Below are 60948 nucleotides of genomic sequence, written 5' to 3'. Positions count from 1 at the left end.
TTATATATGGAGTCCTGTCTACCTCCAAATTCCTATTTCAGGAGGAACTGTCCAGGGAGATAGAGAGCAGGAAAAATTTGCATAGCAAATCAGTCCCCTGTGGGTACCACTTTCAGGCTTCCTGTGTGCGGAAGAAGAGGCCTTTGGGCCAGGTTGCCAGGGCCCCTTCTCCCTGCTGGCCTCCTCCTGAGAGCATCAGCTGAGCTCCTGTGTTCTCGCAAGGCGCCCTTGATGACTCTCCAAAGGGCAACCAGCAGAACGCCTCCACCTGCCCTGAGACCTGACACTCTCCAGTAATACCCAGAAATTCCTGATTGTCCTCTGCCACTTGGTTTTTCCTCCTCAACAAGGAACGTGAACTTAATGAGGACACAAACCTCTCCTTATTCATGATGTCTTTGGGTTCGCCTTGAAGCAGACCCTGAAGTGAAGATTCAAGGGCAAGTCATTTATTTAGGGGGCTGATCCCAGGAAATTCTGGTAGGGCCATGGGGAAGCGAGCCAGGAGGGGGTGGAGGGTGGGCAGAAAGATAGGGGGTGTAATCAAGCCAGTTACCCCTGTGAGCCACCGAGACTGGTCCCATGGGGACCACTGGGAGATGACACAGAGCACGCCTCCAAATGACCATATCTGAGCGAGAGGTGCTCAGGTAGTTATACGCCAACTGCCAATAGTCAGTGGTTGAGGATGTCCCCGGGGAGACTTTAACTCCTGACCTTGCAGCTGCACCTCCTGCAGGTAGGGTGAGCTCCAGCAGCTAGAAAATGCCACCCAGCAAAGAGACATTGGTGCTGACAGCTGGAAGTCAGGCTCCCTCAGACACCAAAGGGAGGCTACGGGCAGACAGGGCAAGGCCAAGGTCAGCTGAACCTCCCCAGCACGGCTCAGCCCTGGCGAGGAACAGCTTCTCAATGAAGAAGGCTGGCTGAACCCAGAAGGCTCAGCTAGCTTTGGCCCCAAAACTCTAGCTCCTGTCTGTTCTCCCACAGCCCTCGAATACCACCATCAGTCGGCAGCACTATTTTAGGATCAAACCCCAGAGGCCAGCACCCCTTACATTTTCAAGCAATTGTCTCTCACAGAGTAGTTCCTGGAGCAGCCGCAGCCACAGAAACCTGGGAACGTGCTTGAAATGCAAATTCTTGGGTCCTCCCTCATACCTACTGAGTCAGGAACCCTAGGGTGGGGTAGGGGGCAGGAATCTGTTTTAAAAAGCCCTCCAGGGGCTTCAAATCTACCCCACAATTTGAAATTCTTCTCCTCTTTTTTTTTTTTTTTTTTGTTGTTGTTGCTATTTCTTGGGCTGCTCCCTTGGCATATGGAGGTTCCCAGGCTAGGGGTCGAATCGGAGCTGTAGCCACCGGCCTACGCCAGAGCCACAGCAACGCGGGATCCGAGCCGCGTCTGCAACCTACACCACAGCTCACGGCAACGCCGGATTGTTAACCCACTGAGCAAGGGCAGGGACCGAACCCGCAACCTCATCGTTCCTAGTCAGATTCGTTAACCACTGCGCCACGACGGGAACTCCTTCTCTTTTTTTTAAGGCCTTACCTGTGGCATATGGAGGTTCCCAGGCTAGGACTCCAATTGGAGCTGTAGCTGCTGGCCTACACCTCAGCCACAGCAACGCCCAACCCAAGCCTCATCTGCAAACTACACCACAGCTCATGGCACTCCTGGATCCTTAACCCACTGATCGAGGCCAGGAATCAAAACTTCGTCCTCCTGGCTGCCGGTCAGATTCATTTCTGCTGAGCCAAGACGAGAACTCCATCTACCCAAAGTTTAAAAACCACTGTTCAAGATGCTAAAATTCAGGACAGTGTCTAAGGCCATTTGCCCTGCAGTTAGAGTCTCCCCACACCCAGCCTCAAGCACTGGAGGAAGAAGGAGAGGGAACCTCCAGAACACTTGGAAACTTTGGCCCCTTTTGTGAATTTTTCTTTCCTTCTGGGGCTTATTAAATATGTGGTGCCTAATTACCAGTTACCTCTGACGGAAAACAGTGAGGGCGTGTATATGCAGAAGGTAGAGTCTGAAAGACGTCTGTGTTGGATTTGACGAAAGAGACAGAGAGCGGGTGGGGGATATTTATGCTCCTGTTTGTTTTCCTGAGCTAATATTTAAATTCTTCTGCCGCCCTCTGAACACACCAGGTGGGCAATAGGGGAAAAATCAGGAGTCAGCCCTGGACGTTTAAATCGACCACAGAAAATGTGCAAAGGGAGTGGGTGGGGGTTGGGAGTACCTGTTGAAGTCAATTTATGTGGGAAACCTGTACAAACGCTGAGTGTGGTTTAACTGGGTTGACCCCAGCCAGGTCTGGGGGGTGGGAACATGTGACATGAGGGTGTTTCAAAGCCACTCCCAGGCTTGCAGGGCCGACACTCTCATTGCTCAAAATAGCACCCAGGTGGGTTCAAAACAGCACCCAGGTGGGTTCAATTTGTTGTGGGGGACGGTCCCCTGACACCAACAGGGACAGTAGGCCTTGTGGGGGCCGCCCCAGGGGTGTGACATCACAATGCAGTCCATTCAGGATCTTGGGGCTGACTTGCCCCTGGGTCTAGGATATAAACTGAGCCCCTTGTCCTGGCCTGCAGTGACCAACGGGGACAGGCAACTGAGACAAAGTGACCTTCCCGGCTGACCTTCTCATCACTCTTGGTGAGTACTCACTTCCTGAGGGCCGCAGGCACCAAGGCAGCCGATGGCGGGCTGGCCTTGACCTTGGGGTCTCAGACTCATAACAGCATCATCCAATCTGGGGCCCAGGATGGTCCCAGGACCAGCCCTTTCTGGGGAAGCTGGCTCGCCCCTCACAGACAGCCCTTTTCCAACCTCTGCTGGCGAGGCCGCCTGCTGCAGGAAGTGATAGTCTAATCACCTCCAAGGCCTGCTTTGCCACCTGCCGCAGCTCCCTGGGCAAAGGTCATTTGTGTGCTGATAGAGGCCCAGGGGCAGGGAGGCCAGCCTCTCAGATGGCAGATCCCCTAGGGCATCCTCCCCTCCCCCACCCCCAGGCCCAGCCATGGGAGATCCTAGGCAGCCTTGGGGTCCAGGATGCACCTCACAGCCTGGTAAGCAGGGGTAGCCTGGGTCGGATGAGGGATGTGGAAAGCACCCCCCACCCCAACCCCCGGAGACATGTGTGCAGGAAGGCATTCCTCTCCATACATGTTGCTTCTCTGGTGGCTTTTACATCCAACTGCCCAGGGCCCAATTTTTTCCTCCCCTTCTGGGACAGTGAAAGAGATTTGAGATGGTGATGGGGTGTGGGTGGCTGGATTAGACACCAGAAGAGTAGGCAGCATGGAAGAAGGGAGCAGGGGGGCAGGAACCAAAGCCCCCTTTCCAAGGGGACACTGGCTCCCCTCAGCTGGGCCACCAGCAGTTGGCTAAGGGTGGTCTGCAGCCAAGAGTGGGGACTGGCACAGGGGCACCAGGAGGCAGAGCTAGCCTCCCCGCCTGGCCTCCTCACTCACACCCAGAGCCCGTCTGTCTGCCAGCTTCATGCATCCAGACCGGCCACTTGCCCTCTCCCCTCCCCCATACCTGAGCCCCTGCAGGCCCCCACGGCTGCAGCACACCTCACTCGTGGGGCTGGGCAGTTCTGGAGCCTGTGGTTTTGAGCAGCCCCTGGCTGTCTCTACCTGAGCGTGTCAGGCAATGGGCAAGGAGTGTGCCTGGAGAAATCTCTCTCCACCCCCCACCCCCTACCCCCAAGGCTTTGCCATCCCTGCTCTCTCTTCTTGGGATGGCTGAGTCTGACCTTGACCTCTCCCACCGGAGTCCCTGACATTGGTGGCCACCCAGTCTGCTGAGAACACTAACTCCACCCCAGCCCCACTCAAAGAGAAAGGTCTAGAAGTGAGAGCTAGAGTGGCCATGGGCCTCCACTGCGCCAGCCCTCATTTGGAGAGAAAATAAAAACTCATGAAGCGCCTACTGTATGTCGGACCCACTACCTATGTGATTGCTCCTCATTCCTGCCACGAGGAAGGTGAAGTGGGACACAGAAACCGAGGACTGTGCTTTGCGCTGGGTGCTGCGTTTTAAGAGGGACATTAACCTAGAATTTATATATACTCCGTATACAGACGAGCTTTCCAACATGAGAGCACTCTGAAAATAGAATGAGCCTTTGGCAGCGTCGGGGCCAGCCGGGGCCTTCCGCTCACAGGGCTGGGACGGGATCCTTGTGCTCAGTCAGGAGCTGGACCAAAAGACCTTTAAAGGCCGATCCAGATCCCAGATTGCAGGATCTGGGTCTCGACATCTTGGCAGTTTTCCGGGTTTGAGTCCAACTGGGTCAGGCCTCCCAGGGCAGCTGTGAACTTTGTTAGGTGGGGAGAGCTTGAAGGAACCATTCAGAGCTCAGCTCCATGGACCTGCTGGGCAGGAAGGAAACAGGAGGCTAGGCTGCTGAAGGGGGTGGTCCACGGCCACTGCCAATTTGCAGAATAAATGTTTGTTGAATGAATGAAGGAGTGACAGCACCCAGGTTGGAATCAGCCTAAATACGAATCAAACATCCCTTAGCCCACCCCTCCTCCTCTCCTAAGACTCTTCCCCATAAAATTATGACTTGGGCAGCACTGACTGAGCACTTACTGTATGCCAAGTGTGTACACAGAAATTATTTCAGGTAACCCTCCCTTAACCCACCAGGTGAGTGTCATTGTCCCTGTTTCTCAGGTAAGGACAGTTGGATAACTGCCCCAGAGGCTAGCGAACTTCCGGAGATGTCCCAAACACGAAAAAACAACACGGGTCCCGCTAACACCAAGGCAGCTGTGCTCATCCACCAGCTGCCACCCAGCCTGGGCAAGAAAGCCCCCGCCTCTGTAACCCTTCCCAAGAGCAAACTGCTTGTGAACTGCCCATTCCTCCTGGGCTGTCCTAGCTCATCCTCGACTTTGGCCTGGCTGGCATCAGGCTTTCCTATGGACCCGCCTGGTTCACTGCCCATTCCTCTTGCTCTGACAGGACCTGATGGCGCGACTGTTTCCACACCAACAGATGTTATGTGCCAAGGAAAAAAATATGCTAATCGAAATCAGCTTCAGCTAATTGTAGCAATTTCCCTTCTGCGACTTGCCCTGAAATAGTAGCCACGCTCTGTTCTTTTTTTCACATCAGGGAGCCCCAAATTGGCAGCTAAAACGAGGTTGCAAAGAAGTCAGCTAAACAGCCTCTTTGCTGCCAGTTGCCATGGATGAGGCCTCAAACACCCCCTGGGTAAGACCTTGGCTCAGCTGACTGTGGAATTGACATCCCACCGTGGGTAGTAGGGACCCATTCTTGGGCTGGAAGAGCCTCACTTAATCCTGGGGAAAACCAGAGCCTCCAAGGATGTAATGAAGTCTCAAGCCCAAGAGCACAGGGTCTGACCTCGAACCCTGGCTTACTTCGGATTTGTCCTATAGACAGGGCTGGCCGATTTGTACATTGATGGAAATGTTCTCATCTGCGCTGTCTCATGTGATAGCTACAAGCCATATGTGGCTGACGAGTGCTTGCAATGGGGCTTGTGGGACTGAGGAATTGGATTTCCAGTTGTACTTAGTCGTAACGTAAGTTTAAGTTCAATGCAAAATAGCCTTGTGTGGCCAGGGGCCGTCAACCTGGATGGTGCAGCAGTAGCCCTGCCAATTTCTGTGACGTCATCTCTTGATCTTATCCCCACCCCACTGCCCTCTCCCTCTGCATTCTCCTCCCAGAGCAGCTGCCTGCACCTCAAGCAGGCCATGCATGTCCCCCTGTTCCCCTGCCACACCGTCTTTCCTCTGGTTCAACGTCAGGACGTCAGATCAAGTGTGTCTCCTGGGAGATTGTCTTCCTATGTTGTCTCATGTTGTCCCCACCCCCACTACCAATGCTCCTTATTCCTCTGAAATCATCTCCTGTCTTAGTCCAGTTATAACAAAACACCATCAATTAGGTGGCTTATAAACAACAGAAATGCATCTCCCAGTTCTGGAGGGTGGAAGTCTGAGACCGGGGTGCTGGCAGGGTCTGGTTCTCAGGAGGATCTGCTGTGCAATTGCAGATAGCCACTTGCTCCCTGATCCTCATGTGGTGGAAAGAGAGAGAGAGCTCTCTGGATCCCTTGATAAGGGCACTAATCCCATTCAGAAAGGCTCCATCCTAACCACCTAATGACCTAATCACCACTCAGAGGCCCCACCTCCTAATACCATCACCCTAGGGGGTGGGGGTTAGGATGTCAGTGTGTGAATTTTGGGGGGGGGGGACACAAACACCCAAGCCATTGCTTCGTGTGTGTGTGTGTGTGTGTGTGTGTGTGTGTGTTGTGTGTGTGTTTTCCTGTCTATTGCTGTCTCCCTGGACAGGGGTGTCTGTTCTGCAAGAGCAAGGGTTCTATCTATGCTCACCACCACTCCCCCACCCCGCCCCTGCAGCCCCCAATGCCTGGAACAGCATTTGGAAGTGCACCTGGTAGGTGGAAAGTGCTCAGCACAGTGTCTAGAGCTAGTGAACACTCTGCAGATGGCCTAGTGCCCATTCCTCAGCTGCCTCCTTCAGTGAATCCGAAAGACAGTCACTGCCTCCGAAAGACAGTCACTGCCTAGGGTAATCTTTCATTGCATAACAAAGTGACCCCAAAACTTGGCATCTTAAAACAGCAATAATCAGTTATTTCTTCTGATTCTATGGGTCAGAAATTTGGCCAGGGCTCAGCTCCAGTGAGGGGCACTTACTCAGCTGCACTCAGCTGGGGGCTGGGCTGAACGAGAAGGTCTCAGAAGGCCTCTCTCACTGGTCTGGAACTCACAGATCCTAGGGGCGGCACCTCCAGGAGGTTAGCCTGGAGTCAGACTTTGATATGGCAACTGGCTTCTGTGAGAGAAGCAGGGATGCCAGGCCACTTGAAGGCCAAGTATAGCATGGGTAGTGTTCCTTCTAGTACATTCTGTTGGCCCAAGCAAGTATGGGGAAACCTAGACAAAAGGGGGGGAGTAAATTGTCCAGTACTGATGGGCAAGGCTGCAGATCACACAGGGGGAGACAAGCTGGTAGTGGTTGCCACCCTTGCTTGCTGCCAGAATCACTACAAGGAACTCCACATGGTGCTGGAATGTGAAATGGATCACCTAGGGTCTGTTAAAATGCAGTGTCTGGCGTTCCCTGGAGTTCTCTGGTGGCCTGTTAAGGATCTGGCATTGTCACTGCTGTGACTCAGGTCACTGCTACAGCATGGGTTCGATTCCTGGCCCGGGAACTTCTGCATGCTGCGGGTGTAGCCAAAAGGGAAAAAAAAGCAGATCCTGATCCAGTAGGTCTGGGATGTGGCCTGAGACCCTGCCTCCCCAACGAGCTCCCAGGAGATGCCAAGCCTGTGGGTTGTGCCCACATGTGGAGCAGCAAGATTCTCTCAGAGCACAGCCAGCCCATCAGGGCTGTATAGGTTTGACCTCACAGAGCCCCAAGTACCACCACTGGTACATCCCTCTACTGTTTAAGCCTTGAACAGTCTTGCTGGGATCTATGTGATCAGTCCCTTCTCCTTGGCACCAGGGCTATGCCCACACCATGTCACGGGGAACATCCCACTCCACCTCCTGAACATTTTCCATGCACTTTGCCAAGATCTATAGCCCCTTCCTCCTCTCATTTAGCAATTGATGCTTCCCATGCTCCTGGTATAACTGGTGGGGATTACAGTTACAGGATTAGACCCAAACTCAAACTAGTTTAAGGGAAAAAGATTGATAGGAGCATAGGCTTCAGGAATGGCTGGATCCAGGCCATCAGGGATCTCAAAAAAGTATTTGTTACCATTTTCAGCTCTGCCTTCTCCTGGGAATCTCTCTGGCAGACTCTCCCAAAGTAGGAAGAGATGCCTCCCTGCTTTGCAGCCACAGCAAAAAGAAGACAGGGTTTCTTTCCTAATCTTTCCAACAAAAGTGCCAGAGTTCTCTCTGATTGACCTCGCTGGGGTCCCATGCCCACAATGAAGCAATGCTGCGGCCAGGAGGATATATTACTCACAGCCAGGCCTGGGTTCTGTGTATGCTCTTGGAGCCAGGTAGTGAGGCCAGTTCTACCCAGGCCACATGGAACGAGGGCAGAAAAAATGGAATTCTCCATGGGAAACTGGAAAAGAGAGAGAGCTGTTGGGGAGCCAAGAACTTGCCACCATTGGTCACAAGACAGATGTTCTGTGACGAATGGGGAAGCCGAGGGCGGGGGACTTATTGATTCCAGGGGCCTCCCCAGGCCTCCTCTCTCCCAGCATAGACACAGAGGGGCTGTTGAGCTAAAGAACTTTAGCACCAGAAGAGATTTGAAAATTAGCCAAGGCATGTTCCATGGAACGCTGGTCTGAAGGATGTTAATTGACGTTACTTAAAAAGCTGTGTGGTCCAGGAAGGTTAGGATACAGTGGGTTAGGACATGTCCGCAGTTCCTGTGACGTGCAGGACTTGTCAGGGCCTTGAATAAGCTGGTGTACACTGTGACTCTCCAAGAATAGGGAAGATTAGAGGCTATTGTTCTGTTGGGGCACTTTGGGAAATTATTAACCTAATTCCATTCTACTCCATCTAATAGATGAAGCCTTTGAGGCAAAGAAAGGGCAAGTGACTTGGCCAAGGTTATGCAACTAGTTCGTCTCTTGGGCTTATCTCCAACTGCTGCTACGGTCGCCTATCTACCTGACCCAGCATAGAAGCATCACCTGGTCCTGCAGGGCGGCCCTGTCCCCTGGCCCTGGTTGTTTTCCTTCCTCTGGAGGGTGTTTGTTCTCTTTTTTCTCAGACTTCCCTGCACTAAGGCTCTGAGAGGGGCTGCAGGTCCTCCTGCCCAGGACCTGCCCTCACAGAGCTGAAGGAACAATGGAAAGCACAGGGAGCATGTGGGTCTCCACTTAGGAAACCATGGCCACCCGATCAGCGGGATGACAGTGTCGCGAGACTGAAGAGGTTCTAAGCCTGGCCAGAGGTGCCTAGTATGCCAGGCAGAGGGGCCAAAAGGAAGATCATGTTCCTGGAACCAAGTGTGCCCTTTAGATCCAGACAGAGCTTGTGCGTCAGGGCCACGGTGTGCTGACGCGTGGGGATGGCTTTAACAATGTCATTTTTGAGGACCTAGTCTGGGCCCTTCTAAGCCACTCAAAGACCCACATTTAGAGGGAAAGTGACCATCAGTTAGCTGGTATTAGCCACACGCAAAAGATCCCAGCGCTCCTCTTTGCCAAATACACGATCTTGGATATGTTATGAAACACTTTAAGCCTCAGTTTCTCCATCTGTTAAGTGGAGCTAAAATGAGTTCCTGCCTCTCAGCTTTTTTAGGAGAATTAAATGAGATATAACGCCTGTGAAGTAGTTATGCACCTGGCCCTTCCGTAGCAAGGGCCCCTGAAAAGGTGACGGGAATGGAGCGGTGGGATCGGGACTGGCTTCCTGTCTGGTGAGGGGCAAAGCCAAGATCAGACTCTGTCCAGCCAATGCCCCAGTGTGACTCCTTCCTGTCCCTGCTCTGCCACTCAGAGAGAAGCAGCGTTCACAAGCAGACGGTGATGGCTCGGAGCCCAGAGACTCGCAAAGGACTCTTCTCAGTCTTTGTCTATTTAGGAGGAGTGGCATATATGTCTCTTTGGTCACTTCAAGGTGACTCTATCCAAAGGCCAGGCAGAGACGCAGATGTCATGAGTAGAGTGGGGGGGGGGTGTACCTGACCCCTTAGAGCAGAGCCAGTGCCAAGCATAGCTAGGTGGTCATCTGCTGTCAGCACTCAAGGCTGCCCAGAGGGAAGGGGCTGGGGACCATGCCTGGTCTTTTTAGGCCAGGTTTGCAGGCACTGCAAACCAAGCCCTCACCCACGGATGCTTTGGTGATGCAAGTCCCAGCAAGTATTAGAGGGAAGATGCTGGCAGTGTCTGGCCACTGAGCAGGAAGATGGGAGTAGAGGCAGACATGGTGGCTACCCAATTGTAGCTACACCTCATAGGGAAGGTTGGACCCCATCCCCAGGAAACCACATCCAAGGTTGAATATGGGAACCATTCTCATAAGAGTTGAAACTTTGGCAGCAGAGAGATTCCTAATCTGGGGCGCTGGTGCATAAGCCCCCCCAAAAAACTGACATCAAATTTTATTTATATGTGCAAATGGGACATTTTTCTCTGGAAGGAATGTCTATAGTAAGAGAGGCGAACTGTTGATGTGGCCTGGTTTTGTTGAGTCCACATTGTGTCATAGGTATTTGAATTATTGCCTAACATTTAAAAATTAGGAACTTGTGGAGTTCCTGCTGTGGTACAGTGGGTTAAGGATCCAGCATTGTCTCTGCGGCAGCTTGTCACTGCTGAGGTGTGTGTTTGATCCCTGGCCTGGTGCAGTGGGTTAAGGATTTGGTGTTGCCACAGCTGTGGTATAGGTCTCAGCTGCAGCTTAGATTCAATTCCTGGCCTGGAAACTTCCATATGCTGCAGGTGTGGCCCCCTCAAAAATTGGGAACTTGTCCATAAACATCAAAATTTGGGGTTCTCTTGAAATAATTCACAAGATCTGGCCACCTGGGACCCACACTCCTGAGAGGAGCTACTTGCTTTAGCTGGGGTATGGGACCCTAGGCAGCAGAAGCTACACCATTCTGTACTCTCCTGGATGGATGTCAAGGGCCCCTTTGCACTCAGCATCTTCCTCACTGATTTATCTTTTTCTCACTTGTCTGGCTCCTCTGGCTTTTGCATGTGTAACCTCTAACATGAACTTTGAAGGGATGCTCAAAATGTTGTCTGGTTTCGAAAAGGTCGTTGAAATTGAGATCCCTTCCAGCTTAACCTCTTCTCTGACAATCCAGGGTGGAGGCTGGCGCATAGTAGGTGCAGAACACAGCCTTGCCCAGGCCAGGAATGCAGAATCTCTTCCCCATAAAATGTGGGTATGCTCTGTGTCCAGGAGTGTGTTTACAAATGGGCAGGTTTATCTTGCGATGGCTACGAAAGATCTCCAGGAATTACTGAAACTCCCTATAGTCTCCGCAAGTGTCTTCTCTGTGAAATGCACAGTTCATGTTCTGCTCAGATGATAATCCAATGAATGAAACAAATGGCCATCTTCAGTGAATCCTGTCTTTATGGAACCTGGCTTTGGATGGGGACAAATCAGAAAGAGAACAGGACCCTGGCTGAGACCTCTTTTCGTAAGCAGAGCCAGAAAGACTCTGAGGCTTTTTTGTTTTGTTTGTTTGTTTGTTTTGCTTTTTAGGGACGAATGTGTGGCATATGTAAGAAGTTGCCAGGCTAGGGGTCAAATTGGAGCTAGAGCTACCAGCCTATGCCACAGCCCCAGAAATGCAGGATCCAAGCCACCTCTGTGACCTACATGGCAGCTCACAGCAATGCCAGATCCTTAACCCACTGAGCAAGGCCAGGGATCGAACCTGAATCCTCGTGGATACTAGTCAGATTCTTAACCTGCTGAGCCACCACGGGAACTTCAAGATTCTGAGTCTTAAGCAGGACTTTGCATTTGGGGAGACTGGGCAAGTCATTTTGAGCCGATTTCTGAACTGGGACTCACAGATGCCGAGATGGATGCCCACCCTTGTGACCAGAGACACATAGAACTGGAGGGGTCCTTAGAAGGTACTGGAACTGCTATGCTGAGGACCAGCAGACAGGGCAGGTGCACACACGTGAAAGCCAAAGGGATAAAGGAAAGTTGAACTTGGACTAGAATCATGGCATCTTGCCAAAGAACAAGTAGAAGACACATACATATGGGCCTCACCTTTCTGCGAGTGGAATAAATACAATGCTTAAAACGTGGCACAACTGGGCATTTCCACCTGTACAAGATGCCCCCTTGCTGGCTGATGGCCAATGGCTGCAGACCTCACTTGAGCAGAGAAATCCTGTCCAGAGCTGATGGGAGAGAAAATGATTGTCCAGAAATTCAGCAGAAGCCTTTCTTGATGACTCAATGTTTGGGAACCAGATATAAGTCTGAGAACACCCGGGTTTGAGACCTGGTGGTGCCCCAGGCCAGTTAATGAGTCTTAACTGTAAAGCGGGGACATCACAGAACCTCCTGGGCCTGACCGGTAGGTCAAAATGAGATAATACATGCAAAGAGCTTCCCATGGGGCCTGGGAGCCAGACCAGCCCTCAGTGCTCTCTGACTGGGCTGGATTCCCCAGTTGTCGACCCCAAGAATCCGATCAAAGTACAAGAAGTGATTTGGGAGGGGACCCAGGTCCCATAAGTGGGAGAGTGAGGATGTGAGGCCAGGAAGGGAAGGGGCGCCAGGTTCAGAGCAGGCCACCGCCCCGGGGCAATCCTGGGACTGCAGGACCTTGTAGTGGAAACTGGGAGCCCTGAGGGGGTGTGGGCGGGGCACGGATGGCCTCTGCAGAAAATTGTTCCGATTCCACGAATTCCAATCCTGTAGAGGAAAGAGCGTGGGCTTGGGAGCCAAGCAGCCCTCGGCTTCCATCCCACCCCGGCCCTTTACTTGCTACGTGACCCTCTTTCCCTCTCTGGGCCTCAGTTTCCCCCTCGCTCAAAATGGCAACAATTCTCCAGTGTGGCCAAGTCAACCCTGAGGATGAAGCGGGGTGACAGCCACGGAGAGGCGGCAGGTGGCGGGTGCCCAGCAAATGAGAGGCCCAGGTTCTGTTTCTCCCACTTGCCCACAGTCTGTCTTCTGGTCCATCCCAGGGTGAGCCTGGCTGGCTGAAGATCTCTCAGCAGGATGCGCTGACAGGCAAACTAGCATTTGCCTCCAAGGGATGGGTTGGCCAACAACCACAGTTATCTCCCCAGCATGTGTTATCAGGCTCCTTCCCCCCTAGCGCTTGGGCCTGTGGCTTTCAGATCCAGAGAGGCGGGCCTGAAAGAGGCCAAGCCAGGAGGGACATCCCAAGAGGAAGGATTTCTGACTGGGCAGCATCCAGGGCAGCCCAGGGTCCAGAATGTGGGTGGATATCGGGCCTTCTGCTGAGTCAGAGGTGTGGGAGAAGGGTGGCCGGGAAAAGGCGGGCTGCCCGGGAGAATCTGGATTTCAGATAAACTACAAATAACTTCTCTAGAATCAGTATGTCTTATGAAATACTTGGGTCATACGGAGAAGTTATTTGAATTCACATTGAACTGGGCATCTTGTATTTTTATTTCTTAAAGTTGGCCCCCCTAGTCTGGGAGAACAAACTTTCTGGGGCCCAGCAAACACCCAGTCAGCCCTTTGGGCCAAGGAGAGCAGAGAAGGGTCACTTGCCTCCTGATTGCATCTCCGGAGCCTCATCCCAGGACCCGTAAGCTCTTCGACGGTGTCACTGTTACTTTAAAGACATGCTCACATATGCACTAGCGCTGCACCTAGACACCCATAGAAAATGCACTTCTTTGTCCTTATGCAGTGGGGTCCAGGCAAACATAGGCTAGTTGGTCAGTTCTGGGAAGCAGACCTGAGACCAGGATGCAGGTGCACGTGGCTCAGGGAGGGGAGTGGGGGGGGGAAAGCCAGAGGGGGAGGAGTGAGGAAGGCTGGAGCCGCTATCACCTGATCTCGCCTGAGCACAAGAGCAGGAATGGTGCCAGCGATCTGGTTCCACCTGGAGACAGGGAGACCTGGCTTTCATACTCAGTGTCAGGGGTCATTGCCGCCCTCTGCCTCCAGGCATCCCCAGGTGAGGCTGCTTCCAGGGCAGAGTCAGGGCTCCTGGGAGAGCCAGCGCTGCAAATGCTGGTGGTTGCACTTTTAGCAGCTGGGAGATGGGAGCCCTGGCTGGTCCAGGGGATCTGGGCATGGCACCAAGCACACCCTCTCTTTACTTTCACACTGTGTTGCTTCAGTGTGAGCAGTCAGCTAGCTATCCGGGCAGCTTTAAAGGGCCTCTTTGGGGGAGGTAGTCTTCTTAGCGACCATACTCCCCCTTCCCAGCCTCCTTAACAAGTTCTGTGGGTGTGGGGCTGGGGCATGCGATGCTTACATGTCTTTATGGCAGTGGGGGGATGGGGTCAGAGTACTCATGGCATCTGCAGGATGATAGCCTGATCCCTGTGGTAGTGGCTGCTTTGGTCTGCAGGGTGACAAGCCCCTCTGGTCTTTTGGGATATTTTGGCAGCCGGTGCTAGAGTCTGTGGCTTGGTGATCATTTGACCTTGTGGGAAGGTCCCCATTCCAGGGACCTCTTCATTCTGATTCCTGGCTTCAGCTTGCCCTTCAGCCCTCAAAGCATCTTCTGCCTGGTGCTCAGGTTCATATGTGTAATTATTCACAGCTGCTGCCCCCACTGCCCCAAACACCTTGGAAGGGGCCCATTCTCATCATCGCCCAGAAAGCTCAGCGCTGCAGGCCCCTGGGTCTCAGGCATCATTCCTGTGGCCCAGCCAGCCACTTTTCCCTCAGGAATCTAATGTATCTGCCCACTTCAGGATTTTTGTCCCCAAGAGGGAGGCCCCTGCTTCCCAAACATCCTGTTCTTTTTGTGGATAATGGGTGAGCACTCCCCTTCTTTCAAGAATCTGTGAGGCAGAAGAGGTAGACAATTCTTCTGAGGAAGCTCCTTTTCCTTCCTAAGACAATATCACTTTGCCCTTCTCTCTGAGGCTATAATGGCAGAGCAGAGGAATCCAAAAGCTCAACCCATAAGGGGGTGTAAATCAAGAAGTTTAAAAAAAAAAAAAAAGAAAGAAAGAAAGGAGTTCCCATCGTGGCTCAGTGGTTAGTGAACCCGACTAGTATCCATGAGGATGCGGGTTTGATCCCTGTCCTCGCTTACTGGGTAAGGATCCGGCGTTGCTGTGAGCTGTGGTGTAGTTCGTAGACTCTGCTCGGATCCCGAGTTGCTGCGGCTATGGTGTAGGCCGGCAGCTACACCTCTGATTCGACTCCTAGCCTGGGAACCTCCATATGCTGCGGGTGTGGGCTTCAAAAGACAAAAAAAAAAGTTAAAATAATATATCTGTTACAAGACACCCATGTTCATAGCAGAATTATCTACAATAGCTAAAAGGTGGAAGCAACCTAAATGCCCAGTAATGGGTGAATGATGATTAAATGGGGTCTCTGCACATGATGGAATGCTAGCCTGAAAATTCTAACACATAATGCAATATGGAGGAAACATAAGGACATTGAGTTAACTGAAATAAGCCTACACCACAGCCACAGCAACACCAGATCCAAGTCACGTCTGTGACCCACACCACAGCTCATGGCAATGCCAGATCCTTAACCCACTGAGCAGGGCCAGGGGTCAAACCCGAAACTTCATGGTTCCTAGTCAGATTCATTTCCTCTGAGCCATGACGGTAACTCCTTACCTTTATTTTTAAATGAATGATAAGCGTTAAGGGTCATTGAACATTGATTTTTCCATTCTTGATGCCTAAGGCTGTTGGACTGATCCTGCCCCAGGTTTCTGGGCAGAATGAAGATGCTGTTGTGCCCAGCATAGTACTTGGCACATAGTAGGTGTGCCACAAATACTTGTTGAATGAGTGAGTGAGAGCTCCCGCTGTGGCACAGTGGGATCTGCAGCATCTTGGGAGTACCAGATGCAGGTTCAATCCTTGGCATGGAACAGCGGGTTAAGTGTTCCAGTGTTGCTGCAGATATAGCTTAGATCACAACTGATCCCTGGCCCAGGTACTCCATACGCCACAGGGCGGCCAACAGTGAAGAAAAAAAAGAGTGAGTGAATGAATGAACATTGGGGGGGTGTATTAGTTAGGATTCTTTGTTACAAATAGCACAATCTGATTCAACTGATTAAACAAAAGTGGATAATATTGCTTGACGTACTTGAAAACTCTAGGGGTAGATGCCTTCAGGCATGGCTAGATCCAGGCTGGTAACTGATGATTGCAGAGCCCGTCTCTCTCCTTATCTCAGATCTGGCTTTCTTACATGCTGGCTTTGCTCAGGCAGGCTCTCAGGTACAGGTGATGGCAAAGATGATTACAGTAGTTCTGCTCTCACATTCTATCTAAGTCCTCCTTGCAGAGAAGATGGCCTTTTTACAAGTTAATTCTAGCAAAAGTCACAGATCTGGCCTGAGCTAAGGAATGTACCCATTTCTGAACCAATCGTTGCAGCCAAAGTGATTTGCTAGTTTCTTTGTTTTTTTAGGGCTGCCCCTGTGGCATATGGAAGTTCCCAGGCTAGGGTTCGAATCAGAGCTACAGTTGCCGGCTGACACCATAGCCACAGCAACACCAGATCTGAGCCGCATCTTCGACCTACACCACAGCCATGGCAACGCCAGATCCTTAACCCACTGAGCGAGGCCAGGGATGGAACCTGCGTCCTCATGGATACCAGTCGGGTTCATAACCCGCTGAGCCACAATGATCACTAGGTTTATCACCCAGGTCTGCATCTGGGTGCCCCCTGGAGCCAGGGTGTTGGGAAGATAGAGGATGAGGTTTGGGGAAGAGTGGTCCCTAAAGAGGCGTAAAGGTGATGGTCCCAGAAGCAGAAGGAGCAGGTACTGAACTGGGATAGACAACTGATGTGGCTTACAGGGCTGAATGCCAAAGGGCTTTTCCATGGCATGTGAAGGATGCAGCAAGGTCATGATCTAGAAGATAATGGTGCTTAGAAGCCACAGAAATCACCTTGATCCTGTACCCACCAAGACCTGCTTGACAGCAGGCCTGAGAAAGACTGATTAAATACAACGCCGGTGAATCAGCTTACCTAGTGATGCTGCTCTATTCCAGACAGTGCCCTGGAAATCGACATTCAGTTACCTCATCTGATCTGAACAACTGGGCACAATCTTTATCCCCACTTTACAGATGAGGAAGTTGAGTCCTCATCCTTGGTTCAGATCTTCTAGCTAGTAAGTGAAGGGCCAGATATTCCCACCCTCTTATGGCTGGCTCCCTAGCCTGGGCATTTCTTGGGTTCGTCTGCATTTCCAGGGCTGCCTCCTCTCAGATCTGCTTTTCCCGTGTGGCTTGCTGATTGGGCAGACTCATCCTGGGGGTGGCGAATATGGTCCCCAGCAGGTTTGGGTCCCACCAGCTGAGCAATCCTCACAGAGAGAGAGAGAGAGGCATTTATAAAGGTGCCAGAACGTGGCCTGAGAAGGTGAGGGGTGTCCCACGCAAGCCCCAGGCCACTGTGGTGTGGCCTGAAAAGCAAAGATTGAACGGACTGTACAAAATGGCGCCCTATGTCTTGAGGCCATGAGCTTCTATCCAAAAGGAAAGACAATGTTATCCTCTGTCCTCTCAGATCCTCAACAGATTAAAGGGGAAAGGTGCCTCAGATTCAGACCTCAATGTCATAGGAACATCACCACTTTTCTGGAAAGACTGGGGAGGGAGGGGCCAGAGCTTGTCATTGGAAGGAGAGGGGCAGAGGTGCCAGGAGCCAAGAGTGGTATTTGACAATCAACACATCCTTGGATCCTGACGGGGCGAGAAGTGGTCCAGATCCCTCAGGATTGAGTTGAGTGCATTTGAATGCAAATGTCCATCCACCCTCTCACTGGAGGCCAAGGGGCTCCACAGAAACCATCCTGAGGTCAGTCTCCCCCTCATTCTCTCACCTGCCCTTGGCGCTACAGTGCTGCAGTATTTTGAAGACACGGGAATGGATTCTGAATTTTCCCACAGATCTGCTATTTATAGTCTCCATCACTTTCAGGCTTTGGGTGGCTTTTACTAAAGGATTCTGACATATGAATTTGAGTTTTATTTATTTTTATTTTTTCCTTTTTAGAGCCTCACCCATGGCATATGGAAGGTCCCAGGCTAGGGGTTGAATCAGAGCTACAACCGCCGGCCTACACCGCAGCCACAGCAAGGCGGGATCCAAGCTGCATCTGTGACCTACACAGCAGCTCATGGTAACCCCAGATCCTTAACCCACTGAGTGAGGCCAGAGATTGAATCTGCGTCCTCACGGATACTAGTCGGATTATTGACCCGCTGAGCCATGATGGGGTCTCCGCACATGAATTTGAGTTTTAAAGTAAAGGTAGAAAGAGAAAATGAAGGCACTGAGTAAGAGAAGCAAACATGTTAACTATGAAGGGAAGGAGTTTTTTTTTTTTTTCCATTTGCCATGTATTTTAGGATATTCCCTAAAACCGACTCAGAGCTATTAAATACATATTTAAGGCATCATATAACATATACATGCTTTTTTCTTTCTGCCATTAGGTATACACTGTTCCTACTTATTCTTAACAGTCAGGAAATCCCCAGGGAAGGAGATTTTAATCCATGCTAGTTTCTCTATATGGTCATCATGTTTAGCTCAAAGCTTCCTAGTAGGCCAAGTAAAAAGGAAAATAGGATGGTTACAAATCCTTTCAATCACAAAGGTAGAAATACACCAGTTTTGAAAGGAATACTCTTTTCTTCACATTAAATTCCAAAAGGTTTATCATGTGGGACATTTTAAGCATAAGACATAAGCAAAAGGCTGTCCCCCTGTACCCCTGTTACCACCCCCAATAAAGGGTTGAGGGCAAAACATGAAGTCTTAAGTACTAACATCACAGTTGCCTGAGGAAGGCAATACCATGGATGCCCAGATAGCAAATAAACCCAAAAATAAGATAACCCCTCCTTGGCTCAAAATGGTTTTTGGCTGTTTGAATATACATAAACTTTTAGGGTGGTAGATAAAATAGTCTACTTTTCCATTTGATTTCATAATTTCATTATACACGTTGAAAGTCACATATAATACCCAATACTTTATTTAGAAATATATCACTTTTCCATTTATATTTCAGGAAAACAATAGTGTTCTACCTACATTCAGGTACTGGTCACATCAATGTCTTCCTCATTGGGGTCACTTTTTGAGTGGCTTTCAGATAATAATGACTTTGCTTCCAGCTAATGGTCATTGGGCAATGTCACCTTTTGTGTTTTAGGGTTTTTTTCGGCCACCCCGAGACGTATAGGGTTCCCAGGCTAGGGATCAGATTCAAGCCATGGTCGTGACCTATGCCACAGCTTTGATAACACCAGATCCTTTAACCCACTCTGCTGGGCCAGGGATGGAACCTGGGTTCTAGCGCTGCAGAGATGCCAATGATCCCGCTGCATCACAGTGGGAATTCCAGAGCAATGCCACCTTGTGAATTCATGTGTACTGTCCTCACTGGAAAGATTGCTCCAAGCCCTGCGGAGCCATATGTACGGCCTTAGAGCAGACCCCACCCTAGAGCTCTGACAGGGTAGGTCTGTGGCCACCTTCTCACAGAGACCTATCGTACAGATTTTGTTTGTTGGTTTGTTTTTCTTTTTCAGGGCCATACCCACAGCACATGGAGGTTTCAGGCTAGGGGTCAAGTCAGAGCTGTAGCTGCTGGCCTATGCCACAGCCACATCAATGCCAGATGGGAGCCACATCTGCAACCTACACCACAGCTCAGGGCAACGCCAGATCCTTAACCCACTGAACGAGGCCAGGGATTGAAGCTGCATCCTCATAGATGCTAGTCAGATTCATTTCCACTGAGCCACCATGGGAACTCCTCATACAGATTTTTTAAATGATCTTTAAGTAATGTCAAACATTTGCAACCAGAAGGTGGTTCCTTTGAGAATCAGGATTAAATTCCGTTGACTCTTTTATTCTTTGTTTAAACAGGTGACTTCTCTAGCATCTAAAACCAGACTTGATTGAGGTCATTTCCTGCCAGTGTGCCCTCCTCAAATAGTACTTTGAGATTCAAAATGAAGGAATTGAGGGAGTTGCCATCGTGGCTCAGCAGATTAAGAATCCAACTAGTATCCATGAGGATGCAGGTTTGTTCCCTGGCCTTGATCAGTGGGTTAAGGATTTGGCATTGCCATGAGCTGTCATGAGGTCACAGATGTGGCTTGAATCCCGTGTTGCTGTGGCTGTGGGGTAGGCCAGCAGCTGCAGCTCCTATTCAACCCCTAGCCCAGGAAATTCCATATGCCGCAGGTGCAGCCCCCCAAAAGAAGAGAAAAAAAAGGAATTTAAAAGAACACCCTGTAACACAGGAGTCCTTGGCCACAAATTAAGGCATTTGTGGTAGTTTTGTCATATGGCTGTTGAGCACTTAACCCAGTCTTACTGCAGCCCCCCACCCCGAAGCCCACTGGGATCCCCATTGACTTGGAAGGGGATGCGCTTCTGGGAAGCAGAGCCCACCGTGCTTTGCTAGGGGCATGGTCTTGAGCAGGTCCACAAATTCTTGGGGCTCCCTTTTTCTCAGGGGTGAGGTGAGAGGTTTAGGCTCCATCAGAGGGGGCCTTGGGGAAAGCACCAGGGACCACGTGATGGCTCCGTGTGCAGGGGTTGGTGTTCCCACCTCACTCCCAAGTCAACAGAGTCATTCTGCTTTGATCTATTTTATATAAAGGGATTCCAGGTAAAACTTCCTTTGAAGTAAATTTCCCCCCTCTTTTTTTCGTTTAATTTTAAAAAGAGGTGGGGATAGAGCATTATTGAGGTCTGCCTGCTCTGAAGTTCTCTGACTTCAAAGCTGTCAGGGTCATAGTTAAATCTTCCTTCTGATGGCTAATGAGGGTACAATGTGCTCAGTGGTCGGAGCAGAGGGGTGACAACTACCTGCAAGTTGGTGAGCTTATGCAATCTGGCGACACAGACAGTAGAGAGCCCACCACTGAGTCTCGCTTAGCTGGGACACCTGCTCATCATTTTGTGAGAAAGAAGCAAGTGACAAGGAAGCAGTGATTCTCAAACTTTTGCAGCATGTTGCAATCACTTGGGTTGTTTAAAAACATTCCAATGTCCAGGGTACATGCCATGCTAATTAAATCAAACCAAACATCAGTAATTTGTAAATCTCCCAATATGAGTCTGCTGGACTTTTTAATTTTTTAATTTAAATAAGTATAGTTGAGGAGTTCCCATTGTGGCGCAGCAGAAACAAATCCGACTAGAAACCATGAGGTTGCGGGTTTGATCCCTGGCATTGCTCAGTGGGTTAAGGATCTGGCATTGCCATGAGCTGTGGTGTAGGTCCAAGATGAGGCTAGGATCCTGCGTTGCTATGGCTCTGGAGTAGGCTGGCAGCTGCAGCTCCGGTTACACCCCTAGCCTGGGAACCTCCATATGCCAAAGGTGCGGCCCTAAAAGGACTGACTAAATAAATAAATAAAGTTGATTTATAATGTTGTGCCAATTTCTTCTGTATGACCAGGTGACCCAGGCATATGTATATATACATTCTTTTTCTCATATCATCTCTATCATGTCGTATCCCAGGAGATTGGCTATAGTTCCCTGTGGTATACAATAGGGTCTTATTGCTTATCCATTCTAAATGTAATAGTTTGCATCTACCAACCCCAAATTCCCCATCCAACCCACTCCCTCCCTCCTCCACAAGTCTGAAAAATACAGAATGCTTCTCGAGCTTGAACGTCATTCGTGCGCAAGAGCCATGCTAATCTTTTCTGTATCGTTCCAATTTTAGTATGTGTGCTGCCGATGTGAGTTCAATGTGCTGCCAAGATGAGAAATAAATGGCATTGATGCAGCCACTGTGGGAGACTGGATAGTGGTTCCCCAAAAGATTAGACATAGAATTACCCCATGCTCCAACAAGCTCACTTCTAGGGATATACCCCAGAGAACTCAAAGCAGGATCAAGCAGGATCTTGAAAAGATGCTTGTCAACCCATATTTAAAGCATCATTATTCATATTAACAAAAAGGTGGAAACTATCCAAGTGCCCATCAATGGATGGATGGATAAACATGATGTGATGTATGTGTCCAAGATGAGCTTCCTTAAAAAGGAAGAAAATTCTAGCACATGATGCAGCATGGTTGAACTTGAAGGATGTGAAGTGAAAGAAGCCAGTCACAAAAGGACAAATTCTATATGACTCCACTTACATGAGGTACCTAGAGCTGTCACAGTCACAGAGACGGAAGCAGAATGGTAGTGACCAAGACTGAGGGCGGGAGTGAGTGTGAAGATGAATTGTTATTCAATGGGTTTTTAAAGTTTCAGTCTTGCAAGATGAGGAGTCTTCTGGAGATTGATCGTAATAGAATATACTCAGCACTACTGAACTGTATGCTTAAAAATGGTTAAGATGGTAAGTTTGATGCTATGTCTATTTTACCACGATTAAATATAAAATAGCGTGAAAAGAATAAGGGGCATCACATAACGCCTTGCTACTCAAAGTGATCTGATTGCCAGCAGCAACAGCATCTTCTAAGGACCGGGTAGACCTGCAGCATCTCAGGTCCAGCCCAGACCTGCTGCATTTGCATTTTTCAACAGGACCCCGCATGTGAAATGAGCCTTTGAGAAGCACTATTTGTAACGGACTGAATAGTAGGCCAGGGTTCGGATGCTGCAGCAGACAAGGTCATTCGCCTACCCAGCCCCCACCCCCTTCCTTACTAGAGAACCCAATGTTCTCCATGTAACTCGGGGAGCGGACAGCATCCACACCCCCAAGCGGTCCCACTCACCTGGCCAGTGACTGGTTTAGGGCTGGGTGTGCGGCCTGGCTCTGACCAATGAAGGGAAGGGGAATTCTGCCGATGAGGTTCTAGGGACACCCAAGCAGAAATGGCCCCTCCTTCCTTTGGAAATTCTCATGTCAGATGGGACTCGAGCAAATTCTGTAGGGGGGCAGCTGGCCTGGTCCTTGAAAAAGAGCCGCTAACTGCCAAAATCCCGGGTCCACCTCACCATGGATTTTTCTGGTTATGTGAAATTAGAAATGTATTTGTTGGAGTTCCCATCGTGGCTCAGCAGAAACGAATCTGACTAGCATTCATAAAGATGCAGGTTCGATCCCTGGCCTTGCTCAGTGGGTTAAGGATCGGGCGTTGCCGTGAGCTGTGGTGTGGGTCACAGACGAGGCTTATATCCCAAATCGCTGTGGCTGTGGTGTAGGCTGGCAGCTACAGCTCTGATTGGACCCCTAGCCTGGGAACCTCCACAGGCCGAGGGTGCAGCCCTAAAAAGACCAAAAAAGAAAAAAAATGTATTTGTTTAAGACCATCTGCACCAGGGGTTTCTGTTACTTGTAGCCCAGGGTTTCTCAATTCTGACACTATGAACATTTGGGGCAGGATAATTCTATGCTGTGAAAGGGCTGCTGTGCGTTATAAGATGTTTAACAGCGACCCTGACCTCTACCCACAGATGCCAGCAGCCATGTCCCCCTCCCCATCCCCCAGTTGTGACAGTGTCTCTAGACACATTGCTAAATTTTTTTGGGGGGGTGGGGGACAATTCGTCCCCAGGTGAGAAACTCTGCTGCAGACAAAGGCAACATACAGAATGCAGAGGCCTTTTCTCAGAGAGTCCTGAGGAAGGTAAAAATCGCTGCCTCTCCTCTAGGGTCTCAAGGATCAAAGTGAGATCAGGTGTGTGAGAAAAGCAAACACTCAGGCTGTTGCTAATCACTGTCTGTCTTTGATGCTGCTGGTGCATTGATAACAATGTTGTACTTTCCATTTATTCTTTGAATGGGCAGAGATATTTAACTTAACAGGTGGCCAGTGGGGATAGTGAGTGGAATTTTCCTTCAGCAAAGTTGGTGACCTGGCCAGCACACTCTGGGTCTCGTTTTTCTTTCAGAAATCCTGATCCCTTACCGTCTGGCCCTGAATTGATCATTCCCTGAAGTGGTGGGTGCTGCAGAATTCACCGGGTACCATAGTTTCATGGATGAAGAGTGATGTTTGGAGTTCCCATTGCGGCTCAGTGGATTAAGAATCTGACTAGCATCCATAAGGATTCATGTTAGATCCCTGGCCTTGCTCAGTGGGTTAAGAATCTGGCGTTGCCGTGAGCTGTGGTGTAGGTCACATATGCGGCTCGGATCTGGCATTGCTGTGGCTATGGTGTAGGCGGGCAGCTGCAGCTCCGATTTGACTCCTAGCCTGGGAACCTCCATATGCCACAGGTGCAGCCCTAAAAGAAAAAAAAAGCGATGTTCATATTTCACTGCTAAAGACAAATCAGCGCCCTCCATGTAATAATCTATTTGCAGTTCACCCACCTGTGGATTTGAGACCCACATAGTCAGGGGCACCCAGACTTGCCTTGTGCTCCCCTTCCTAGAATCAGCCATACATGAGGACTACCTTCCTCAGGAGCCCCCGGACTCCGAAAATCAGCACCTTCAGATGCATCGCTTCTTGGAGCGTTTAGTTTTCTCGAAAGTGTTTCTGGGGTAAGAAGTCTTCTAAGGGGAGCTGGACTTTACAGAAAGGTCTGGAGGACAGTTGGGAGCCTGGGGACAGGCAGAGAGCCCAGTGCTGTGAAAGGGAGACCTCTGAAAGCAAAGGATGCTTCCTGTCACTCATGTCATGTGTTACCAGTGCTGGGGCAGGGCTGGAAGCTGAGGCTGGGCTGGGGAGTTGAGGACATTCAGAGGCAGCTGAGACCCTGGTGGTAGAGGTGGGAGAAGGGGGCGGCTCACAACCTACTGGAGAATATATGGTGGGCACTGGCTTGCTCTAGCAAGCTTGTCCTGTATGGGGGTACTCTACCCCAGGTAATTGCCCCACCGCACCGCTGCAGGCTCTGTGTTTGCAGGTCACTAACTTGCTCTCTAAACCAGAGGGAAGATGCATGTATCAGGCCGTAGTTAATATCTTAGGCTGACACATAATGATTTGGGCTAGAGAAGGCGTACATTCGCAGCTTCTAAGGGGGAAACAGTGTTTTCCTTTGGGGGGGGGGTGTGGCTTAAAGTAATGATGCCAGATCCTGCTGCTGACCAATTATTTCCACCAAGGAGTCGAGCTGGGGGCGGAGCCAATAGGAAAGAAGGAGTCGAGCTGGGGGCAGAGCCAATAGAAAAAGGGAGGTGGAGTCAAGAGCGTCTCAAGGAAGTCAAGCTGGAGCCTAGATCAAACCACATGTGACCACCTCTGGACTTTTGGTGGCGTATGCTAGTAAACTGTATGCTAGTACAGTTCCAGTGTAAGCCAGCTAGAACTGGATTTTCTGTGGCTTGCATCACCAACTAGGGGGATGTGACAAGGAGCAAAGCTCAAACGCGTACTGAGAAGAGACATCGACGCAAGGGCAGTGAGGATTTCTTTACCTAAACTAGGAGAACGGTGACCCTCGTGTAGCGAAACGGCTGGTTATGGTGGGTCTGCTTTACCCTGCGACACAGACCTCATGTGTATAGAGACATCTGAGAGGGAATATTCAAGTCGTTGGCTACTTCCCTGTCCTCGTTGAGGCCCCTAGATCCTCATGGTGAGGAGGAAGAATGGCCAGTTGGAGGGCAGAGAGAGATGAAAATACAGCTTTGCTAAGAGAGGGCCTTTCTGCCTGTGGTCTGAGCAAGTCCTCCTGGGTGGGAAAAGCTGATTTATTTGGCTGAAGTTAGAACACAGGTGACAGGTCAGGTGACTGCAAGAGAAAAGACTGAGGCCCCAGAACAACATTGCCCCCAGGTCCCAGTCTCTCCTGAGCATCTTGTCTTAAGGATGTCAATCAAGCTTGATAAAGGGGACAGTTGCCCTCTTGTGAAGATGCAGCTGGGACACAATGGAGCCAAGGAGTAAATGTGGGGTACCTCCCCAGTTCAGAGACGCAATAAGATGCCTCTAATCTGAGGAGCAGAGCAGCAGGCAAAGCACAGGGGCCAGCTGCCAGATCAAGCATACAGACAGACCTACAACCACCAGCCTGCGGACTTGAACAGAAGAAACCCAGTGAGGGGGCCGAAATGTCAAAGAAAGTGGCAAACCAGTGGCCTGAGATTGCCTATTCCTCAGGGCAATCCCTGAGCTCATACCCATAGGAAGCAGGGTAAAACAGCGACTCTCCTTGGAAGGCATAGACCCCAAGCCCACTCGGATGTTACCAAGGCTGTGAACAGGGGAGACCCACCCAAGCCTGGAATTAGGGGCTGCCGTCTTGTCTGCCTGAGGAGCTGACTTTACCACCAGAGCAAGGAATCCTCAATATTCCCTCAATATTGTGTGCACTAGTGACCCTTGGCAACTGAATGAATTTACCATCCTCTTCTCCAAATGGGGAGTTCCCTTTCTGGAAATTCTTATTGCGGATATCCTGGTTTTTCCCGACACTGCTGGCTATGTTGATGATGGTGAACTTCAGACTTTAGACATGGTGGGGAGTATGATGCATCTCCCAGAAAACATGAACTTGAATCTGAATCCAGTAACTGGATGAATCATAGGGCTTCACCCTTTGGGGGAGGGGTGCGTCAATTATTTCTGATGATTATATAAGAGAAAGAGTGTGTACCGATATTAGTTCATCAATGGGGTGGGTCATGGTGGGACATTGTGGTTCCTGCTTTCACACACCCCCACTTCGCTGGAGAATAATCCTGATTTTGCACAGGCAACCATATTTGAACGCACAGCTCATTTTGCTTAGAGAAAGCTAACTCCACTCCCAGATCCAGGACTGGGCATGCAGCTGACCTTCGAGACCAGATGAGTTTCTGCTCAGAACTCTCTCTTTGATTCTGCTTTGGGGATCGAGTTGTTGGGGGGAATCTGAGTACTGGAGAGGGCAGCCATTTCACCACCATCAGGGGTGCCAACCCCACTCAAAGTTGACCCAAGGAGGAAAAGTTGAAAGAAGCAGAAAAATGGATCTGTGACACCAATTGTGCCATAGCCACCTTTACTTGGGGACTTTTGAGTTACATAATGTCTTCTTTAATATTTGAGCCAGTTAAAGAGTTTTCTGTTCCTTGCACCTAAACAACCAACCATAATAGAATGTATTTAAAGGCTAAAACAAAAAATAAGAAAAAATGGTGGTGGTTAAATGAGAAGATGGAGGAGTTCCTGTTGTGGCTCAGCAGAAATGAACCTGACTAGTATCCATGAGGTCATGGGTTCAATCCCTGGCTTCACTCAGTGAGTTAAGGATCCAACATTGCCATGAGCTGTGGTGTAGGTTGAAGATGTGGCTCAGATCTGGCATTGCTATGGCTGTAGCACAGGCCAGCAGCTGCAGCTCCAATTGGACCCTTAGCCTGGGAACTTCCATGTGCCACGGGTGTGGCCATAAAAAGACAAAAATAAAAAAAAAATTTTAATGAAAAATAAAAGAGAAGATGTGTTAATTAGCTAAGAGAAGCAAGCTGTTTCTCTAAGCATTTAGAGTGGGAAAGTTGGAAAAGAACCCATCAGAATCCCTAGCATTAAGCACTCCCTTTTCGTGGGGATTTATTGAAGTCAATTGAGGCCATCTCTATTCATCTCTTTTTTTTTTTTGTCTTTTTGCTATTTCTTTGGGCCGCTCCCATGGCACATGGAGGTTCCCAGGCTAGGGGTCCAATCGGAGCTGTAGCTGCTGGCCTACGCCAGAGCCACAGCAACTCGGGATCCGAGCCGCGTCTGCAACCTACACCACAGCTCACAGCAACGCCAGATCCTTAACCCACTGAGCGAGGCCAGGGACCGAACCCGCAACCTCATGGTTCCTAGTCGGATTCGTTAACCACTGCGCCACGACGGGAACTCCTCTATTCATCTCTTAATCCACACAGGTAGGGAGGGCTAGGTAAAGCCTCAGAGCAGGGCATTGCACCTGGCATCCACTTAGGTCCCCGGTAAATGGTGGGTGGTGGAAGGGAGCCTGCCATCTCTTGGTCTCAGCACCTCCAGGAGGTCGGGGAGCTCCCCAAAGTCCAGTCACCTCCTAACCCTTTTCCTCCTATTGCTATTACAGAAGATGGACCACATGTCTCCCAGGCTGAGAGCCTTCCTCTCTGAACCCATAGGAGAAAAAGATGTCGCCTGGATAGCCGGGATCAGCCGTGAGCTTGCAATCAATTTGGTCACCAAAGGTTTCAACAAGGTAATTCTTTTTTTTTTTAATTTCTCCAGATTCTCTCCCCAGCCCGTCTTCCCCTAATCCTGCCAGATGGCAGCTGCTGCCTCAGGTCCCTGCAAGTGGCCATCAGAGAGTGAAGCTACCACTTGGCCAGGCACCACATGCTTCAGTGCTTCTGACCCTGCATGCTTGGGCAGACTCCAGGGTCTGTAGATGATGGGAAAATTGAATCACTTTGGCTCAGAGCAGCTGCGCTGTGCGTGATTCACTTGGAACACAAACACCCAGGTGTCGACAGGAGTGAGCCAGCCGCTCAAGTCCAGGGTTGTGTTGTTAGGATGGACTATTTGGGTGTATTCCCCACCCCCATGAAGAGACTCTTAGGGTCTCATTTATCCTATCTGGGCACTGGCAGGCAGGTGCAGTAAGAGCAGCCTGGGGTCTATACCAGAATAAGAGGAAGTGAGTTGTTTCAGATGTCACTAGCAGCCCAAGAATGCCTTCAAGGACAGCCAATGGGATCAGAGCATTCTTTTCTATGTAATTGTTTCTATGCTGCTTGGAACCTTAGGAGAGAATGGGAGAGGTTTCCAAAGAGAACCCAAAGAAAGTGAGCAGACAGAAAGAAAACCCTCTTACACTTTGGTGGGAACGTAAATCAGTGCAGCCACTATGGAAGACAGTATGGGTATTCCTCAAAAAACTAAAAATAGAGTAGCCATATGATCCAGAAACCCCACTCCTGGGAATATACCCAAACAAAAATGCAATTCAAAAAGATACAATGCACCCCTATGTTCATAGCAGCACTGTTGACAATAGCCAAGACATGGAAACAACCTAAATGTCCATCAATAGATGAATGGATTAAGAACATGTAATGCATATATACAATGTTACTCGGCCATGAAAAAGAATGAAACCATGCCATTTGCACCAACATAAATTGATCTAGAGATGACCATACTAAGTAAAGTAAGCCAGACAAAGACAAATACCATATGATATCACTTATATGTGGAATTTAAAATATGACACAAATCAACGTATCTACAAAACAGAAATAGACTCACAGACATAGAGAACAGACTTGTGGTTGCCAAGGGAGAGGTGGATAGGGGAGAGAAGAATTGGGAACTTGGTATTAGCAGATGCAAACTATTATATATAGGGTGGATAAACAACAAGGTCTTACTGTACTACGCAGAAAACTATATTCAACATCCTATGATAAACCACAATGGAAAAGAATGTGAAAAATTATATAGAGTCACTTTGCTATATAGCAGAAATTAAAACAACATGGTACATCAACTATACTTCAATACAATTTTTTTTAAAGTGAGCAGATGGAAATTCACAGGGGGCATTGCACATTCAGTAGAGTGGCACCAACAACTGAGCTTTTGCTATTCATTCCCTTCAATTTTTAAAGTCAGTCTACACCACTGGGCAGGAAGGGGCTATAGAAACTGCTGGGAACTGCTGCATGCACGGCTGATAATCAGTTTGGTTTGCATTGACACAGTGCACGGCTGTTTCCAGGAGGCGTCTGTACTCCTGGGCCCATGGTTTTCTAATTGACACACCCTGTGCCAGTTGTTAAAAATTCTATCACTCCAGTCTATGATCGTTTAATATCCAATAGGTGGTATTTTCAGGAAGCTGGATTGAAGTACATTTGATTCTTTCTTCCCAGATAAAGGAGATAGACCATTCCCAAACAGGGAGTAAAGTAGACATATCTGATTTGGGAAGATGTTTTAAATTAAAAATTATTTTTTAGAGGAAATGATTGTCCCTTTTACTTTTCTTTTCTCTCTCTCTCTCTCTCTCTCTCTCTTTTTTTTTTTGTCTTTTCAGGGCTATACCCTTGGAATATGGAGGTTCCCAGGCTAGGGGTCTAATCGGAGCTGTTGCCTCCGGTCTATGCCAGAGCCATGGCAACACCAGATCCGAGCTGCATCTTCGACCTACACCACATCTCATGGCAATGCTGGATCCTTAACCCACTGAGCGAGGCCAGGGATCAAACCCTCAACCTCCTGGTTCCTTAGATTCGTTAACCACTGAGCCATGACAGGAACTCTTTTCTATTGTGAACACACCCACACTGGTATGAAGGTTCAGCTCAATGAGTTGTTACATAGACATACACGCATAGACTCACCACCCAGATCCTGAGATAAAACACCTCCAGAATTCCAGAAGGTTCTTCTGTTTCTCTTCCCGGTCAATGCCATGCAACCCTACTCCCAGAAGAAACCACTACCCTGGCTTCTACAACATAGACTTAATGCCTTCATGATTGTGAGGTTTTGTAGTTGTGCAGCCATACTCATCATTTTAAAAATAATTTAAGTTACATACAGTAAATTTCACCTTTTTAGTACCTAGCTCTCCAACTTTTGACAAATGCTTGCAGTCATGTAGCCTCACCACAATCAAGACATAGAACAATCCCATCATGCTTAAATGTTCCCCCTTACCCTTCATATTTCACACCCTCAGCCCCTGGCAACTGCCAACTTGTTTTCTGTGCCGATAGTTTCACCTTTTCCAGCTTAACTATGTTTTCAGCAACTAGAGGTAGGATGACAGGCACATTATAGCTAAAGGAATGAATGAATAATGGGAAAATTTCAGACATCTAGACTTGAGACACAGAGTCAGGCTTACAGGAAAGAAGGAACTGGCCTGATCCCTGGAGATCTGCTCCTCTGTGTTCCCCAGCTCCTGGCTAGCTGTGACCAGCATTCCACTTCTAGGCCCTACTTATTCCCAGAGCCACTAATTCCAGGCACTTGACACTGGGGTTTCACCTTTCTCCTTTGCTTTGAGCCCCTTACCCACCTGTGAATAAAATAACAGTTCTAGGGAGTTAGTGCCATGATCAAGGTCCCGAGTAAGGACCAGAATGGCTGTGGATCATATCATCACAAACCACACAGCAAGACTTGGGTCAGGTGGTTTCCCCAGCAGGGAGGGGGGTTACCCTGAGATTTGGTTGTGAGACCCTATTGCCACCTGGAGCCTGGCTGGGTCGGTCAGAGGGTCTATGAGGGAGACTCCAGGGGAGCAGGTGCTTCTGGGGGAGGCTGGGTCCACAGGTAGGGCCAGCAGTAAGGGGCTCTGGGGTGGGGGAAGATTCCTGCAGAGCAGCCGTCTCAGATGTAGCAGGTAAAAAATGCAGGCTCCTCTAGTGCGCCTTGTAGATTTCATTTTTTATTTTATTTTATTTGTTTTCTTTAGGACTGCACCCGCGGCATATGGAAGCTCCCAGGCTCCCAGGTGTTGAATTGGAGCTGCAGCTGCTGACCTATGCCACAGCCACAGCAACGTGGGATCTGAGCTGCATCTGTGACCTACACCATAGTTCACAGCAATGCCACTGAGTGAGGCAAAGGATCGAACCTGCATGCTCATGGATACTTGTTGGCTTCTTAACCCACGGAGTCACAATGGATTCTGTCAAATGTATTTTTTTAGAGTAGTTTTAGGTTCACAGCAAAACTCAGCAGAAAGTGCAGAGGTGTTCTATATACCCTGGCCCCACCTACACAGCCTCACCCATTGCCAACATCCCCCACCAGAGCAATGGGTTTGTGACAGGAGAACCCCCATAACACGTTATCTCCCAGGTCCACGGTTTACATGAGGGTTCCCTCTCAGTATAGTGCATTCTGTGGGTTCGGACAAATGTCTGATGGCACATATCCTCCAGGTACAATGTCCTACAGAGTTCTTTGAACTCCTGGGTTTTCGTGCTGTGCCAGCTGGAGGCCTGAGCGTGGCAGCCCCCGCCTGAGGCTGGGGGGTCCCCCGGATTTCCTGGCTGAGAGCAGACACCCTCAGGTTCCACCCCTGCTTGTGACAGCTTCCTTGGCCATGTCCTGTGGGTGGTGGCCCTTTCTGTGCCCTTTCCAGGGACCCGCTGGGAAGCAGACCCAGGAGGCCACCCTCCGCCCTGCTTGCCTGGGCCCCTCCCTCGGCGGCCCCTGTAACAACAGGATGCTGGAGCCTGGGGAAGTGAGGCATCACCCCGCCCTGGGAGCTGGGAAGTTTCTGGTGGTCTATTTCCTGTATAGAGCCATGGCCCTGAACCCAGGCAGGTGTGGAGACACCTTCCCGAGCTCTCACCAGCCTCCAAACCTAGTAACTGCTCCTTGATTCCTGCCCGCATGCAAGTCAAACTTTCATTTCTTCTTCAACAGAAGATGTGTGGTGCTGGGCGGGGTTGCCCCTGTATCTCCCGGCACTTTCCCTGAGCTTTGTCCAGCTGGAACAGCTCTCTGGCTCAGTTTCAGTCCTGATTTTCAAAACTGTAGATTCACCCAAGTCTCAAAAATCAGAAATGTGGCTGCGTTCTCTCTGGGGTTTTTTCGGTGCCTGTCCTTCCCTGGAGCCATCAGCTTCAGCCTGACGATCTAGCTCTTGACCCTCCAGTATAGCGGCCATCAGCCCCTTGTACCGGTTAAGCACCATCTGAATTGAGATGTGTTATAAATATGAAATACACATGGCTGCATTAAAGACTCAGTACCAAAAAAAAAAAAAAGTAAAGCATCTCATCAATAATTTTTTTTTAATGGTCGCGCCTGCAGCATATGGAAGTTCCCAGGCTAGGGGTCACATCAGAGCTGCACCTGCCAGCCTACACCACAGCCACAGCCACGCCAGATCCACACCGTGTCTGCAACCTACACCACAGCTCACAGCAACACCAGATCCTTAACCCACTGAGTGAGGCCGGGGATTGAACCCACATCCTCATGGATACTAGTCAGATTCTTAAGCCGCTGAGCCACAATGGGAACATCCTCATCAATAATTTTTGTATTGATTACATGTTGAAATGATAAGAATTTAGAAATATGGGAGAAGAGAAAGCATTATTAGAATTCAATTCATCTGTTTCTATGCCCCTTTTGCTGTGGCTTCTGGAAAACTGAAAATCACACATGTAATTTTGATACATGTAACACATGTAAAAATGACACATCACATGCTGCCTCATGTTAGATTTCTACCGGACAGCACTGGTTCAGATTTAATGGTGGGAGGGCTGCAATGTTGAAAGGAATGATCACAAAAGGGAAAGCACGTCATGACTGAGATGCTCAAAGATTTCCATGCCTGGATCCAGCCCTGCCTTCTACGCGTCTGCACCCCCCCCCCACCCCCGTGCTCCACCAGGCTGTTCGTGAACCACACACACATATGGGGACCACCCTCCTGCAACCCCAGCATCCCTCTCCAAATGGATGTTCGTCCCCTTCATGGCCCCCCTCACGGCCCTCCCTCCCTAGGAAGCAAGCCCTCCTTCTGCACACCCCCACCCAGCCAAACAGCTCCTGTTTCCAAACATTGAGTGATCAATGGACAACTTGCCATCACGTCCAAATTGTTGATTGTTTTTCCACGTGTTATATTAGAGTCACGGCTCCCTTTACTGTCCTCTTGTTTATTCTCTAACGAAAGGATTGTACTCCTCTTCTCCCTGTGAAAATCCTGCTTGGGGTCGGGGGTGAATTTCCATGCACTCAGTAAATTCAGGGTCACAGCAGTGCCTAATGGGGTGGGTGTGTTATTGTGGGGATAAACCCTGGAGTTATTCCAACAGCGTGGAAGTGAGTTGAACATCCTACAGAATCTGGTTTGGCTCAGTGCTCTTTGAAGACCCTACAAAAGCCTAAATCTTCATCCTGACAGATAGCATGGATGATCAGAGAGGAGTAAATATTCTGGGTGCCCGCCAGCTCCCCAAGTCTCTCCCACATCAAAGAACTATCACATGACTGTTCCCTCCATGTCAGGCATTATTCTAAGTGCATTACACTTATTTATTTCATCTAATCATCAAAAAATCCTATCAAGTATATTTTCATCTCTATTTTACCCATGAGCAAACAGGTGCGAGGCAGCCACGTGAATCATTCCAAGTCACGTGAGGTTAGAGAGGTGAAATTTGAATCTAGGCAGACAGGCTCTAGGTTGAGCAGCAGGCACTGGACCCTCTGCCTGATGCCCAGGCCCTGCACGGAGCCAGTCACATAAGCTTGGGATCTGTGTAGGGTTGCCAGATAAAATTCAACATGCTTGGGGAGTTCCCTGGCAGCTCAGTAGGTTAAGGATCTGGCATTGTCACTGCTGTGGTTCTGGTTACTGCTGTGGCATGGGTTCAATCCCAGGAACTTCTACGTACCACAGGTGCACCCATTAAATAAAATAAAAATTAAATTAAATTAAAATAAAAGTAAAGTAAAATAAAATAAAAATACAGCACACTGGGTTAAATTTGAATTTCAGCTAAATGATTTTTTAGTGCATGTCCTAGGGAGGTGGAGAAAGAAAGAGGAAGGGTGCTGGACTGAGCATTTGCACTTCAGACAAGGAGTTTGAAACCAAAAATGACTGGAAGGTACCGAATGTGCGAGTTTGTCGTTGGTCATCAGTGGCCATGAAGGCTGAAGAGTTAACGTCCAATTAGGGAAAAAGAGAGAAATTTGTTCATTGCCTAGTGTATGCCTCATGGGTGCTGAAGGGCTGGAAACTTGCACAGGAAATGTGGAAGCTTGAGAACAAGGGGCTAAGAATATGTATGTCTGTTTGCAAAGGCCAGGTGTCATAGCAAAGACGGAATTTTTTTTTATTCTTCTTTTTTGGCTGCCCCAGGAAATATGGAATTCCCAGGCCAGGGATCAGTTCTGAGCCTCAGTTGCCACCTATGCCACAGCTGCAGAAATACCAGATCCTTTAACCCACTGTGCCGGGCCAGGGATTGAACCTGTGTCCTGGCACTGCAGAGATGCTGCCCATCCCTTTGCACCACAGTGGGAACTCTGAAGACAGATTTTTTTTTTTTTTTGTCTTTTTAGGGCCTCACCTACAGCATCCCAGGCTAGGGGTCCAATGCGAGCTGTAGCTGCCAGTCTATACCACAGCCACAGCAACGCCATATCTGAGATGTACACCACAGCTCAGAGCAATGCCAGATCCTTAACCCACTGAGTGGGGCCAGGGATTGAACCTACATCCTCATGGATACTAGTCAGATTTGTTTCCTCTGTGCCACGATGGGAAGACAAATTTTTTTCTTTTTTTTTTTTTTTTTCACTGTTATTTCCCCAGTACAATTTTTTTTTCTACTGTACAGCATGGTGACCCAGTTACACATACATGTATACATTCTTTTTTCTCACATTATCATGCTCCATTGTAAGTGACTAGACATAGTTCCCAGTGCTACACAGCAAGATCTCATTGCTAATCCATTCCAAAGGCAATAGTTTGCACCTATTAACCCCAAGCTCCCAATCCATCCCACTCCCTCCCTCTCCCCCTTAGCAACCACAAGTCTGTTCTCCAAGTCTATGATTTTCTTTTCTGTGGAAAGATTCATTTGCGCCATGTATTAGATTCCAGATATAAGTGATATCATACGGTACTTGTCTTTCTCTTTCGGACTTACTTCACTCAATATGAGAGTCTCTAGTTCCATCCACGTTGTTGCAAATGGCATTATTTTATTCTTTTTTATGGCTGAGTAGTATTCCATTGTGTATATATACTACATCTTCCTAATTCAATCATCTGTCATGGACATTTGGGTTGTTTCCATACGAAGACAGAAATTTTAAGTTACCGGACCAGGACAAGCTACCTAATTTGCAGAGCCCAAAGATGGGAGGCCTCTTGTTCAAATTCATGAAGAATTTCAAGATGGCAGCAGCAAACAGTGGCCTTTGAGGGCAGGGCGTGCATGTCAGCACGGGTCACACACAAGGGATCCCAACACTGGGGCAGATGCAAATATTGCTACCATTTTGCAAGGAATGTGCATGGCGAACTGGAAGCTGGTCCAGACCTGCTCACTGCTGGGACGTGGAGTGGCCACCATCCTGCCATGTAGGCAAAGTCTTCGGTGGGAAGGAACGAACAGCCCTGGCTTCGAGGTGGCCACTGTCCCGGGGGATGGATGACAGGGTTTCTACATCAGTCTGCCTGCAGCCAGATCTTTGTGCTCTGGTCCAAGGAGTGCGAGGGTGGCTCCTCTCCTTCCTGTGAGGGGCCCACTTTCTGGAGCCTGCAGAGACACCCAGAGGGCTTTCTCCCAGCAGGGCCACGAAAGGAGCCCATGACGCCAGCCTCCCCTGGGAGCTGAGGGAAACAGGCTAACTTTCCAGAGACAAAGGAGAGAGGCGAGCGTCAAGTTGCAACTTGGCTCCAGTAGTCACGAGATGAGGCCCTTCTGCTGCAGCATTCCTGGAAAGTTCGCCCCTGGCCCTTCAAGCCACACGTTCCTGGCATCCTGGCTGCTGAGCATGGCAGGAACATGGAGGCTCTGATTACCAGAGCTGTTGATGCCAGAGGCAGGGCCTCGGGAACGGCAGAGATGCCAGGCCAGGCTGTGGCGGTTGGAGTGTGCAGAATGGGGACGACAAGTACAGGATCTTAACCTCCTTGGTGCTTGGTGACTCTGTCTGGAGAAAGGACGGGGTGATCTGACGTGAGGATCTGACCGGGTAAAACATCTCAGGGGCCTGGAGCCCATTGTCTGTACTTTCTATGTCACATAGTAAGTGTTATTATCATTATCATATCACCAGTATTCTCTCTCCTGAGATGAAGTTCTGTGTTTCCAGGTCCTGCTACATGCACCTCCCACATCGACTGCAACAACGGGCTCAATCAACAGTCAATAAATGTTCTTTTTTTTTTTGTCTTTTTGCTATTTCTTGGGCCGCTCCCTCGGCATATGGAGGTTCCCAGGCTAGGGGTCTAATCGGAGCTGTAGCCACCGGCCTACGCCAGAGCCACAGCAACGCGGGATCCAAGCCGCGTCTGCAACCTACACCACAGCTCATGGCAACGCCGGATCGTTAACCCACTGAGCAAGGGCAGGGACTGAACCCGCAACCTCATGGTTCCTAGTCGGATTCGTTAACCACTGCGCCACGACGGGAACTCCTCATTTTTAAATAATAATAAAAAAAAAATCTCCATAGGCGTTCTCATCATGGCACAGCTGAAATAAATCCAACTAGGAACCATGAGGTTGCGTGTTCGATCCCTGCCCTTGCTCAGTGAGTTAAGGATCTGGTCTTGCCATGAGCTGTGGTGTATGTCGCAGATGCAGCTTGGGCTCTGCATTGTTGTGGCTGTAGTGTAGGCTAGCAGCTATAGCTCGATCAGACCCCTAGCCTGGGAACCTCCATATGCCAAGGGTGCGGCCCTAAAAAGCAAAAAAAAAAAAAAAAACCTCCCTAAAATCACCCATGAAAAGACCAGGAGGCTGATAAAAGTAAAATGAGATCATTCTGAGCCACTACACTGCTTTAAAAAAAAAAAAATATGATTAAAGCAGTGGCGTAAAATGACCATGAAATCCTGGCTCTCTTCTTTTTCAACAATTGGATCTGGACTAAAAATAAAAAACCCCAAACTCCAACACTTGGATATATTTTATGGCTGGAATTCAGCTTTTATTTAATTTGTCTTTTACACAGTACATACCCTTTGGCTAAGATGAAGTTTTGCTTGGTTTTATATAACTGAAAGTACACAGACGCCAGCGGGTTTTCCTGGAGAGGGCCCAGGACTTGAAGCCTAGACACTGGTTCTCATTCATTCTAGGCCCGAGAGCTGCTAAACCAGCCCCGAGAGATGGGCATTGAACCTGACCTTAAATCTCCAGGCTTCCCTGCTCCATGGCCCAGCCAGTCTGTGGTCTGGGATGTCTTTTTCTCCACATGGTCCTTGTCCCTCATCAGAAACAGTGATAAAATAGCATGAGAGGAGTAAAGCTATGTCACAAGGACTCAGAAAACCAGAGAATGCCATAGAACTTTGAATCGTGGGGTATCTAAGCTTTAATGTGTGTCTCGGCCACAGAGACTCTTCAGAGAGAGGAGAGGGGCAATGTTCGGCATGGTTTATATGTTGTTTTGCTTTGTTTTGTTTTTCTGGCCACATCCCCCAAAAGTGGCATATGGACATTTCTGGGCCAGGGATCAAATCCAAGCTGCGACCCATGCCACAGCTGCGGCAACACCAGATCTTTTTATTTTATTTTTTTTTATTTTTCCTGCTGTACAGCATGGGGATCAGGTTACTCTTATATGTATACATTTTTCCCCCACCCTTTGTTCTGTTGCAATATGAGTATCTAGACATAGTTCTCAATGCTACTCAGCAGGATCTCCTTGTAAATCTATTCTAAGTTGTATCTGATAACCCCAAGCTCCCGATCCCTCCCACTCCCTCCCTCTCCCGTCGGACAGCCACAAGTCTATTCTCCAAGTCCATGATTTTCTTTTCTGGCAACACCAGATCTTTAACCCACTGCACCGGGCCAGGGATCAAACTTTTGCTGCTGCAGAGACAAAGCCAGATCTTTAACCCACTGGGCCACAGCGGGAACTCTGGTTTATACTTTTTTATACTCCCCCCATGGGCTCCAGGCTCTGTCTTCTTGGACCAAAAAGGAATTTGCATATTTTGAGGCTCTTGCACTGAATTTACTTACTCCAATTTGCAAAGTGGGGGCAGGGCAGACAACCCCAGAAGATGCAGAAACTGAAGCTCAGGTTTTGCGGTTCTCAGTTCAGGTTCGCTGAGTTGCCTTCGCTCACATAGTGGGCTTGTAAAAACAAACTGGGACTCAGGTGCCCTTCACCCGCCAGGCCCACATGCAGTGGTTCTCAATGGAGGGAGGTTCTGTGCCCTGGGGGACAGTTGGCAATGCCTGGAGGCGGTTCATTGTCACAATTCAAGGAGGGAGGGTACCACTGGCATCTAGTGGGTAAAGGCCAGGAATGCTGCTAAACTTCCAATGGTGCCTGAGAAGTCTTTGGCTTCCACGCATACTGATCCCAAATGCAATAGTATCAAGGGCTAGAGGTCCTGTGCCAGAGACTTTGAGAAAGTGGTGGGGCGGGAAGCACCCCTAACTCCTGTATGTGTGTGTGCATGTTTTTCTTTCTTTTTAGGGCCGCGCCTGTGGCATATGGATGTTCCCACTCTAGGGGTCCAATCAGAACTGTAGCCGCCAGCCTATGCCAGGGCCACAGCAACGCGGGATCCGAGCCATGTCTGTGACCTATACCACAGCTCATGGCAATGCTGGACCCTCAACCCACTGAGTGAGGCCTGGGATCGAACCTGCATCCCCATGGATGCCAGTCAGGTTCGTTAACCACTGAGCCATGATGGGAACTCCTAACTCCTGTGTGTGTTTTAAAGAGAGAGATACTTGGGGCCTGGAGGAAGCATCAGAGCTACATGAGTCTTGTTCCCAGACCAGCGTTAGAAATACAGAGTTTCAGGCCTCACCCCAGATTCACACCAAGTGATTGGTGTGCCCGTTAAGGTTGAGAAGGACAAGTTCAGATTCATCCCAGGCTGGACAGTCCCCAAAGCCATCTGCAGAGGTGGACGTTTAACTTGACCTCACATCTCAGCCAGGGCCAGTCTCCAAATCCCCTTGGCCTAGGCCAGGGTTTGGGGGATGGCTAGTCTCTCTCGAATCTGACTTGTGCCCGCTCCTTTCTCGAGCATCCTCATGCTGGCGAAGGAAGAGCAGAGAGCTGAGTACCTCTCCCGCCTTCCTCCCTGCAGGCCTACATCCTGTTGGGACAGTTCCTTCTGATGCACAAGAACGAAGCCGAGTTTCAGAAGTGGCTCATTTGCTGCTGCGGGGCCACCGAGTGTGAGGCCCAGGAGAGCTCCAACTGTCTGAAAGAGTGGTGTTCCTGCTTCCTGTAGACCCCCTCCCAGCGCAGCCTCCAGCATAAATGACGCCTCTGCACCACTACCAGGCTCTGAGTCGTTATTTTTGTTCTACACTTGAATGATACATGTTCGTTATATAAAGCTATTCGAGAATACAAAGGACAGGAGTCCCTGCGGTGGCTTAGTATGTTAAGGACCTGATGTCTCTGTGAGGATGCAGGTTCGATCCCTGGCCTTGTTTGGTGGGCTAAGGATCCAGCGTTGCCGCAGTCTGCAGTGTAGTTTGCAGAATCGGCTTAGATCCAATGTTGCTGTGGCTGTGGTGTAGGCTGGCAGCTCCAGCTCTGATTCCACCCCTATCCTGGGAACCCCCGTATGCCACAGGTGCAGCCATTAAAAAAACAAAAAAACTAAAAAAAATAAAAGGAGGAGTTCCCGTCGTGGTGCAGCAGAAACAAATCCAACTAGGAACCGTGAGGTTGTGGGTTTGATCCCTGGCCTCGCTCAGTGGGTTAAGGATCTGGTGTTGCTGTGAGCTGTGGTGTGGGTCTCAGACTCAGCTCGAATCCTGCGTTGCTACGTATGTGGCATAGGCTGGCAGCTGCAGCTCTGATTCAACCCCTAGCCTGGGAACCTCCATAGGCCACAGGTGTGGCCCTAAAAAGCAAAAAACAAAAACAAAAACAAAAACAAATCAACCAAAAAAAGAAGCATATAAAATAAAAGAAAATGGTCCCCAGACGCCATGACCTAGAAACAGTTATAATGCACTTTACACCAGTATCATGGCAACTGTCTCTTAGCATAAATTTGTTTATTTTCTTTCTTTCTTTCTTTTCTTTTTTTTTTTTTTGTCTTTTTAGGGCCGTACCCACAGCATATGGAAGTTCCCAGGCTAGGGGTCGAATCAGAGCTGTAGCTGCTGGCCTACACCACAGCCACAGCAACACTGGTTCTTTAACCCACTGAGTGAAGCCAGGGTTCGAACCCACAACCTCATGGTTCCTAGTCGGATTGTTTCTGCTGCGCCACAATAGGAACTCCCTTTTTTTTAAAAGCATAAATTTATTTATAGGAATGGATAATTTTTATTTTTAAATGGGAATTCAGTGTTAAGTCAGTGTAGTAGATATTGATTGCTGCATAACAAATGAACCCAAAATGTAGCTGCTTAATGAGAACAATCATTTTGTTTCATTCAGTTTCTCAGGGTAAGGAACGGAGAGACGCTCAGCTGGGTAGATCTGACTCACGGGTCTCCTGTGAGGCTATAAACTGTGGGCTGGGAAGCAGGTTGGCAGGGGCTGGAGGAGCCACGTCCAAGGTGGCTCACTGTTGTGGCAGATGGCCCGAGGCCTCAGCTGCTCTCCATGTGGGCTGTCACGGCGTGGCTTCTAGCTTCCCCACATCTAGCTTCCCCAAGAGTGGGTGACCCAAGAGAGCAGGAAGCTGCAGTCTTTCATGACCTAGACTGACTCACATAACAGCCCTTCTGAAGGATGGGCATTCCTTTCCACATCTGCTTTCACGAGCGCCATGGCTGTGGGAGGGTGCCATGGTGAATCACACACTGTCTTTCAAAGCCTCTGCCCAAAGGGACACCTGCCACCTACGTTTACATTTCACTGGTCAAAGCAAATCACGTGGTCTTAACCTGACTCCAGAGAAGCAGGGACCCTTCTGAATTCAGAGGTAGAAATAGTTGGTGACAGTAACAGCGAAGGCCACAGTCATCAGTCAAGTTCATTATTACTTCTCTGAATGCCTCCCATTTTCTCTGAATGCCTCCCAAGTGTTATATTTCCTAAGGATGTAATATGGTTGGGATCGCTCTGTTTGGGGCAGGGTTCTTTTGGCCGTGCCCATGGCATGCCAAAGTTCCAGGGCCAGGGATAGAACCTACACCACAGCTGGAACCAGAGCCACAGCAGTAACAACCCAGATTCTTAACCTGCGGAGCAACCAGGGCTCTGCAGGTTGGGATCTTCCTATTGGGGTCTGCCTAATGCTTTTTAGCTCTGCTTCTCCAGCTCTCCCCAAAGAGAGGCCAAAGAGAAGAATTCCAGGTGAGCCAGCTGGTGGTTCCCAAGACCTAAATAGCTCCATCTCCTAAGAGCTCAGGTCTTGGTCACCCAGAGCCTTTCCCTGCCCCCTCCTGCTCACCCACCCCAGAATCCATTTACTGAACTAGTTATGGTATTTAGAAGTCACTCACCGGAGTTCCCTCTGTGGCTCAGTGGTAACAAACCTGACTCGTATCCATGAGGATGCAGGTTCAATCCCTATCCTTGCTCAGTGGGTCAAGGATCCGACATTGCCATGAGCTGTGGTGTAGGTCACAGATGCAGCTTGGATCCTGCGTTGCTGTGGCTGTGGCATAGGTGGGCAGCTACAGCTCTGATTTGGCCCCTAGCCTGGGAATTTCCATATGCCGTGGGTGTGGCCCTAAACAGCAAAAAAAAAAAAAGTCATTCACTACCTAGACAGGAGCTGGCTGGCTCTAGGGAAAGGAAAGAGGGAGATTGCTTTATTCCTCACTTCCTGCTCCTCCAATATTGCTGAAACACACCCTTTTGCCCAGGCAGGTGAATAGGATCTGGTAGGAAGGCTAAGGAGCTGAGAAGCCTGGAGGATGGCCCCCAGGAGTGAGGAGCCTCTGGAGGAGGTCCCTAGCACAGATATTGAAGATGTGAGCAGCTGTTCCCTGTGTAGTGTGACGGGGGCGGGGGGGGGGGGGCAGTGGGGGTGACGCTTTGCCCCCAAGTCTTCCCAATGCACAGTAGAAATGCTCCCCATCAGCCTTTCATTCCCTTCTATTAATCTTCGTCTCCCTCAAAGGTAAAATTACTGACGTCTATTCTTCACATCTCCCCTACTTTCCTTTGTCCCGAGATTTTGCAGTCACCCAACTTGAGCAGAGTACCTCCCATTTCCATGATTTACAAGTGGCCAAGGGACTTGCTTTGGCCAATGGGACAAGGAAGGAATGGCAGCATGCCAGTCCTACGCCCATGTGCTCTCTCGTGCCTCTGCCGACATGGAGAGGAGATCAACCCCCTTGGATGATCGCTGCCCCTTCAGCCTGGGCCCCAGAATGAACCCCAAAGTCACCTGAGCCACGCCTGCAGAAAGGGCCCAAGGCCAGACAGACTTGCGGCCGCTGCCAAGCTGCCCAGCTGAGCCCAGATTGGGTCAGCCAGCCCTCAGCAGACACACAGATGGGTGAGCATGATAAAGGATTGGGAGTTCCCAATGTGGTGCTATGGCACTAGCAGTGTCTCTGCAGTGCCAGGACACAGGTTCAATCTCTGGCCCGGCACAGTGGGTTAAAGGATCCAACATTGCTGCAGCAGCGGTGGCACAGATCATAACTGCAGATTGGATCTGATCCCTGGCCTGGGACTTCTATATACCATGGGGTGGCCGAAAAAGAAAAAAAAAGAATAAATGATTGCTGTTCAAAGCCAATCACATTTGGGACAGTTTGCAGGCAGCAATGTCTAGCTGACACGTTCCTTCTACTCGAAATGTCCTTACCCTGCCCAGGGCAGGTGGGGTGGGGCGGAGGCATGTTAAAGTTCAACCAAGCCTTTAGATGAGTCTGGGGGCCTAGAGTTGGGGGTGGGGTGGGGAGCAGGAGCCCCAGAGCAGCCAGGCATAGCTGTGAATTCCAGCTCTGCCCATCACCGCCTTTTCCTGAATGAGCCATATTGAACCTCACAGGGCCTCAGTTTCCTCATCTGTGAAATGGGGATGGGAAGGTAATTACTGCCTTGCAGGGTGTATGTCAGCTACATGGTACAGGGCAGCTCTGTTCTCAGCTGCCCGCCGGGCCCAGCCTCCCCAGCACGTGGTCATCTTGAGGGTGGCACCTGGGAGAGAATTCCCAGGTTCAAGTTGGGAGCCCAGCTCTCAGCTCATCTGACCTAGTTCAGTTCTGTCCAACGTATTGTACTTGTCCCCATACAAGTATGAGGGGCCACACACTCTGATGGGTGGAGAAGAAAGGACAACCAACAAACACCAGCTTATTTCAGATTTTACTGAGCTCTTATAGGGTCACTTTAGCTCTGATCCCTAAGGCATTTTTGAGGCTGCTCAAGAGGAACAGGCTTGCACGTGCGCTCAGCCTGGTCAAAGGCTCATTTTCCTTTGGCAGGGCAGTTGTTTCAATGATCTGGGGAAGGCTGGTACCTGACAACACTTACTAATCGTCTCAGATTTGACCAGCACCTTAAACAGCAGCTGCAGCATCTGCAGGGAAGAGAGCTTGACCCTGACCCTTGGCCCCATATTTGTAGTTTGGTGGCACCTATGACTCAATAAGTGATTCTGATGCATACTTATGGAGTGTCTGAGCATGGTTAGGCATTGTGGGCAAAGCAAGGGAAATAGGTATGAGTTTCTGGGGCTCCAGGAAGCTTACAGCTTGAGGTGATGGGAGAAGAAGGGCAGAACAGCCTGTGTTAGGAGGGTGTCCTAGTTTAAGCCGCCCCAGAAGCAGACCCTGAGACAAGGGCATGAGAAAAAGTGGAGTATTCGGGAGATGCCCCAAAGAAGTGCAGGTGGCAGGGGCGTGGCTGAGGGGAAACAGCCAGTAAAAGTAAAGCCCGACTTTTTTTTTCTTTTTAGGACCACACATAAAAAGAAAGGCATATGGAAATTCCCAGGCTAGGAATCAAATCAGAGCTACAGCTGCTGGCTTACACCACAGCCACAGCAATGCCAGATCCGAGTTGCATTTGCAACCCACCCTGCAACTTGGCGCATCACTGGATCATTAACCCACTGAGCGAGGCCAGGGATGGAACCCACATTCTCATGGATACTAGTCGGGTTCTTAACCCACTGAGCTACAGCGGGAACTCCCAAACTGCCTGCTTCTTTACCACTGTGGGCACCTGACTTCAGCCCTGCCAGGGAACTCCACACGCCAGGGTAGCTGAATCCATTAATTCACTCCACCATAGGTGTCCAAACACGGCTTATTGATTGTTGGTTGAGGGCTGCTCCCACCGGAAGTTACTTGCTCAGCTTCAAGCGGCCAAGGCTGAGAAGTGCAGGCACCGGTTGCTAGATGTTGGGCCTGCTGTGTATCCTGAGACAGGAACAGCCAGGGCACACTGGCAGGCAGGACACTGATGGCTTCTGCCACAGGGTGGGTTTTGGAGTAGGAGAAGCTCAGCTTTGAAAACAGAATCCACTCCTTACCACCAGTTCTAAGAACTTTGGAAAGTCAACCTTGCAGCCCAGCTGCACATCTGTAAAATGCTAAAAATAATCGTATCTACTCAAAGGTCTGTGTCAAATGCTGCTGATGGGCTGGGGTGGGAGGTGAGGACTGGTAATCAATGTTGGATGGTATTTTCCATGCTGTGCAGAGGATCTCAGGGGGACCTTTGCAGGAGATGCAGGAAAGTGGGGGGAAGCATTGCTGGCACTGTGTCCTCAGGTAGGTGACGGGTGGGATCCAGGGCACAGGAGGAAGGGCTGGCCTTGGCTGGGGGCACAGGTTTCCCTCACAGTGGACTATGGAAGAGAAGGAAGAGCAGGCAGGCGGGGCACCATGTGGTGGGAGATTATGGAATTTCTCTTCCTGTAGCCTCTGTTTTCTCACCACAACAGGAAAAAAGATGGCAAGATGTGAATGTGGATGGGGGTGCAGTTAGTTGTCTGGGACAGCGGATGGATAGGTGGGTTTTATAGAAAGATTCATTTGTGTAAATAATGTAGATAGATGTTAAATGGGAGATGGCTGGATAGATAGCTGGCTGGCTGGCTGGCTGGCTGGTTGGCTGGCTAGCTGGACAGAATAGGAGATTAGATAGACAGACAGACAGATGGACAGACACACACACACACATACACACACACTCAAACAGACTGACAGACAGACATAGCATCATTTGAACTCTTTTTTTTTTTTTTTTTTTTTAATAGCCAGACCTGTGGCCTATGGAAGTTCCCAGGCTAGAGATTCAACATGAACTGCAGCTGAAGCCTACACTACAGCCAAGGCAACACCAGATCCCAACCGCATCTGCGTCCTATTAAGGCATTGCGGGGGCCTTAACTCACTGAGCTAGGCCAGGGATCAAACCCCACATCCTCAGAGAGGCAGCATCAGGTCCTTAAGCTGAAGAGCCACAACAGGAACTCCGACATCATTTGAACTCTTTATCAGTAATTATTACTTTTGTGATCAGAAAAAAAAAGGTTGGAAGACATTTCCATTTTGGAACACAAAGAATAAGAACTCCAAAGACAGGTGGACAGAGGCCCGTCGAACAGACATCCTGAGCGACCACCACCCCATCCCTCCCCTGTTCTTCCATATGGCTGCTCCCACAACCCCAGCTCTATCCTATTAGACAAAGGGAAAACTCCTCTTAGAATTCTGCATCCTGGAGATTTTGGACCTCCTTTTTCACCTGCCACCCTAGTCTCTCGTTCCCCTTAATTCCCTAAGGTCAAGTTCACCTGGGAGAAATGGAAGATGGTACTTCTCTTTCTAGATCCATTTCTCCCAGATTCTCCAGAGCTGTGCATTTTTTTCCCCCTCTGTGGTCAAGTCTCTGGTTTATTTGAAGGACAAACCTTCCTGCACAGACCATACTCTTTTACTGCTTGGCCCAGTCCAGGGACTGGATCTACTTGGACCAGACTGAGGGGTGGCTGTGGCCAGAACTCTGGGCAGAGATTCAGAAGATCTGGATGAGGCCCCAAGTGGGTCTGAGGCCACAGACAAATCCCTTGACTTGTCTGTGAAATGAGGACAATATCTGATTCTATGTCCTAGCTTTGCTTTGAAGAGAACTCAAAAATAGAAAGGCATTTTAAATGGGAAAAGAGCTGGGGGCATCCTCCAGCAGTGCAGCTCAGCTCCCATTGTTTGCATGCATTAGTCAGTACCCTCTAGGTTGTGTTGCAACAATAACAACAACAAAAAACAAGAATGCAGTGGCTCAAAACAACAAAGCTTTTTATCTCACCCACATCATGTGCCCCTCTCAGGTCTGGTGGGGATGGTTCTGGGCTCCAGGACCCAGGTCGACAGAGCAGCCCTGTCTGAACAGTCAAAGGTTGTGCTTCAGCAGAAAGAGAGCCCTGGAATGTCTACCACCAGAAATTACTTGTGCCGGCTCAGAAGTGACACATCACTTTCACTAACAAATCATTGGCCAAAACACATCATAGAGTCCCACCCAACCCCAAGGGGACCAGGCAGTGCTGACTGCCGACAGAGGGGAGCATGGAAAATTGGGGCAAACATCACAGTTCACGGATTCCACAGAATCCTTCTTGGAAGGGGGGTGTGAAGTCCTCCGAAAGTCCCCGAGGCGTTCCCATTGTAGCTCAGTGGTAACAAACCTGACTAGTAGTATCCATGAGGACGCATGTTCGATCCTTAGTCCCGCTCAGTGGGTTAAGGTCCAGTGCTGCTGTGAGCTGCAGTGTAGGTCACAGATGCAGCTTGGATCCTGTGTTGCTGTGGTTGTGGTGTAGGCCAGCGGCTACAGCTCCAATTTGACCCTTAGCCTGGGAATTTCCTTATGCTGCAGGTGCAGCCCTAAAAAGACAAAAAAAAAAAAAGTCCCCAAGAAAGCTCTTTTCATGTCATACTTGTCCCTTTTCTTTGTCTGTTTGCAACTTTACTGCCATGGGGAATTTATAGAAGAAAACTCATAACTTACTCCCCGAACCCCGCAAAACCACCATCCACTATTTTATTGTGTTTCTTTCCACTCTTTCTTCACTTGCATAGGTGTAATTTGTCAATAACAGCTTTACTGAAATATATTTCACACATCACAAAATTCACCCTTTTTAAAGCATACAATTCAGTGGCTTTTAGTATATTCACCGGGTTAGGCAGTCATCACTGTGATTTAATTTTGGAATATTTTCATCACCCCAAAAAGAATCCCCATTAGTAGTCCATTAGTGGTCACCCCCTGCCCCCTAGCCAGCCCCTGGTAACCACTAAGCTCCCTTCTGTCTCTAAGGATTTGCCTGTTCTGGACATTTCATATAAATGGAATATGCACTGTGCAGTCTTCTGTGACTGGCTTCTTTCACTGAGCTGAACATGTTCATGGCTCATTCACAGTGTCCATTAACACAAAACAAAACAATGGAGATCCTATCAAATGTCAGTTATCCTGTTTCCTTCATTTATATGTTTTAAACATTAACCTTCATTATTTAATCTTTTTCTTTCTTTTTTTTTCTTTTTTTTTTTTTTGGCTTAGTCCACAGCATGTGGAAATTCCCAGGCCAGGGATTGAACTCCTGCTACAGTGTGATAACACCAGATCCTTAACCTGCTGAGCCACCAGGGAAGTCCAAATCTTTGCAAGAGCATCTTTAACGGTTATGTAACAATTCATCAACTCTATGTGCAATAAGGTTTTGAATTGCACCCCTAGTTTTGGATTTTAGGTGATTTCTACAAGCAGGTATCCATGTTTATTAAATGAACGAATGGATGAAGACTTACATATAAATTTTTGCGGCAATTTCCATTTTTCCTTGAGGAAGATGCCTAGAAATAGATCTACACGGGTGAAAAAGAGGACATTTTTAAAGCTTTTGATTCTTACTGCCACTGCTTTTCTGGAAAGGTTGACCCAATCTGCTGAATGTGGCTTTGAGTTAGTCTTACCACATCTCAGTCCATCTCACTCCGAGTAAAACCAGATTCCTTACCGTGGCCCCGGAGGCCCTGCAGTCTGGCCTGTCCCCTCTCTAAGCCCTTCTGTCGTTCCCTATGGGTTCTCACCACTTGGGCCAGGCCACCCCTCTGTGGTTCTGAAACACATCATACCACTTGCTGGCAGGGAGATCAGAGGCCTCTGCACGGCTGTTCCCTGAGCCTGGAACGCCTTCTCCAGGCTCTGCATGGCTCACGCCCACCTTTCAAGGCTCTGCTTATGAGACACTTTCTCAGCAAAGCTCTCCTGTTAAGCACTTCACCCCCTGGAGTTCCCATTGTGGCGCAGATTAAGAACCCAACTAGCATCCATGAGGATGCAGGTAAAATCCCACCTTTAGTGGTGCGGTGAGCTTCGGCATAGGTCACAGATGCAGCTTGGATCCTGTGTTGCTGGGGCTGTGGCGTAGGTCAGCAGCTGCGGCTCCAATTCAACCCCTAGCCTGGGACCTTCCAAAAGCCATGGGTGCTGCCCTAAAAAAAAAAAAATTACCCCCAGCACCCCCATTTCCTCTCCCAGCTTTGTTTTTCTTTTTCTCCATAGCCCCTATCACCTTCTAATATACTGTGTAATTTGCTTATTTTGTCTATTGTTTCAACCCACTAAAATGAACTATTAGGGCCTGGCCCGGTGCCTGGCATGGGGAAGCTCTCGGCGAGTAAGTGCTGGATTGAGTTGGCTGCCAGCATGGAGCACTCTCCCTATAAAATCAGGGGCCCCCACCTCCTCCCCTGGACAAGAGTGCAGTGCTGGTCCTCCACCAAGTCCTAGTCGGTGTTCTTTCTTGACTCCACTGTGGAGCCAGCTGGACGGGGGTCGCCTTGAGGACTGCTGGCTCTGCCCTGCAGTCAGGCCTGGAGGAGGTGGCCCCGAAGGACAAGCCCCCATGACTGGAGGGCAAAAGGGCTTGTTTCCGGAAGGAGTACAAACCTTCCCGGGGCCCACACAGAGCCATCAGTGACCCAACCAACCCCCTGGCCGGCCCCAGGGGGCTGAGGCTCCACTCCAGACACTGATGGCAGCCCGTGGTCTCTGGGGAGCAGGAGGTTTTCTGCGCAGGCGCGGACCATGCACCGCATAGGCGGTGTGGGGGATGGGGGGAAGCCTCCAGGAAGCCGGGCCTCCCCTCTTGGCAAGGCTGGCAAATCCGCAGGGAGTTCCTCAGGAGCCTCCCATTGTGGGCCATTTCCGGCCAGTCTTCTGGGGCTTCCAGGGCAGACAGAGGGTCAAAATTTCCAAACACACATGGCACTATTATTTATTTATCTATCTATTTATGTATTTATTTATCTATTTATTTATTTTAGGTTTGTGTGCAATTTTAATAAGGTGAATAATTTTTTAAATTACTCGATGAATTTTATTACATTGTACAATAATCATCACAACCAAATTTTATAGCATTTCCATCCCAAACCCTCAGTGCATCCCTCCACCCCCTCAACCTGTCTCCTTTGAAAACCGTAAGTTTTTCAAGGTCCTTGAGTCAGTATCTGTTCTGCAAAGAAGTTCATTGTATCCTCTTTTTGGATTCCACAGTTAAGTGAAGTCAGTCAGACAAGCAGACACCACATCAAATGCTATTCACACGGCAATATTTTTAAAGGAGCCACAAGTCAATGGATGCATGATGTCCCATCCTTAATGGTCTTAGGGTTAGGTCCCAAGCCAATGAAGCAAATTCAGAAAGGGCCCCAATCCCAGAGTCGCTCCTAAGTCATCGCTACCAGCAAGCTGGCCCATCTTCGGGTCCAAAGGGCTTTGCCTTCTGATGTGCCCATACATCCATTGCCCACCGAGACCCGCCCTGGAATCCAGCCACTCCGGGGACCACTCAGTCCCAGCTGGGAACATTTCTGAAATTCTGCCTTCAAAATGACTTTTAACACTCAAAACATTCTTTTAAGTATGCATAATAGGTCAGACCTGTGTTTTCTGAAAGTCCCTTTGAATCTGGGGAAAAATAAAGTTTCTTAGAGCAAAGTCTTACAAATATGATGGGTGATCAAGCTATGGAACACAGTCTTTTAAAATGTTCTTATGGAAGTGTAATATACACACAGAAAAGCACACAGATCATAAAAAGCAGCTTAGTGAGTTTTTGGGAACAGAATACCACCTAGGTGAGAACAGGGCTCTACCAGCAGCCAGGAGGCCCCTCAAGCCCCTTGAGATAGGTTCCCCTCCCAAGGCATCAGATAGCCTGACATCTGGCAGCAGAGGTAGCTTAGCCTGTCCTTGAACTTGATGTAATGGGAACCTGCAATGTTGCACTTCTGTGTCTGGCTCCTTCCATGTTATGTTTGTAGGATTCATGCATGATATTGCAAGCACAATTCTTTTTTTCTTTTTCTTTAGGGCCACACCTGTGGCATACAGAAGTTCCCCGTCTAGGGGATGAATCAGAGCTGCAGCTACCAGCCTACACCACAGCCACAGCCACCCTAGATCTGAGCCACATCTGTGACCTGCACCACAGATGGCACCAATGCTGGATCCTTAACCCTCTGAACAGGTCAGGGATTGAACTTGCTTCCTCACGGAGACTATGTTGGGTTCTTCACCCATTGAGCCACAAGGGGAACTCCCCACACTTCTTTATTTTTCATGACTGTATACTATTCCATTGGATGGCTGGGCTAATGTGTTTATTGACAGTGCTGCTGAGAATATTCTTATATCTTTTGGCAGCTGTATTGGGCACGTACCTCAGAGTGGAATTGCTGGCTCATAGGGTATATGTATGTTTAGCTTTCCCAGATACTACAAAACACTTCAGCGTGGGATACAATAATTCAAGTGTTTCTCAGGGGACTAGGGACTTGGGAGAGGGATGGAGACATCTCATGCTGGCATTTCAGAATCCCTACAAATAATTTCAAACTCCTTATCTCTCACTCAGTCCCTAGATTCCTGAACACCCAACCAGAGAAGCCTGGCCCTTGTTTAAGAAAGTCTGTCTGATGGGGGTGAGGGTGGGGGCATTGACACCTCCCTCTAGAAGGTGTGAGCCACTGTCCTAACATCCCAGGCGGACCAGGTAAGGTGACAAGTGACACCCCCTTTTAGATGTGACGTGATGACATCTGCTGGACCTCAAAGGAGTGGTCTCCCCTTCCTCCCACCCCTGTCCAGTTTATCATTCAGTCTTGTCAACTCCAACTCTGAAACACACATGACCTTCTCACTCCCTTAATCTCCATGCCAGGCACTGCTCTGGAAGATGACAATTGCTACCCTCTGGAGCCACCTGCTCCTACACCTGCCCCCTGTGGCTCATTCTCTCCACAAAAAAGATACTTTATTATTATCATCATCATTATTATTTTGTCTTTTTAGGGCTACACCCGTGGCGTACGGAGGTTCCCAAGCTAGGGATTTAATTGGATATTTGCTGCCGGTCTACACCAAAACCACAGCAACACGGGATCTGAGCCATGTCTGTAATCTATACCACAGCTCATGACAACTCCGGATCCTTAACCCACCGAGCAGTACCAGGGATCATACCCACATCCTCATAGATACTAGCCAGGTTCATTAACCACTGAGCCACGATGGGAACTCCCCTGTTATTTTTTAAAATTTATTTATTTTCATGGCCATACCTTCAGCACACAGAAGTCCTCGGCTATGGGCCAAATTGGAGCTGCGGCTGCCAGCCTACACCACAGCCACAGCAACACCAGATCTGAGCCACATATGTGACCTACACCACAGCTTGTGGCCATACCAGATACTTAACCCACTGAATGAGGCAGGGATAAAGCACACATTCTCACAGACACTATGTCAGGATCTTAACGCACTGAGCCACAACGGCAACTCCAGAAAGATCTTTTAAAAGCAAATTAGATGCTGACTGCACATCTTTAAAACTCCAGTTACCTTTCACTGCACTTAGAAAACTTTGACTCTCTGGGATCGTCTGGCCCCACATGACCTGCTCCAGTTTCCCTCTTGGATCCTGTTTATATTTCTCTCCGTGGATCCTCATGACGACTTTTTTCTGTTCCTTAAATTAGACTATTAAGTTTCTGTCTCAGGGTCTTTGCACATTCTGTTCCCTCCTCCTGCAATGCCTTTCCTGCTGATATTTGCCTTGAGCTCAAAGTCACCTCTTCAAAAAGGCCTTTCCTGATCATTCAACCTAAAGTCCTAACCTTCCCCTGTTACTCTCTGATAAGTCACCCTGTGTAGTTTCTTCCTAGTGCTCATTGCCTCTTCAGAGGTCTTCCTTTGACCTCTCCCAGCACCAGCATGGAAGGTGGTGTCCTCCAGCACCTCTACAGTGACCAGCATGCTGCGGGAATGCCACGCCTCTTTGCTGAATGAATTGAAACACACTTCCAGCACAGCAGGCCCTCTCTCGGGGGGCCCATAAAGCCCCCCGGGTGCATTGGCCATTCCCCCTGGGCCTTCGCTGCACCCCAGAGTTGAGCTTTCCCTGCTCACATGTTTGGGCAGCTAGCCTGTGAATCTGGGGCACCACCCCCTCCTGCAGCCTGCGCTGTGTCTGTCACAGAGCTGGAACTGCCTCATCTGATGACCAGGAAGCTGAAGTCCCAGGTGATGTTTAATGAGAGCTCTCTGAGTACCTGTGTGCCAGGCACAGAGCTGGGTACTGGGTTAAAGGAGCTAAGTTCCCCGTCTGTGTCTTCAGGGAGCTCACAGTTCAGTTGGGGAAGAAAAGTAACCAGAGATTTGCAATGCTATTGGGTTTAGAGCTTGCAACCATGAGTGTCTACAGGGGCGGGCAGTTGCTGTGAGATGTCCTGCCCAGATGACCTTGGATGAATTTGGGGTCACCTTGGCTGCAGCAGACACCCCCAGGCAGGCCACAGCCATCTGCTTCCCTCAGCTCTTGCGCTGCTCACACAGTTGACCAAACTGATCATGTGGGAGGTACTGCCCCAGGGGTGCCTGCAAATAACAAGGATGGCAGCTGGGGGATAAGTATCCCGGCTTCCCCACCATAGTGGGCCCATTCCGAGGCATGTTCTACAGTGTCTCCTGGAGCTGCACAGAGTGACAGAGCCCCGTTGATCCACAGGCAACTTGGCCACTGACATTCCCCTTATTGCCTTCCTTTCCTCCCCACTTCCCTTCTCCAAACTCTCCCTGTGCTGCTTGGGTTCACCTCCTAAATGAATTACCTGTACCAAGTTCTCAGCTCAGCGCCTGGTTTGGGAGGAACTAAGACAGGGAGAAGCAGCTGGGTATCATACACTAGGGAGCAGTGGGGAGTATGGCAAACTGGAGCATCCACAACCCCTGAAAGGGAGCAGATGACCACTCCTCTGTATTGTTATCACCTTCAGGTTTTTAAGAGTTGACAGAAATCCAGATATTCATTTGATGGCTCCCAACTTTTTAAAGTGATAAGAAATGCCAGAAGTTTGAAAAATTACTGTAAAGAGCAAAGTACATTGGTAACTGCAATCTGCCTTTCAGCCAGGAATTTGCTGGCTCTGGTGAGCTGAACAAAGATGTGTCCAGGGAGCCCAGGGACCCAGCCCAGAGGGTACAGGAAAGGGAGGGAGTTTTCTTTTTTTTTCTCTCTCTTTTTAGGGCTGCACCCATGGGATGTAGTAGTTTCCAGGCTAGGGGTCGAATCAGAGCTGTAGCTGCCGGCCTACACCACAGTCACAGCAATGTAGGATCTAAGCCACATCTGCAGCCTACACTATAGCTCATGGCAACGCCAGATCCTTAACCCACTGAGCAAGGCCAGGGATCAAACCCACATCCTCATGGATCCTAGTCAGGTTCGTTAACCGCTAAGCCACAAAGGGAACTCCAAGGGAGGAAGCCTTCTGAGAGGTGAGGTCCCTGAGTGGGGCCTTGGGAAGGAGACAGCAAGGGGATGAAGGTGGGAAAGAAGGGGGAGGGGAGGTCAGGCAGAGGGAAGGGTAACAGGCTGGGTGACACATGGAGAAAAAGGGAGCCTTTGAGCCTTAGAGGCAGGGTGTGTGTGTGTCTGGAGTTCATGGTCCATGTGGGGATGGCAGACAGACCTTGGATTGTTCATAAAGACGAGAGTGATTAGTGACAATCCATTATATGCCAGGCATGGTACTAAATAAACACTTTCATGGTATTAAATGAAGGTGTGCATTTTCATGGCACCTTCAGAACAGAAGGTGGAATTATTGCCTCACTATGAGGCACAGAGAGGTTCAGTTATTCGCCTGAAGTCACACAGCCAGTAGGAAGAGGAGTCTGAACTCCACTGGAGCCTTGTTACTAGGTGGGGAGGAGCTGTGAAAACCTCATGTGTTATTCCTGGGTCTTAATTTATTTACTTATTTGTCTTTTTAGGGCTGCGCCCGCAGGATATGGATGTTCCCAGGCAGGGGTCAAATTGGAGCTACAACTGCTGGCCTACACCACAGCTACAGCAACTCCAGATCTGAGTCATGTCTGTGACCTACACCACAGCTCATGGCAATGCCAGATCCTGAACCCACTGAGTGAGGCCAGGGATTGAACCTGCATTCTCATGGATACTAGACAGATTTGTTTCAGCTGAGCCACGACCGGAACTCCTATTTTTTTATTTTTTGTTTTTTTCTTTTTAGGGTTGCATCTGCAGCATGTGGAAGTTCTCAGGCTAGGGGTGGAATCAGAGCTTCAGCTGCCAGCCTATGCCATAGACATAGCAATGCCAGATCCAAGCCATGCCTACGACCTACACTGCAGTTCATGGCACCGAGGGATCCTTAATCCACTGAGCAAAGCCAGGGAAACCCACATCCTCATGGATGCTAGTCAAGTTCTTAACCTACTGAAGAACAATGGGAAGTCCTATCCCTGATCTTTAAATTTTATCCCAACCATGATGAGGGACCCTGGAGGGCGTATGCTGGGATGATCAAGTTATCATGACCATAGCTGGGGGGAGGTGGGGAGGGAAGGCAGGATGGAGGGTGATGGCAGGACTCTGGGTGAGAAATGGTGGGTGTTGGGCAGGAAATCAAGAAGAGAGAATGAGGGTCTCTTCTGGAAGCCACTGCCCCTGCCCAGGACTTGGAGCTGACCGGAAGTGGGGACAGGAGAAGATTTGTAGGGTGCTGCTACATTCTATTCCGGACACGCTGGGCTGGCGGTGTCTGTGCAGCATCTGAAGGCTGATGTCTTGTAAGCAGGTGGCCCTGCAGGTCTGAGGTCAGGGAGGGGATTGGGGCTGGAGATGTCACTTTGGGGGTCACCAGAACACAGTTTGAAGACAGGGGTTGAGGGGACATGGTCCATCAAGGATGATAGGAAGAGGAGAGGAGCCAAGATAGAACTGTGGGAACAAGCGCTTCAGGAGTGAGAGGGTAGAGACAGACCTATGACGAACACCAGGAAGGGGGGTCAGAGGAGCAGGAGGGAGTGGAAGAGGCTCTGAGGAGCCTCAAGAGTGGAGAGAGTTCCCAAAGGCAGTGTCCACTGCTCAGAGGCCAAGCAACAAAATGACCCAAAGTGCCCGAGGGATCAGGCCACAGGGATGCAGCTGGTGCCCTTAGTGAGGATGCTGCGGTGGGGCCAGAACAGACTGGGATGCCCTGGGGAATAAACAGGAGGAGAGGAGTGGGGACAGTGGCACAGAGTTGATTAAGACAGCAGGGGACAAAAGCCAGGTTTCCATACTGCCTCACCCAGGACCCCCAGGGTGGGGGGGGGAGGCTTTGTAGCTTGAGGCCTCTTGGCTCTCCTATCAGTGCCAGGTTTGATGGGCTCACAGCCCTGGGCAGCAGAGGCAGCTGTGATGCCCTTTCACCTTTCAAGAGCTGCCCAGGGGAAGGTGCAGTGAGGGAGATTTAGGCTGGGAAAGGGGTGTCAGGATGAAGAGGAGCCAGGAGATGGGAGAGGAGAAGGCCCACTCTGTTCTCTGTGCAGAGACTCTCTAGAACCTGGGACAATCCTCCAATTTTTGATTTTGAAAATTGACTTGGTTTTTACTGTCATTTTTCTAGGAGGTGGATCAAACAAGATGTTTATGTGGTTTGGGTCAAAGAGTGTTCTGCCTGTTTTATAGTATCTGGAGTTTTATAGTATCTGGCCTTATATTTAGGTCTTTAATTAATTTTTGAGTTTATTTTTGTGTATGGTGTTAGAGAATGTTCTTTTTCTTTTTCTTTTTCTTTTTTTTTGTCTTTTGCCTTTTCTTGGGCCGCTTCCCGCAGCATATGGAGATTCCCAGGCTAGGGGTCGAATTGGAGTTGTAGCCACTGGCCTACGCCAGAGCCACAGCAACGCAGAATCCGAGCAGCATCTGTGACCCACACTACAGCTCACGGCAACGCTGGATCCCTAACCCACTGAGCAAGGGCAGGGATCGAACCCACAACCTCATGGTTCCCAGTTGGATTCATTAACCACTGTGTCACGATGGGAACTCCTAGAGAACTAGAGAATATTCTAATTTCATTCTTTTACATGCAGCTGTCCAGTTTTCCCACAACCACTTTTTTTTTTTGCTTTTTGGGGCTGCACCCATGGCATATGGAAGTTCCCAGGCTAGGGGTCTGATTGAGCTATAGGTGCCAGCCTATGCCACAGCCAGAGCAATGCAGGATCTGAGCTGCATCTGTGACCTACACCAGAGCTCACGGCAATGCCAGATCCTTAACCCACTGAGCAAGGCCAGGGATTGAACCCACATCCTCATGGATACTAGTCGGATTTGTTTCCACTGAGTCACAGTGGGAACTCCTCCAGCAACATTTATTTCCTCTACCGTATGTTCTTGCCTCCTTTGTCATAGATTAGTTGACCACAGGTGCTCAGGTTTATTTCTGGGCTTTCTACCCTGTTCCATTGATCTATATTTCTGTTTTTGTGCCAGTACCATACTGTCTTGATGACTGTAGATCTGTAGTACAGTCTGAAGTCAGGGAGCCTGATTCCTCCAGTTCTTTTTTTTTTTTTTTTTTTTTTTTGTCTTTTTGCCATTTCTTGGGCCGCTGCCAGGGCATATGGAGGTTCCCAGGCTAGGGGTCGAATCGGAGCTGTAGCTGCCAGCCTATGCCACAGCCACAGCAACACAGGATCCGAGCCACATCTGTGACCTACACCAGAGCTCACGGCAACACTGGATCCTTAACCCACTGAGCAAGGCCAGGGATCAAACCTGCAACCTCATGGTTCCTAGTCGGATTCGTTAACCACTGAGCCATGATGGGAACTCCTGATTCCTCCAGTCCTAGTTTGTTTTTTTTTCCCAATATTGCTTTGGCTCTTTGGGGTCCTTTGTGTTCCCAAATAAATTTTAAAATATTTTGTCTAGTTCTGTGAAAAATGCCATTGGTAATTTGATAGGAATTGCATTGAATCTGTATATTGCCTTGAATAGTATAGTCACTTTTGACAATATTGATTCTTCCAATCCAAGAGTTTGGTATATCTTTCCATCTGTGTCATCTTTGATTTATTTCTTCAGTGTCTTATAGTTTTCAGAGTACAGGTCTTTTTTCTCTTTAGGAAGGTTTATTTCTAGGTATTTTACCCTTTTTGATGGGATGATAGATGGGATGGTTTCCCTAATTTCTCTCTCTGATCTCTGACTGTTATTGTATAGAAATGCAACCAACCTCTGTGTATTAATTTTGTATCTTGCAACTTTACCAAATTCATCAATGAGCTCTAACAGTTTTCTGGTATAGTCTTTTTTTTTTGTCTTTTCTATGGCCGAACCCATGGCATATGGAGGTTCCCAGGCTAGAGGTCGAATTGGAGCCATAGCTGCTGGCCTACGCCGCAGCCACAGCCACGTGGGATCCGAGCTGTGTCTGTGACCTACACCACAGCTCACAACAATGCCAGATCCTTAATCCACTGAGCAAGGCCAGGGATTGAACCTGCAACCTCATGGTTCCTAGTTGGATTCGTTAACCACTGAGCCATGATGGGAACTCCAAAGTTTTCTGGTATAGTCTTTAGGATTTCCTAGGTATATTTTCACTTCTTCTTTTCTAATTTGTATTCCTTTTATTTCTTTTTCTTCTCTGATTGCTGTGGCTAGGACTTCCAAAACTGTGTTGAACACCAGTGGTGAAAGTGGCCATTCTTGTCCTGTTCCTGACCTTAGTAGAAATGCTTTCAGTTTTTCAACATTGAGAATGGTATTAGCTGTGGGTTTGACCTAATGAAACTCAAAAGCTTTTGCACAGCAAAGGAAACCATTAAAAAGATGAAAAGACAACCCATGAAATGGGAGAAAATCTTTGGAAATGATGCAACTAATAAGGGCTTAATATCCAAAATATACACACAACTCATACAACTCAACAACACAAAAACAAACAACCCACTCAAAAAATGAGCAGAAGACCTAAATAGACATTTCTCCAAAGAAGACATGCAGATTGCCAGCAGGCACATGAAATAATGTTCAACATCACTAGTTATTAGAGAAATGCAAATCAAAACTGCAAAACTACCTCACACTGGTCAGAATAGCCACCATTAATAAGTCTACAAATAACAAATGCTGGAGAGGTTTTGGAGAAGAGGGAATCCTCCATCACTCTTGGTGAGAATGTAAATGGGTAACCACTCTGGAAAATAGTATGGAGTTTCCTCAGAAAACTAAACATAGAACTACCATATAATCCAGTAATCCCACTCCTGGGCATATATCCAGACAAACCTTTCATTGAAAAAGATACATGCACCCCTATGTTCATCACAGCACTAATCACAATAGCCAAGGCATGGAAACAACTGAAATGTCTATCAACTAATGGATTAAGAAGATGTGGTACATGAGTTCCCATTATGGCTCAGTGGAAACAAATCTGACTAGTATCCATGAGGATGCAGGTTCAATCCCTGGCCTCGTTCAGTGGGTTAAGGATCCAACGCTGCCATGAGATGTGGCATAGGTAGCACATGTGGCTAGGATCTGGCATTGCTGTGGCTGTGGTATAAGCCAGTGGCTAAAGCGCTATTTGACCCCTAGCCTGGGAACCTCCCAGGCTATGGGTATGGCCCTAAAAAGACTAAGTAAATAAATAATAAATAAATAAATAAAGTTTTTTTTTAAAGATGTGGTACATACATACAATGGAATGTACATTCTGTTAGCCAAAAAAAAGAAAAAAATGCGATTTGCAGCAACACGGATGCAACTAGAGATTTTCATATTAGGAGAAGTCAGAAAGATCAAAATATCATATGATATCACTCATAAGCTGAATATAAAATATGGCACAAATGAACCCAGCTACAAAACAGAAACAGACTCTCAGACATGGGGAACAGACTTATGGTTGCCAAGGGGAGGGAGAAAGAAGTGGGATGGATGGGGAGTTTGGGGTAGTAGATACAAACTATTACATTTAGAATGGACAAGCAATGAGGTCCTACTGCACAGCACAGGGAACTATAAACAATCTCTTGGGGTAGAACATGATGGGAGATAGTAGGAGAAAAATAATATATAGATATATAAGACTGGGTTGCTATGCTGCATAGTAGAAATTTACACAACACTGTAAATCAATGATACTCTAATAAAAATAAAATTAAAAAGGAGTTCCCTTCTTGGCTCAGCGGTTAATGAACCTGACTAGGATCCATGAGGATGCGGGTTCAATCCCTGGTCTTGCTCAGTGGGTTATGAATCTGGCATTGCTGTGAGTTGTGGTGTGGTCATAGATGCAGCTCAGATCATACGTTGCTGTGGCTGTGGCGTAGGCTGGCAGGTGGAGCTCCGATTTGACCTCCAGCCTGGGAACCTCCATATGCCACAGGTGAGGCTCTAAAATAGCAAAAATAATAATAATAATTAAATTTTTTTAAAAAAGAAAACTGACTTGGGGTAATAACATCACTACTTTGGATTATGTTCAATACCAAGAAAACAAATAGTAGCACTTAAGTTATAAAAAGGAACGAAATTTCAGAGTTCCCGTCGTGGCTCAGTGGTTAATGAATCCAATTGGGGACCATGAGGTTTCAGGTTCGATCCCTGGCCTTGCTCAGTGGGTTGAGGATCTGGCATTGCTGTGAGCTGTGGTGTAGGTTGTAGATGCGGCTCGGATCCCGCGTTGTTGTGGCTCTGGCGTAGGCTGGTGGCTATCCTCCAATTTGCCCCCTAGCCTGGGAACCTCCATATGCCGCAGGAGTGGCCCAAGAAATGGCAAAAAGACCAAAAAAAAGGAACCAAATTTCATGAAATCGTACAGAGCTTGGGATTAGTATTAACATCCTAAAAAATACACAATGAGCTTTGTATTAAAAAAATAAATAACCTGTTTCCTCATCTATCAAAATCCAAAGTTATATGAAACTTAAGAGGGGCATCTGTGAGGGTTTACATGCCCTTGCTGGAGGCCCAACCATCCCTCTCAATCTGATTTCAGGCTCAAGTTCTTATAATGGTTTGAAACCCATCTGGGAGGGCAGGTGGGTGGACAGGAGCCGTATCTTTCAGCTTTTCACTTCCTGAAGAGAAATCTAGAACAGCACATGCCTGCTGTTCATCAATACCCCATTGCTGGGGTTGGGGAGGTCATTGGGCCTCCCTTGTAGGCGTAACACCAGGGTCACTGGGACAGCTCCATATCTGGCCTGGGAGGTCCCCACGTGCCACGCCGCTCATGGGTGGCCCAGCATCTGCCATCGGCAGCTTGAGGAGGAGATGGGTGTGTCAGAAAACTCCATGCAGTGACTCGTGTTCTCACTTGCTGATTTGAGCCTGCAGCCAGGAGAGCCCACCGCAGAGCAGACAACAGGAAGGAC

The 60948-nt window shown here is 48.9% G+C and overlaps 1 protein-coding gene and 1 non-coding gene across 2 annotated transcripts; one reads left to right on the top strand and one right to left on the bottom strand.

Annotated features, from left to right (window-relative positions):
- Positions 1-19274: 19274 nt before the first annotated feature.
- BANF2 (BANF family member 2) lies at positions 19275-39543 on the top strand. Its single transcript, XM_047770363.1, has 3 exons — positions 19275-19285; positions 27668-27793; positions 39389-39543. The coding sequence occupies exons 1-3, from the start codon at positions 19280-19282 to the stop codon at positions 39533-39535; spliced, it is 279 nt and encodes a 92-aa protein (XP_047626319.1). The 5' UTR covers positions 19275-19279; the 3' UTR covers positions 39536-39543.
- On the bottom strand, positions 21345-21451 carry LOC125123753 (U6 spliceosomal RNA). Its single transcript, XR_007134138.1, has one exon. It is a non-coding gene; the product is annotated as a U6 spliceosomal RNA (small nuclear RNA).
- Positions 39544-60948: the final 21405 nt, after the last annotated feature.

The sequence above is a fragment of the Phacochoerus africanus genome, chromosome 3 (assembly GCF_016906955.1).
Source record: "Phacochoerus africanus isolate WHEZ1 chromosome 3, ROS_Pafr_v1, whole genome shotgun sequence".
Classification (NCBI taxonomy): domain Eukaryota; kingdom Metazoa; phylum Chordata; class Mammalia; order Artiodactyla; family Suidae; genus Phacochoerus; species Phacochoerus africanus.
Note: the sequence above shows the minus strand (reverse complement) of the source record. Positions and strands in the feature narration are given on the sequence as shown.

Coding starts and splice junctions, on each gene's coding strand:
- BANF2 (XM_047770363.1), top strand. Junction 27,794..39,388: donor TCACCAAAGGTTTCAACAAG/GTAATTCTTTTT, acceptor TCCTCCCTGCAG/GCCTACATCCTGTTGGGACA.